At 43.8% G+C, this 72,089-nt stretch overlaps 1 long non-coding RNA gene across 1 annotated transcript; it reads right to left on the reverse strand.

Annotated features, from left to right (window-relative positions):
* Window positions 1-32,893: 32,893 nt before the first annotated feature.
* Window positions 32,894-38,313, reverse strand: LOC138248746 (uncharacterized). The gene is made up of 2 exons (XR_011194639.1): window positions 37,713-38,313; window positions 32,894-33,302 (listed from the first exon to the last, which is right to left on the reverse strand). It is a non-coding gene; the product is annotated as an uncharacterized lncRNA (long non-coding RNA).
* Window positions 38,314-72,089: the final 33,776 nt, after the last annotated feature.

The following is a 72,089-nucleotide window of genomic DNA, read 5'->3' on the forward strand; positions in this document are numbered from 1 at the left end:
CTTGGTCCCTAATTAGGTCTGGTGTTAACAAAGACATTTTGTTTTTATTAAACTTCTATTTCTCTCTCTCTATCGGCTGGCTTTACTGTGAGTGATTGCATTCTGCTCTTCCACAAGGAGCATATTGGCACACAAAGTAGTTTTGTTCAGTGTCAGGAACTACAGCGGCAATCAGTGACGTAACGAAACTGGAGGGTGCCCCTTTGAAAAGAGCATGGAGGAGCCCCCTCTTCAGACTCACTCAGGGCAGGTGCTGTGCTGAAGGGGTCCCCTGGAGGGCATCTGCGGGGCCTTTGGTATGCCACTGGTGTCAACTTGTGCTTTTAGAGTTCAAAAACTTTTGGGGGGGGTTTTGCCAGTGTTTGTTACAATATTGAGGGCCTGGTAGCTCCCACAACAATAAAGTGTTGCAAAAGCCATGTCAAAACAAGACATGCATTGATGAAACTAAGACTTATAAAAATATGTCGGATCAGTTGACTTTTTTCAGTGTTTGTTTATTTTCATGCTTTCCATAATCATGTTGAAAATGTTTACACTGATTTTCCATTAGAAATATTTTTGGGAAATACTAGCATGCATCAACACATTTGACTAAATGACACTTCAAAGAAATAGCACCTAAAAGTTTATGGTAGCGAAACTTTTTCCCTACTTGCATTTTTTCTGAACATTTTATTTTAAAAGCAAAGACTCTTCTCTTTTGCTTACAAGCTTCTGCAAGCATTTGCATCTAATCAGAGAGCATTCTGGGAGCATTATACTTAGCCTCATAGCCTAAACTTTTCAAACATGTGTGTATACGTTTTTTTTTTTTTGTACTGGAACCAACATCAGTAGTGAAGTGTGACCTTAAAACATTTATTTACAGCACTCACCCTAATTATGAAGGCTTTCAAATAATGAACCATAAATACAAGTTCGAACAGCATTATCTTTTGGAAACACATTACCTCAACTGCAGAGAGTTTTACTCTCTGTAAACTGGCAGCCAAAGGGTTTGTGCTGCAGAGGGTTGGGCCTACTTGTCCCAAGGACAAAGTAAACATGAAAACTTGTTGCCCTTGACCCTGAACAAGATGTCCCGGGTGATAGGAATTCCACATCCCTGTGGCAGTATTGGCAGTCCCCTGGGGAGCCCCCAGAGTGCATGGAATTATACAATCAATGTTAGAGTCAGCATTTGGGGTATAATTCCAAGATGTTAGACACCTTACATGGCCATATTTGGGGTTACCATTGTGAAGCTGGACATAGGTATTGACCTATGTCCACTGCACGTAAAATTGCGTCCCCACACTCACTAATCTGGGAAAATGGTCCTGAACAACATGGGGGCACCTCCGCTAGTACAGGGGTGTCCTCACACACAGGTACCCAGCCTTCAGGGTTGGAAGGCCTGGTATATGGGTGACTTATAAGTGATCTGCTGCAGTGTAAATGGCTGTGAAAGGGTGCATGCACCATTTCACTGAGGCTGCAATGGGGGATCCCCTGGAGCCCAAATGCCATGGGGACCTAGGTATCATATAGTAGGGACTTATAAGGGGTGACCATTATGCCAATTTGGGATGGAATATTGGGTTACCAGTATTTCAGTGACAACATTTAGAAGAGAGAGAGCATAAGCACTGGGGTCCTGGTTAGCAGGATCCCAGTGACACAATCAAACAAACTGACATCAGGAAGAAATTGGGGTTAACATGCCAAAAAGAGGGTACTTTCCTACACACATTGCCATCTAAGCCTTACTGCTCAGTGCCAAGGTACCAGAGGGTAGGGACACAATATTTTGGATTGTGTTGTGATTTACCCTGACTAGGATTGCGGTCCCTACTTGCACAAGGGTGTATACCTCCGCCAACTAGAGCCCCCATTTCTAAGAGGAGCTATTCATAGAGGTGGCTTACACATCTGAGTGTTTTACACATGTAATTAAGTATTTAGGTGCCTACCACCATTATTTTCAGAGTGTTACAGTGCCAATGGCTGTCCAGGTGTGATGCTGGTCTTAAATCATCTCTGAGCTGGAATAATTTACTACTGTTTTGAGTCCCTTTTTTGCTGTAATAAACTTCGAAGTGCAGTTTCTCAATAGCAATGGACTTACTCTTTTGTGGTGAGTGCATGTCCCTCTCTAAATCCCATTTATTATTTAGTAAGTTTGCACCAATTTATAACAACGTCTCGGCCTCTCCCACATTTACTCCTAAGTAGTAAACTTGCATTTTTAAAGGATCTCCCTATAAAAAAGGTTGGAAGTGGAGATTTACACTTGTAGGTTCAAGGATAGCATTTTGTAGTACTTTAGTAGTAATATTTTAGTACTACTAAATGTACTAAACATACTACCATATTCAGTTTGTGAATAGGCCCATAAATGTTAATGTTGCACAAAATATGATGACCGAGCTGAAAATACATCTAATTTTTGTATCTGCCCATTCCCTGGACAATGGCATATTTTCCATCCTTTTGATTAGATGACCTGATCAGTTCACTACTTACATTCTGGGAACTATTTTGGTCTTTCTGTGAGAATTTATGTTTTTCTTGCTCTGTCACTTGTGTGCTGCTTTCCCCCTTAAATACTGCCCCCTGTATGCTCCTTGTTGCTCCCTTCTCCTCTCAACTCCAGATTATCCATTTCCGACAGTTCCATTTTTTAAAAGTGGCTGTGCACGCATTTAATTTTTATTTAACGTTAGAAGCGGTGGCTGCCATATTGTAACAATTATTAAAGCACTAAAGCAAATAGTTGCTGTATCATGCCATAAGTGTGAGAATGCATGGTGATGCATTTAAGTTCATAAGTTATCACCCTAGTTTACCAAAGGGTCAAAATACATTCCCTCACACTCTGATTTGCCTATGCTGTACAAGACAGATAGATAGATAGATAGATAGATAGATAGATAGATAGATAGATAGATAGATAGATAGATAGATAGATAGATAGATAGATAGATAGATAGATAGATAGAAAAAGGATCAATGTAAATCTTGTAGAAACTAAGAAAACTTTTGAAATTAACACCCTGGAAAATAGGCATGCAATTTATTTTTTAAAAAGGGCCTTCTATGGATTGGTTTCCATAAAATGGTAAATGTGATTAATCTTAAACATTTCTATTAAACTGTTTATGCAAAATTGTTTCTCAGTAATGGAATTCCACTAATACGTTTTCTAAGAAATTGGATACACCTGGGGGGTCGAGGAGCCCCTAGTCATCCTCCTACAAAGAATACACTCCAACACCTCAGTTACAATTTGATATGGTACTGACGGTGGGAAAATACATTCGATATCTTTGATGGAAGGAGTCCGCCAGGGCTGCATTCTGGCCCTTTTTCTGTTTCTTATTTACACAAATGGACTAGTGGCAGCTTTATTGGATTACCCGGCAAAAAGTCTCCAAAAAACAAATGATGCCTTTGTCTAATTTACATCATCTCTTGATTTAAAAGTAAATCACAATAAGTCTTTTGTAATGGTGTGTTGCTCCGAGTCAACAAAGTCAAAACGATTTGGGGTATAGGGCAATATCATTTCTAAAGTCCAAAATTTCTCTCACTAGGGGATTCTCTTTAATTCACAGTTATCATGGGATCCTTTAGTGACTTTAAGACCAAAACAGACGAGTAGAGTGGTAGAGCAGCAAAATTGGTTCAGAAACCTGTGAAGGAGTTGCTAATGCTCTACAAAGCAAAATGCCTTTCTATTGCCACTTATGGGGAGGGTGTGTGGGGCCTTGGTAGTTGCAATAAGCTCCAAACAACAGAGAACAAATTTATTAAGAGTTTGTTGATGGGTCCAAGGTGTGCTTCGACTCCTTTTTGCCACTTAGAATTAGGCCTCGAGTACATTGAGGATCGCATTGGTCTGGCTCCTCTGCTGCTATGGGTCAAAATCTGACTCTCCCTTGACTTAGATTGTTCTAGATCCATTTACAGACTGTCTTACTATGGCAAAGGCTGAGAAGATCCCTTGGTTGGGATGCTTGAAATGTGTTTTTGGGGAGATAGGGTTAAGCAAGCTTTTTGACAATCCTCTTAAAATGCCTTCTCAAGCTAAACTTATACATTATAATTAGGTCCACAGATCTCTAAAGGGCAGGTTTATGTCATCAACAATTACTAAGTAAACAGAGTTCACTGAGCCTGGGCAATGCAAGCTTTCCTAGCAATCAACTGCAGTTGTATTTACCTTTATTTCTGAATTTGTAATATCAATTTTATTTAAGTAGGTTCCGCTTGTGCTTTGTTCACTTCTTGGTAGCCATTCCAAGCCAACGTGGATGATCTGATAACCTCGGCCCATGTCCTTGTAATAATTGGTCCAATCTACCTATGCTGAGAGCATATCACCCATGCTCATACATTGGAGGTTTTAATTATATATATTCGCTTGAGTCTACTGAAATTTGTTATGTATTTTTAAATTTTATAAACGGAGCGCTGGCAATTGGAAAGGGGTATGGCTTTAAGGTACCCCTACACATACAGTTATTATTACTTGCTTAGAAAGAACCTGATTATATCTAAGCGTTTTACTCTTTTAACAGATTTGCTTTCATGGTTGGTAACTTGTATTTTTCACCCAGGAACGATTTTAACTTTGGATATGGCTCATTACCTCCTTAAGAGATTGTTTTTTACAAAGTTTGCCGTTTATGATATTGTTATTTGCATCATCAAGAAAATGATATGTGACTTCTGATAGAAAATGGTTGGTGTGTATGTGCACCTTAAAATACGTTTTTTGAGGTTGTTTTAATCATGAAGTGTTAAGTTTGTGCTTTTCTGATTTTCCATTGAATCGAATAAAGTTTATGACTGATTGACACACCTGTGTCATCTCACTTTTATTGCTCACTTCACACTATTGAGGCTTTTGCTGACAAAATTTGACGTCATACAGAACTTAAAAGATGTATTTATAAAGAAAGGAAAATCAAAATTGATTTAACATTAGGAACTCATTCGAGAAAGTCAATAAGGAAAAAGCCCAGCTGACTTTTTAAAAAGTGGAGAGAAGTGAAATTAACCGGAACAAGGCTAGTGGAATTACTTGTAATTGTCATTGTCAGGCCAAACACGTTTTATTATTGTCCATACTATTCTTCTTTCGTATCCAGAATTGTTCTAGAATGAAAATCAGCGTGAAGGTGGTCCTGGCCTTCCCTAAGTACACTCATATTAAAACATGAGTTATTAAAGCCAGACACCTGATTCCAACCACCTCCAGTCACTGTTAGCTCTGTGACAGTTAGCTATATTGATTTTGTTAGGATGTGCATTTTGACAAGGGGTTTGTTTGTTTGTTAGACCATGTCAATCGAATTTTTAATACATTTGAGGTGGGAAATGATAATATTTAAAGGTGCCTGCATTGTATTTCTGTTCCCACAACTCGAAATAAAAATGAGGGACCATTACTTTCAAGATTTACATTTATGGTAGTTCACACACTTACTTACTAAATCACAATTGGGGTCAATAATTGAGATACAAAAGGGTACTTTTCCTCCAGCTTTCCCACAATACTGAGGGGAATTGGAGTGAAACAAAATCAAAACATTGATAATCCATGCAGTAAACCTGCTTGGTAGAGAACAGGTATGTTAGAAAAGAGATACGTGCCAAGAAAGGCTATGAGCAGACTTTTCATAATAGTTTTCATCTTTAATTGACGGGCATTTAATAAAGAATACAGACTATCACAGCAAAGTAAGGTATGAAAAATCAGTAAACCTTAATTTCTTTTGATAATCATCCATGACATTGGTAAGTTGTCCGTTTTGCGTCTCTCTCTGGCCATGAAATAGAATAATTTTGTGATATCAAAATAGAAAAATAGTTGATCTGTCAGGCATTGAAACCTCCTAGGAGTTTCAGTTTAATGGATTCAAACAATATTTATTGTTAGTCAACCACTGGTTGAGACAAAATCCAGGCCACAATATTTCATGTATCTTACAGAGGGCCAGCATTTATCATATGAATAAATTGTCGTTTTGATGGTCGTTATTGTAAGACTTTTATGTCTTAGGCTAATTATTAAGCAAATCATATATATGCAAAATTACAATGCCGGAATAATAGTAGACAAAAGTTGCTTCAACTTTTCGATTTTATCCCCTTCACCATCAAGCTTTCCATTTTGTAAGGTAGCACCTCCATAGTGAATGAGAGAAAGGGACAACCCCTCCTGCCTGGTTCTTATAGCAAGGACACCTGCCGGGGGAACAATGACAAAGGTCACCACAACTTGTCAGGATCAGAGAAGTGTAAGGATTGTTAAACAGGATCTTAAGAAGGGGGTATGTGGTGCATAATATCAAACTGAAATCTGACAGATCACTTTTTGTAAATGTCTTTAGGACCCATCAGTGGCAATATATGTCCATATCAAACAGTTAACCATTATGTCATTTTTACATCAAATATAATGCATACTCATCACTGTAAAGTTATTGAGAGTTTCCATAAGGGGAGCTGTCATTGTTTTGCTAATAACCTTGGCATTGTTTGCCGAATCTGAACAAAAGATTCAAAAAAATATACTGTAGCTTCTTCATGGAAAGTTTCACACTGATCCCTCAAGCATGGACCAAAAAAAAGGGGGATCCCAAAGCACTAATTTCCCCTGTTAATTCCATATAAATCTTTGCTGTCTGGCAATAAATTAAATATATCTGTGTGTGTGTGTATATTTATATGTGTATATGTGTATATATATATTCACTGAAACAAAAAGGTTGCAGGGACATCATAGTTAGGAAATAGAATTAAAAAAACATGGAAATTCAGAGGTTGTAGTTAGAGTTAATTCAAGTAACTACAACTCGCCGTCTAAGCTAACTACAACCTGCACCCTGCTGTGCGCAGTTTTTCTTAAATATTTTGCCTGATAATGTTTAATTTATATTTTCAATGACGTGATGAGTGCTGTAATATCTGGGGGGACTTAGCGATGAACCCCTTCATTATTTGATCTGTTCCCAAAGGAGGTGGCGGTCCCCAGGGCCTGGGATGGTGAGCAGTCCACCATACATTGTGTGCATGCCCAGGGAGGTGGCAGGACCCAGGGCCTGCGATAGACCCCCTACATTATTTTATTTTTGCCCCTGGGAGGTGCCAGTCCCTCGGACTGCAGGTGGGCTTCACAGTCCCCCTACATTAGTTCAAACACATTTGTCACGGGATGGTGGTGGTCCCTGGAGCCCCTCGCATTTAATTAACAGCATTTGCCCTGGGGAGGTGAGCACCCCTGCATATATAATATACAGTACCCCGGGGAGGTGGCAGTCCACGAGGTTTTGATAAACCCTAGAAGGTGGGGCCCTGTGCAGCCCCCTCCTATTTTTCCACAATGCCATTAAAAGCAAGAGCGGGACACAAGTTGGTTTGTTTTTTAAAAATCATTGCAAAATTCATGAATTTTCGCAAACTTCACCATGAATTAAAAAAAATGCTTTTAAGCCCTGGGGTAGGGCAGTGCCTGGGGGACCCCTGGACCAAGGCTAGAGGCTTAGGGTAAATGTACCCTCCCCTATTTCTTAATTTGTTTGTTTTTGAGACTTGACTGAAGTCTTAAAATGCCTGCCAACACTTCCTGGTTAAAGTGTTGACAGCCAATCAGATCCCTTCACGAAATCGGGAGGAGCCACAAAGCCTTTGTCCCTCTAGGTATACAAAATTTCTCTTAAACTACTGAACGGATTTACACCAAATAACAAAAAGAATATCATGCGTACTGAAAGCCACCTTTCCGCCAAACTTGGTGTAATTCCATCTAGTGGTTCGGGCTGTGCTCATGTTCAAAACTCCTATTAAAATTAAACTGGGAAATGCACTTTTTTGACCTCCCTTCTTTTTTTTGGCCCTGCTTGACAGACCACCGCAAAACTTTCCATGCACAACAAGATTCTTTGGCACACTTTTTTGTGTAGATTCGTCAAACTGTGCCAAAGATATAGGCAAGTCAAAAAATATTTTTTCTATGGAAACTAGGTCATACTAACGGTGACAACCAGAAGGTATTTTATGTTTTTTTTTCTTCAGTGAATATATATATATGTATATATACCTATATATACACACACACACACACACACATATATATACATATATATATGTACATATATATGTATATACATATATACATATTCACTGAAAAAACAAAGGTTGAAGGGACGTTATATATAGGTTCTGAATTTACTCATACAAAACCATAGAAATTCAGCAGTTATAATTAGAGGTATTCAAGTAACCATAACTTGTGCCCTCAGGTAAGGATAACGTGGGCTTTTGGCACAATTTTCATATCAATAATTTTAATGCAAATGTTGCAGTGACAATATCAAAGATGACATAGAAGATATGATCAATTATATAATATGTGGAGTAATTAGCTGTGCATGGCAAAGGCAAAAGTTACCTCAGAGCGTGAGTTATAATTACTTGAAATAACTCTAACTGCTGAATTTCTATGATTTTGTACGAGTAAATTCAGATCTTAACTATAACGTCCCTGTAACCTTTGTTTTTTCAGTGAATTTCTATGTTTTTTTTAACATAAAGTAAGTTTAATTACTATATGTTAATCCAACCACGGCTGCATATGGCAGAAGAGGTTGGCCAAGCTACCAAGGGGTGAGCAAGGATTACTTTTTTGAGACTTTGACTGGACCTAATGTGAATTTGTTTCCTATTACTAAGTATAGGTACCTACCTGCCCTTACTAATAGTCCACTTTCAATCACTTGTGGATTCTAAAGGTACCCAAGATTTGTGTATTTCCTGGAAGGAACTGAAAAAATAGCCAAAATATAGCACAATTTTGTTTTGGTTGAGAAAAAGGGGCAAAGCATTTGATCATTGATATGCAGATTCCTTCCAAATGCTAGTCAACACATGTTTCGTCATAGCATAAATTCTTTCCAACCAACTTCCTTGGGGCTAGAAGAGGTAACCTCATATTTTGAATAACTACATAAATACTCAGGATCATAAACCGTCACCCATGTGTTGTGAACTAAAAGGTACAAGCATATTGGGAAGAGGAATTACAACATATTATATTAATGCCATCAGATATCTATGCAGTAATAATCAAACTTAGGGCCTCATTATGAGTGTGACCATCTGAGGATGGTCACACTCGGACCGCCGCACTCAAGGTAGTCTGACCGCCAATTACAACCCTGGGGGGAAGACCCAGCAGGGGCCTGCAGTCCCCGCCGGGAACATTATTGCCGACAGCATGACTTCATTTAGAGTTGGACTCAGCCAGGCGACACTGAACTCAGAGCCACCTGGCTGATCTCAACTCCCATTACTAATAGCCGTTCCATGACGGTTTTGTCAACATGGACAGGCTGGCTGTTAGGGTGTGCTGGGCGCCCCCCTGCCCAGCACCATTGGAATGTGCACTATCTGCCTTGCAGACAGTGCCCGTTCCAAGGGTGCTGGTCCACCCCCTCTGTGCTACTGGATAGCACTCTGCTCCTTTAAGGGAGCTGAGTGCTTTCTAGTAGCACTGTTCCTGCCAATCTGACCAACAGGCACACTCTATTGCAATGTTCCCACTTGTAAGACAGGCAGGAACATTGTAATAGGGCAGGGGGGACGAGCTCTCTCCTAGTTTGGTGGTTCTGCGGTTCTGCGGTTGGACCTCCAAACTCCTAATGAGGCTGTTAGTCCTTAAGTATAATGTAGAGCCATAGCTTGTTGCACCTATGTGACACACCAGAGGTATTGACACCCGGAAACCATGATAAAAAATGTGATAAAAAAACAAAACTATTTATGAAACCAAGCCACCCCAGAGCATGCATTCTATTCAGTATGGGGGGTCGATATGTAGATGATGTCTTGATTATCTAGACTGAACCATTAATGAATAGATTGAATTTGTTTCAAATGAATGTCAACTCATACAATGAGTTTTATTTTGGAGTACAGCTTTGAAAGTATTACCTATCTAGATGTAGAACAGTTTGTTAATGATATGACACTACAAATTCAAATATATTATAAAAAAATATTGTGATTCTTTTTTACATGCATCTAGCTGACATGAAAAGAGTCATCTTGTTCCTATCCCATTCAGGGAGATGCTTCTGGCCAAGAGCAATTACAACAGATATTGGTGGTCATTACAACCTCATTGGTCTTTTTGAAAGACCGCAGAGGGACCGCCGTGCTGAAGACCGCCAGTGCAGGCGGTTTTCCGCTCGGCGAATTATGACTGCTGGCAGCCCTCCGTCCTTTTTCGGACGGACAGCTGCCAGCAGCCATACTGGTTGCTCCACCTCCACCGCCCCGTCATCAGAACACCGCCCACCGCGTGGTGGTGTTCTGGTGACGGGGGTGCTGGCGCCAGAGCAGTCCCCATGGATCCCATCCCCTCCCGGAGGATCAATGGACCATCTAAGTTGATTGTCCGTTAGGGGAGGGGGGGTGTTGTGTGCATGCATGGAGGTGTGCATGTGAGTATGGAGAAGGGGTGTGTGAGTGCGTGTATGCATGCGGGGGTGTAGTGTGTTCGGAAATGTGTGCATGTCTGTCAGAATGTATGTATGTATGGATGTGTGTGTGTATGTCTGTATGTGGGTGTGCGTGTATGAGTGTGTGTGTGTGTCTGTTGGCATGTTTGTTGGTATGTGTGTGGGTATGTGTGTTGGTGGTGTATGCATTTGTGTACGTTGTGTGTCTGTGTAGTAATGTTGGGGGTAGGGTTGGGGAGGGGGTCCTGCCACCTTTGGGGGGTGGCATGGGGGTGGAGGTGTGGGGGAGGACTTGGGGTGGGGGAGACCCCTATCAGTTCCAGGGAAGGAATTCCCTGGCACTGATAGTGCTTACCGCCATGGATTCCATGGCGGTTCCCAACCCCATGAAATCCATGGCAGTCAGCCGGGTCGTGATACCGCCGGCGGTCTTGTGACGGCCGCCGGGCAGGAGACCCAAGTCTCCAGCCCAGCGGTCATCTCCGCCCTGGCGGTTGGAATGGAGAAGTGGCGGATGACCATGGCGGTAACCTCCATGGTCATAATTTCATTTTTTTTTACCGCCAGCCTGTTGGCGGCAATACCGCCACTCCTCTGCTGACCGCCAGGGTCATAATGAGGGCCATTGTGATTTTTCACAAAACCAAACAGAGGTTTGCAAGGAGAGGGTTTGTGAGATGGCTAATCACGGCTTCTTACTTGAAACCAATGCATTCAGATAGAAGTTTTACAATTAAAGACAAAAACAAGAACTATCATGAACATTAAGCATATAAACTCAGTTGAATACTCAATAAACCCTGGCATTTTCTGACAGGGCAAACTGTGATTAACAAATAATTAACTTGTCACCTCATTATCACACTTTTTGTAAGGGACAAACATTAAGAAACATCATTAGTCCCTATTATGCAGAAGCAAGGACGACAATGCCTTAGTGGTCTTCAATTAGAAAGGTTTTTTTTTAACAAATGTGGGCACGACTGCACCTGTAGACTAGCGGTTGATAAGGCAAAAACTTATGATAACAGTGCAACCTATGAAATCAGAAGCAACATTAATTGTGGTACTAACTCTGCGGTATATGTTTTGATATGTAATTGTCATACAATATGCATTAGCAGCAAAATCAGACCCTTGCAAGACAACATTTCTGAACCTTTTAAAGCAGTGTAGCAGGGAGAACTTAAATATCCTGTTGCAATACACATCTTGGATTGTAATACAGAATATCCACCATAGCTTTCAAATTCATGCATTGGAGACAATATCATTTGATCGGAAGGGGAAAATTGTGATCTCAAATTGAGATTACAGGAACTATTATGGATTACGAATTTAAAAGCAGTGGAACTAGGGCTAAATATTGATGATGAATTACATTATTTTTAGGTGATTCTTGAGGACTATTGTAAGTGACACAATAGAGTCTTGACATGTCGGTTGGGCAGAAATCAATTTATATATTCTTTCCTTTAGTCAATTCTGACACTTCCCCCTTTCATATTTATACCATGTGATCAGTTCTTGTTCTATTTACCTATTGATTGAAGATATATTTATTAGTTGATTGGTTTATTCTTATGGTTTGAATATGACTCTCTTCAAATGCATCTTTTCAAATGTAAAGAGGCATTAGTGATGTAAATTAGATTGTAAGAGAAGCAAATGACTCATTCTTGCTCATAAATAGGTATATATGGTGAACACTTGCACTATGGTTATGTGACATTCATGTAAGGCCTAGTTTGATTTTATTGAAAGACGTTTGGTTGGTTTTATAGTTTGAGGTTTACCAGAATTGACTATGATACAGGTCTGTCAGTGACAGACAACATTTGATTCTTCTCAGTTATCACATCAATAATAGGAATATTCTTGTTTTTCTGTTTGCATGTAGCCCTTGAAACATAGATTTGTTCTAAATAAGGCTATAGTCGAAGTTCTACACAAAATGATTTTGGGTAAGACCTAACTCTTGACGATTCACTATGATGTTGAATTGAGTGAGACACGCATGCCCTGCAATATCACCTATGAATGATCACCATGAAACGTATTATACACACCTAGAACTTGAGTGTGTAAGGTGGCCTCGTGACCACCTGGGTTTTATTTGTGGTTTTTTGTACTATTGTTTTCAGGAAACTACAACAGTGGATCCTTTCTTCATGTGGTCCAGTTACATGTACTACAATTCATATATAATATATTGCAGAGCGACATACATTTATGGTCTTGATGGATGCCCAGAACCTCTTTGAAAGGTCAGAAGCAAGGCAGAAACATGTTGACGCCTTGCATATTGGGTTGAATGTTCACTCTCCTCTTACTTGTTAGTCTACTCATGGAATGCACCTGAATAAAATTGTGATTCTGTCTACCAACAGGTAGTTTTAAGTCACATATCTTGCACTCTCACTCAGACCAAATATCTTTTTAAAACACATCACAATCTCGTCACGATCACAGAGAGTTGTAGCTTCCACTAAGTACCTTTGATCCTGGTGTGTGCAGGGTCCTGATGAAGAAGCATGTCCCCTAAGGGTGGGTGACGGTTACCATCCTTATAAAAACCCTAATTTCCCTTACAGAAACATATAACCACATTCACCACAGGCACCTATTTGTGTTGTTTAAAAGGGTTATTTTGCCAGATCGAATTGGCAGTTTAAAACTGCACTACATGCTACAATGGCCAGCGTGAGCCATGTTAAAATTGCTACTTTAGTGAGTGCCACAATGATTGCTGTACAGCCCACTAGAAGCATTTCATTTACAGGTCCTGAGTACATGTAGGACCACATGCTAGGGACATATTAGTAAATTAAATGTGCTATGTTGTTGTAGGTCAATTTTACCATGCTTAAAGGAGAGAGCACAAGCACTTTATCACTGGGTAGCAGTTCTAACACCAGCATTTTCCTCACATTTCTCTGAGGAAAGGTTTCAGAGTCTGTGTATATTCATAAAATTCTTATAATCCAGAATTCTATCACATCTTCCTATTATAATGATACACCATTTGAGAGGCTGGGCTTAGAGCCCCTGACAGGAATGGTCCCAAAAAGCAACATGGAGACATTACATTTCTGGTATGTAGAACAACCTTTTTTGGGAATGTGAATAGCTGAGAAAATTGGGCCCCAGGCTTGGCCAGCATCCTGGGAAACCTACCAAACCCAGACATTTCTGACACCCAGTAAGTCCAGGGTGGAGTGACTTGCACAGATCACACCATGCTTTCATTCCCACAATGCAAACTTCGAAAATTAGTTAAAAGTGTGCACTTTCCCAACATTTCTCAGCAAAATATCGAGAATTGTCAATGAGCCACAACATTTCTGTATCCCAGCTTTCTCACACTTCTCCAGATAAAACGGATACTCCACTTGTCTGGTTGGGCTTAACTCCTGCAACAGGAAAGCCCCCTAAATGTAACATGGAGTCATTACCTTTCTGGTATGAAAACCAAACATTTTTGGCGCTGTAAGTAGTTGTTGATTGTATTTCTAGGTTCTGCCACCAACCAGGGAAACTACCTACCAATCCCAAACATTTCTGACAACTAGACACCAATTGGAGTCTAAAGTGGTGTGGCTTGAATGGATACTTCTAAATTTTCTTACCCTGCATACATCAAATTTAGACTACAATCAAATACTTTTCTCACATCTATGAGAGAGAAAGCTCTGGAATCTGCAGAGATCTGCAACATTCCTACCACCCATTGTTCCCCAAACCTTTTTTTGAAAAAAATAAATCAGTACCCCACTAGTGCACTGGGCCATATGGACTTCTATTGGTTCCTGGTTTGGCCCGTACACTGGCCCCGGGATGGCATAACCTGTCTGGGATGAGTGCAGCCCAATGAAAGGGCCAAACACACCACTTTGGTTTTCCATCATGCAGCAATACCTGGTGTCCAGTGGGCTTTCTACTCCCCTAAGGGGTCAGGTTAGGGTACAATAGCCAATTAGCCTCTAGTGAGGATGCAGAAAGATTGGAATGCCCTGGGAGGGGAGGAGGCACTGGAGCTTGCTCAAAGGGCCTCTCCCAACTGAAAAATGAAAGCCATGATGTCTAGTGGGCTTTCTATCCCCTCCCAGGTTGGGCAGATTGGGGACAAACCCTCTATCAGTGCAAGTGGTGGAGTCAGAAAGACCAAATGCTAGTTTGGGGGTGAAAGCATGACACAATTCCAAGGTTGGCCATCCCCACCCATTTGGTTATGATGTCTCTGGTGTCTAGTGGGGTTTCCACTCATCCTCAAAGGTAACAGACTGGGGGAAAACTCTTTGTCTGCCATATAATGGAGAGGGCACCAGAACTATATTGCAGATTGCTCCCCTTCACAAACAAAACAACTCTGTAATGTATAGTAGGGTGCATCATCAACGCTTAGGGATCATCAACAGGGTAATAAATGTGTGACTCTGTAACTACAGACACAATTTGATATATATATATTTGATATATTTTACATAGATGTACATAATATATACATGTGTATATATATATATATATTGTAGGAAAATCCTCCTTTTTGCCATGGTCACCCCCAAACTTTTTTAACAGATACTGGTGGCTACTGACTCTTGGCTGTGCCCTGGGTGCTTCTTACCAGTCCCAGGGCCACTGCTCTGTGTAAAGTGGATATGCAACTTAGACTAATTATAATTAGGCAGGATCAACCTACCTATAAGTCCCTAGTACATGGTAGGGCATGTAGGTTTAGAGACCCCCAGCTTAGGTAGTGCACCCATATGTGCACTGCTGAGGTGACCAGTGTCATTTTAAAGGCAGGCCTGCCTTGCTGGCTGCTTTTAAACTAAAGTATTATGCAAATTGGACTTTGGAATTAAAAATACTTCCAAAGTCTTAAACTACCTTATTTTTACATATCAGTCACCCCTAAGGCGTGCCCTATGTGCCCCTAGGGTTAAGTGCCATGTAACTATAAGCAGGGACCTTATAGAAATCTTTTTATAAGCCCTGGTGCGGTAAAATAGCCAAACTGTACTGAATGATCTTCATAGGCTAAAATGGGGAGACTTTATTTTAATTAACACAGTCCCCTTAAACGTCAGATACCTTGAGTTTGGTATCAAATTGACTGTTATAATAAATCCCACAACTTACAATTGTTGGAATTAATATAACTAGTTCAGGTAAAGAGTTTTAAAACTCTACCTGAAAGTTGCCAACTTCAGCTCGGTAGTGCCCCTCTCTGATTGGCCAGCCTCTGGCAGCTTGGCCAGGCAGCCTTGATGAGGTGTGTAGTGGTCTGGGCTGAACACAAAGGATGTTCCTGGGGGAGGAGATCTGCCTCAGCTGATGGGGAAACAGGATGGGGAGAGAAGCTACCAAACTGGTCTTCAAAGGCAGGGAAGGACATTTGGAGCAGCTCCAGACCGCCCTCACATCCTGCAACCCCAGACAATTAGGTGCTCTCTTGATTAGATTAGGAGAGGGCAGGAGAGGGGGGTGTTTAGGATTTGTAGCCACACCACTGAGTGGGCTCAGCCAGATCCAACCTCCAAAAATCACTTTCAGCCATGTTGGATTTTTGAAGAATGTTGATCCCTGGGATTAGTTTTTGCCACACTTCCCAGGGAGTGGCCATCAAAGAGGGAAGGAGCCTACCTGTGATTGTATAACCAGTGCCCTCCTACTTTCCACTGAGGAGCAAAGATAAATATGGCAGAGCTGCACCCACACCTCAGATGGAGGTGTGAAACAAGACAAAGAAGAAGAAGGTGTGCCCTGCTGGACCCCTGACCTGCAACTGGACACAGCACTCAGAAGGACTGCACCAGCTGCACACTTGAGCTTCACCACTAAAAGGACTTTGCCTGTCTTCTACTGCTTCAAGAAGGGACTCCCTGTTTGCTACAGGTGGAAAGGAGCTGCCCAGAGTCCCCTGCATTAAGTCCTGCAAGCAGCGCCCTGCTGACCAGCGTCCAGAGGCCGTTTGAGGATTCTGACCAGGTGCATTCTGGGAATTGTAGTCCCAACTCCCAAGGAGCAACTCAGAGCTTCTGGAACCCTGGATCAAGTTGTGGACACTTCAAGGACCCAAAAAGGACCTCTGAAAGAAGATCCAGAAGTTTTGGAGGGTACACAGCAATATGGATGGTAAGCTGCGGCACCTCTCCTTTCCATGTCCTTCAGGGTAAGGGATCCTGGGACAGATTAAAACACTACCTCCGGGGACATGGGGGCTGCAAGGGGCAGAAACACTTTGGGGAAGAAGGCCAATGTACACCCCATCCCCAAATTTAAATGCTCTGTACTTGGGGTCCCAGGGATGGGGTACCAGAACATTAGCAGCCCCCAGGGAGATGGGGGCTCCTGGGGCAAGTAAGTTAAAAAATTATAGAATTTGCCCGGGGGGTCCTTCTTAAACCTCTGCCCACAAAGCCTAGGGAGTCAGGGTTTTCCTACTCTGCTCCCCTATATGTGATATATGTGAAGTCCAAAGATGACTGCCAAACACCTTTATTGATATGAGGCAGCCAATCAGATCATATATTTCGATCTGCTGGCCATGCAGTACTCCAGAGTTTCTAAATATCTATAAACTTTTAACCTTAATTTCTTAAATATTACTGAACGGATTTGCCCCAAAAAACAAAATGCATGCTTTGTGAATAAAGGTCTAGCTTTCTGGCAAATGTGGTGTAATTTCTTTTCAGCCATTTTGGTTGAGCTGTGTCTAAAATTTCTATGAGAAATTGTATGGGTAAAATCTTTCGGGAAAGAGCTGAGGTGGCTGGAACCTTTCTTTTGGAAAGTTTTGTGATGATTTGTAAAATAAGCAAATTGGATGGGGGGATATGGATGATGATTTACAGAAACATATATTGTGTATTGAGTGGATAATTTAATGAATTACCCACTGGGGATTTCTGAATATATATATATCATGTTCTGAAGATGTTATATTTCCATCAATGGGAACCTCTGAGTCTTAATATGAAATAAAGCTGTTATTATATGTGCTTATTGATGAAAACAACATATAATCCAGCATTGGTGATCTTTTAGTAACTACAATGCCCCACTGCTGCATGTTGGTGACAGCGTATAAATGAAAGATCTGAATTAACAAGAAAGACTTAAATCACCTTGAGAAAGACTGTTGTCCAAATGCATTGGTGATGATGGGCAAGCTGATCTTTTGCACAATGCTGTTGTCCAATAAATGAATATGGGAATTAAAGCTCCTGAGAGTGCGGGGTCATCTGTTGGCAGTTTAGATATTTTGGGGACAGTGGTCGTGCCTCAAACATTTGCCCAGCTACAGGACACCAGTGTTGCCAGACTGCTTTGTTTATATATATATATATATATATGTATATACACACATACCTATATATGTAACGTATTTGTACTTAAAATACCACATGATAATAATTCAAGGTTTATAACATAGCATCATCCTTACCTTCCAAAAATACACTACGGAAAAGCAGCATTGTTAGCCCCTTCTTGTTCTCCTCCTTTTTGTTGTTCTCCTTCTTTTTGTTGTTTTCTTTCTTTTTGTTGTTTTTTTGTCCACCACTGTGTGCAAAAAGGACATAAGTAATACATTCCAAATAATGATGTATTATTTGTGCTTTCAGTAATTCCTCCCCCTGCTGGTAACCTTAGCTAAAGGTGTGCAAATCAATATTGTTGAACCTTGAACTAGCTAAATATGGCATAATGAATGGACATTGTTTAGAGAACATAAGTAGTGTGCATATGAATTAAGAAATACATAGACACATTTAGGGGGTCATAATGAACACGGTGGGAATCCCCGCTGTGTTCATGCTGGCGGTCTTATCACAGACCGCCAGCCCGCTTGAGACCCCGCTGGCCGAATAGTAAACATTCCACTGGGCCAACGAGCGGAATGCTGGGTTGAGACATTGCTGATGGCTCGACATGGAGCCGTCGTCAATGCCGCTGTGCGGTGGGTGCAGCAGCACCCGTTGTGCAGATCACTGCCTGTAAATCAGGCAGTGACCTGCTCGATGGGGCACTGCACGGGGGCCCCTGCACTACCCATGCCAAGTGCATGGGCAGTGCAGGGGCCCTCAGGGAGGTACCGGAGCACCTCTTCAGCCAGCCTTTCTCTGGTGGGTGAACCCGCCAGGGAATGGATGGCGGAACAAGGGTTCTTTATCCGGAGGGTAGCGCTGCTTGCAGCGCTGCCCTGTCGCATGAAGAATTCCACCATCGCCAGGCTGCCTGTCGGTAGTAGCCTGGCGGTGGTGGAAGGCTGCCTGTGGCAGTCCCTACTGTCTTCATTATGTGTTGGTAGAGACGGCCATACCGGTGGCATAAATTTCCGCCGGCGGCGGCATGGCGGTCTCGACTGCCAAGTTCGTAATGAGGGCCTTACAGTGGACAGAATTGATAATCTAGTTAATTAGAGATGGGAGACTGCTGAATTTCTCAGTTATTTCCGGTTTTGCTTATAGCATTTAATATCCCTATGCCAGGATCCTCACTTTGCAAATTTGCCCCTACTTTGGTGTCAATGTTAAGCTGATGCTGTGCTAATTGGCCCTGTTTACTGGTTTAAATGTAATTGAAAATGTACAAGATTTGTTTTTTTGTGAACTATTCCACACACAGGAATTGTCAACATTTTTGTTATTGTCAACCATAGAATATATTGGCTGCATTATTCCAGTTAAGCTTTGCCTGCCACAGAAGATATATTGTCACTTACTGCCACGAGTAAGTGGTAAATACTTGGAAAAATTATGTCATTAATGGCAGACATGTTACTCCTTCTGGGTGACATTAGAAACATGTGGGCTGTGTTAGAGAAAATAGTGGCATAATTTCAGGAACTGAGGCTGATGACGGTTGAATGTCCTGTACAAAACTGAGGTAAGCTCCTAAACAGACCAATGCTTCATCTATACCATTTCCTGACATAGCACTCTGTTTGTACTGCTCTCACATCAATTGGCCTTAACTAGCAACTCAATTGGAATGGCTGAGAGAGGAGAGTGTAGGCGTTTAAGGTTAGGGTCAAGTTACCTCAATAGACTGCTCTGTGGCCTCCACAGAGGCATTCCAAATATTTTTCATAGATATACTTAAACTTCTGAAAGAAACTGCAGAATGGTTTACTAAGGGTTTCATGAAGTTTACTGCTCAATAAGGTGACCAGGTTCAATTACTTACCAGTACATTTATAGTTGCCAAGTTTTCCAGTTGTCTGTGTCTCTTGGACAGGTGTGTAGATGTCCAGTTCACACTGTGTTATTTAAAGAGCCAAGCCTTCACCTTGTTGCAGAACTCAAGAAGGTAGGAGGAGGATCTGACGTGTTGAAGGAGGTTGTTCGATATTTTGGGTGTGATGTAGGAGAAAGAGCAACCTCCTTCCTTACTTTTGCTGATGTGCAGTGTGTGTGTGAGTGAGAGTGAGGCAGAGCATAGGTGTCTGTCAGACTGGTGAAAGTGCATGCTGCTGTTCAGGTATGCTGATCCAGCATTGTGTGAGGCTTTGTATGTGTGCTTGATGAGTGTGAATTGGCTGCGTTTGTTATGTGGGTGCAGCGTGGGATATTGAGTATGAGTCTTGCTAAGACATTCTAGATCGTCTGGAGTCTGTATAGAAGTTGGTTGAAGATTCCATTAAAGACATCGTCTAGCCTGCTAGTAATGAGTGCTTGCGTGACAGTCTGTCTGGTTTTTAATGGCAGCCATTTGTATTTTTTTTGCAGCATGTGTGGGATATGGAAGCAGAAGGTGCTCATTGTGTTGACTTGTGCTGTAATGCTGAACTTGTTCTTCTACAATGATCCTCAGATTTCTTGCATGGTCGATGCATGTTGCCATTGGTCTTAACTCCAAAGGACACTGTTTATTCTCAGTCCAGGATAGTCCAGCTCTTGTTGGTGGCTGTGATGAGTGCTGTTGTGGTGCTGTGGTTCTTTCTGAATCACTCACGTGGTGTTGTCTAGTAGGTGGTGAAGCTCAAGGTAATTTGTGCGTTGCTTATTGATGCCCTTCTCAATCACTTTTGATGGCTAGGAGAGCAGGGAGATAGGTCAGATGTTGCTCGGTTGGTTTTGGCCGGCTGATGGCTTCTTGAGGAGGGCATTGATTTCTGCAAGTCTCCTGTCATCCGAGAAAGTGGTGGACATGATGGAGGTGTGGAGGACGTTTGTCAGGGTGTTACTGATTGGTGCTGTTCCCATGTTATAGGTGTGGTTGGGGCATGGATCCATTGGGACCCTGGAGTGGATGGACGGCTTGATTGATACTGTCCATTTGGATAGGTTGCTGGTGGGTAAGTTGACAATGAGTTTACTGGGGTTGGGTTAGTGTTCGAAGTTGATGTACGTGCTTGCAATTTTGCTGTTTAAAAAGGTAGATAGGTTGTTGCAGAGTTGTTAGGAGGTGGCAATGTTGTTGACGGAGGCTGAGGGTGAGGTGAAGTCTTTGGTGTGCGAGAAGATCTCCTTGCAACTATTGCAGCTTCCTTCGATGCAATTGACTGGCACTCTTTTTTTGGTGTCCCTTAGTTGTTTCTGCGAACATCAAAGTGCCACTTTGTAGGTGGTTCTGCCAATGGATTCGTGGCTGGTTCTACACTTCCTTTCTAACTGTTTACCGGACCATTTGGTGTCTTGGAGGTCTTCTATGTACCAGCTAGTCTGCTTCTTGGATCTCATTTGCTTGTTGAGTTTGATGGGTGTGAGGGAGTCCGAAACGTTCTTAAACCTGTTGTTGATGTTGATGTCCTTATTGAGGTTGTCTGTGGGGTTAGGCTGATTCATGCTGAGGGCACTGAGACAATCTACTTCTGGGATTTTGCCCCAGTTGCTAATTAGAATGCGATACTGGTTGGGGTGTTGTCATGGAAGTCGATGATGTATTGGTTGCTCCATGTAGTGACGAATTAGAGTTGTATTTATGCTGTTGTTAGTGGGGAAGATGAGACCCAGTGTGTGTTCTGTGTGTGTTTTGCTCCTGAGATGAGCTGGGTGAGTCCAATGTTAACCATGCTTTCAAAGAGTGTTATGGAGCAGGGGCAGGTTCTGTCTAGTGTGACATTTCATTATATAATTTGTGACATTGAGTTACATATTTCCCCAGTTCTGTGCATATAATGTAACATAGTTGAGCACTACCTGGGATGGGACTTCATTTACCAGCATTCCCTTGCTATCACTGAGGAGCGGGCACACTGCACACTATTTGACAGCACATTTAAGTGCTTCTGGACTCCTACAGCACGGGACACATATTTTGAGCACCAGCTGGGGTAGGACTACATCTCCTAGCATTCCCATGCTATCATTGAGGAGAGGACATGATGCACACCTTTTCACAGTGCATTTAAGCACTTCTAGTCTCCTGCAGCATGAGGCACAACCTAGAACTTTGAGCATCAGCTGGGGAAGGACTACACCCCCCAGCATTCCCCTGCTGTCACTGAGGAGGGTACACACTGCATGCCTATTAACAGAGCATTTATCCACATTTAAGCATGCAGGAAGAACACCTGGGTGCATGCCAGGGTGAAGACTGGGCCAAGATCGGGCCTGTCTGTGTACGTCAGAGCCCAGAAGATGCTGGGCTACGCCAACCCGTTGGTTCTGTTCTTTGACCCATAGAGATTTATGCCATTGATCAGCTAATTTTAAGGTTATTGAAATTTGATATTATTTATGTAGTCTTCTACTTTTTCAATCCACTGCAGGCCAACAAATATTGGGGAAGTGCAAAGCCAGTGACTCACTGCCAACAGGTGATTGAAAGAAGAAACCAAACCCTCAGAGCATTGCTTCCAATTGCTCCCTTAGAGCTATTGATACACTTATTGAGGGAATTGATCTACTTCTATCAAATGCACCACCAGTCCCCCTGCAAGTAAGTTGTGTCCAACTTACTACTCAGCCGCATTAGTTTTGGCAAAGTCCAACTATGCATTAAGGGATTAACAGGTTTAGTGGAGACCTTTCCTCAGAATATGCTTAAGTTGGTCAAAAAGACAAATAAAGGTCAAAAAGATCAAAGTTTAGCACTGAGGGGCATTCCAAACCATATGGTTTTCCCCTCCTTGACCCGACGGACATTCAGAACTGGAGAAATAGAATTTACATATTTCAGTCAGTTCTAATCCCCTATGCAAAGGGCATACCAACTGTGATGCAATGGAGGGCTGCCAGCAGAGAGGTGCATATATTCCTACTGAGCACCCATGTGTACCCCCAGTGCAAGTCAATTCATTCAACCCTCATGTTAGAAATGGGGTCTCTGGTTGGCAGTCAGTTTGTACTCTGTCCAAGCAGGGACCCTCACTCTAGTCAGACTAAGGGAGTTACACTCCTAAGACAACCCCTGCTCACCCACTTGGTAGCTTGGCACAAGCAGTCAGGCGTATCTCAAAGGCAATGTGTAAAGTAGTTGTACCAACACACACAGTAATATAGTGAAAACACTACAATATGGACACCACAACAGTTTAGAAAAATAGGTGATATCTATCTAAATCGAACAAGACCAACACAACAAAAAACCAACATACACAAGTCAAGATATGAATTTTCAAAAGAACAGATTCTTACTCCAGAGTAAGCCTGCTTTGAATCACAAATAAAGCCGCACAGGTGAGCATGCATCGGAAAAGTCAGGGATGCATCCATTCCTTACTCCGGTCGGGTAGGCTCTGCATCGTTCTTCTCTCCCACAAGAGAATGATATGTCAATTTCCAGACGGGGCACCTCGGATCCGTGCAGTTTCACAATGAATTTGATGCCCAGCAAAGATGTGTGTGAAATCCGTCCGCACGGTGATGGAAAACCACGCTGCGTGGGGGTTGCTTCGATTTTAGCAGCTGCAAGCAGGCGTTAAGTCGTTTCTCCAACCACAATGCAGGTGAGATGCTTATTTTTCCAGCCGCGATGCCGGTGGTGCGTCGATTTCAGCAGTGAAGTGGGTGGTACATTGTTTCTACTACCGCTTTGGAGGTGGTACATTTCCCAGCATGGCTTCCTGTGCTTGGATTTCAGTCCTTGTTCCACCAGCTTCACCTTTCAAGAGCCCAGTGACTGGATAGGCCACCACTTGGCAGGGCAGGAGTCTCAGCAGAGAGTCGAGGTGCTGGCAGAGGAAGTCTTTGATGGCCCTAAGACTTCAAAACAGGGGGCAAGCTCAGTCCAAGCCATTGGAGAAACTTCTTAAGTAGTAATATACCACAAAGTCCAGTCTTTGTCCCCTTCCTCAGGCAGAAGCAGCAACTGCAGGATAGACCAGCAAAGCACAGTCACAGGCAGGGGCAGCACTTCTCCTTAGCTCTTCAGCTCTTCTCCTTGGCAGAGGTTCCTGTGGTTCTTTAAGTAATCTAAAATTTGGGGTTTTGTGTCCACTACTTATACCCCTTTCTGCCTTTGGAGATGGCAAACTACAAAGGAAAGACTTTGTTGTTCACAAAATCCTGCCTTGCCCAGACCAGGCCCCAAACACACACTGAGGGGTTAGAGACTGCATTGTGTGAGGGCAGGCACAGCCCTTTCAGGTGTAAGTGACCACTCCTCCCTCCACTCTAGCCCAGATGGCTCATCAGGATATGCAGGCTGTACCCCAGCTCCCTTTGTGTCACTGTCTAGAGGGGATTCACAAACAACCCAACTGTAAGTCTGACCCAGATAAGGAATACACAAGCAGGCAGAGTCACAAAATGGCTCAAGCAAGAAAATGCCCACTTTCTAAAAGTGGCATTTTCAAACAAACAATTTAAAAAACAACTTCACCAAAACGTGTATTTTTAAATTGCGTGTTCAGGGACCCAAAACTCCACATCTCTATCTGCTCTCAAAGGGAAACTACACTTAAAAGTTATTTAAAGGCAGCCCCCATGTTAACCTATGAGAGAGATAGGCCTTGCAACGGTGAAAACCGAATTTGACAGTATTTCACTGTTAGGGCATATAAAACACATCAGTGTATGTCCTACCATTTAACATACACTGCACCCTGCCCACTGGGCTACCTAGGGCCTACCTTAGGGGTGCCCTACATGTATAAAAAGTGAAGGTTTGGGCCTGGCAAGTGTCTACACTTGCCAGGTTGAATTGGCAGTGCCAGTCTGCACACACAGACACTGCAGTGGCAGGTCTGAGACATGTTTACTGGGCTACTCCTATGGGTGGCACAACCAGTACTGCAAGCCCACTAGTAGCATTTGATTTACGGCCCTGGGCATATCTAGTGGACTTTACTAGAGACTTACTAGTAAATCAAATATGCCAATCATGGAAAAGCCAATTACACATACATTTTACACAGGGAGCACTTGCACTTTAGCACTGGTCAGCAGTGTAAAGTGCCCAAAGTAACAAAACCAGTAAAAGCAAAGTCTAGTACAGAGTCATAACATGGAAAGCAGAGTTAAAAAAAGATAGGGGAGACCACACCAAGGATGCCATGTCCAAAAGGAGACTTCGCTAGACTGTCCTGACTGATGATGAACACAACAAAATCTAGGCAGTTTCTGTTAGGAAGACTGAGACCCACGGCTGAGGCTCTCACTTGGGGGCTGGGGCTACAGTAGGAGCTGGAGAAATTCTGTTACCTGGGAATATGGGTGGCCAGCTGCTCTACTGCCCACTCTTACTTACAGGTGTGATGATAGCTGGATGGTCTGGAATGGTTGTGGAGTTTTGGGACACCCTGCCTCTCTCGATCATGGGACTCACCCCTTTGGCCAAAATGGTGTTCCTGCTGCGATGTTTGCACCTGCTACAAAATGTGATGTGACTGATACCTTATAGCAAATTTATTTTGGCATGTTCAGCTGTTGTGTGCGCTGGGATTGTATGGGGCAGGAAGAGGAGCTACTGTGGCTAGAGATGAGGGGGGCTGGGACTCAAGGACCTCTTTCTATACTATGCAGCTACCCAACTCTAGCATGGACTAAGATGGATTGGTGATGACCCTAACTGGGAGAGGGCTCTTCTGATGGGCTTGCACGACCCCTACACCCTACCGAACCAACTCATGATGGGGAAGGGAGTCCCAAAGCACTCCTGTATCTTTTATGCTTGACAGCAGGGGTTTGGCAAAGACTCGTGAGTGGGGTGCCCTGAAGGGCCTCGCTTGCAGATGATTAGCATCTTTGGGTGCTACAACTGGTTGCTTCTCTGGGTTTGGATAGGAGGTGCAGAAAATGGAGGACTTGTGGTAGAGTGCGAGAGACCTTTACAGAATTGAATCAACTAGGATCAGGACAGTTTTTGCACTCCCCCATCCTGGTGCATTTTGCTCTGCGTTCTGGCCCACCTTCCCAGACAAACCACAGGATCATGTTGTGGTTAGGCAGATGATAGAGTTGGCTGGGTGCAGACAATTTATGACACATTTGCAGGCAGCACAAACAAATCTAGGGAACATGGGAGTACTGATTGCTCTGAGTTGATCACTGAGGCAGAGGCAGAGTTGAGAAGGACATGCAAGGATGTCCTGGAAGGCCACGTTCCGCTACAAACCTACATGCAGTGTCTGGGAAATTGTACAACTTGCTGAGCTAAAAGCATTGCTTTTGGCACTGGAACATACGGGTCCTGAACTCCCTACACTTACTGTGTGTGATTCATATTATTGTGTCCAGTCCTTTGATAAACGCGTATACTACTGGCACCTAAATGGGTTCAGAGATTCAGAACGAAACACCATAAGACATAAACGTTTGTGGGGCAAGTGGCAGGTCTTAAAGACAAACTGCCACAGGCTCATGTAATACATACATTGGGCCACCAACATGTTGGAATACATGTTGTAGGAAACTTATTGGCTGATGAAGCTGCCAAATCTGCAGTTGCTACGGCATTGCTTGCTCTGATAACTGGTTCTCATACGAGGGTGGGTGATGACATTTCAACTGTTATGATGCTTCAACTGATGGCAAGCTTTTACCAAAAGCATACTCCACCAAATATTCCTACCATTTAGGTGCCCAAAACATTGCCTTTGTGATAATACCAGGGGTGGGTGATCGTGTGATCCCCAACCAATATCGTAGGTTATAAGAAATCAAAACAGCTCATGAGGGTGTTGCTTCTGCCCATGCTGGGGTGGCGGCTACCGTCTTTCATCTACAACAACACTATTGGTGGCATAGACTATATAAAAAGACCAAGCAGTATTTCCTTATTTGTGACATCTGTCAACAAATTAAAGGTTCCAACATTAAACACCCACCACAACACTCCTCCTGATCTCAAACAAGCCTATTCAGTGTGTGTACTTGGATCATTGTGGTCCTCTAAATTCATATGGTACAGTGTGTGTACTTGGATCATTGTGGTCCTCTAAATTCATATGGTACATGCAATTGCAGTAGACTCATGCTCTAGATTCTTAGGGGTGTGGCCATAATGATTTGCTGATGCTCAAACTGTTATTAAAGATCTGAAAGTCTTTATCGGGCCACACGCAGTCGCAGCACTCCACTCAGACCAGGGCCCTGCTTTTGCCTCTAGGGCATACAGGGATGCCATGGGAACAATGTGTGTTACAGTGCATTGTTCTAGTCCATACCATCCCAAGGGAAATTTGGTAGTGGAAAGAAAATACCAGGACTTAAAGCAATCCTTAAGAGCTAGACTACTAGGCTCATGTTGTAGTTGGATCCATCACTTGTATGAGTCGAGAGAGCATGAAATAATCTGCCAAGAAGATCTTTGGGAGGCTGTAACCTTTATGAAGTCCTGATCGGCATCCCTATGTACATCCCAGATCTTGATGGTCCTGGTGCGGTGGTGATAAAACCTTTTGACATAAATGAACATGTCACGGTCTTGCAGGAATTACAAAAGTTCAGAAATGAACATTCCCCAGCATATTCCGCCACCTTGGGAAAGAGGGATTCAACAACATTCACAGGCTGGGTTAAAAAATTGGGGATTTGGTTTGTGAAAAGATTCCTGTGAAGAAGGAATTTGGCCCATCCTACCGGGCACCAGTGCTGATTCTTGGAAACAAGTACAAGAACTGGTATTCTACCACCAGGTTCTACAGACAACAGCTTTATCTCTATTGATCACATGAAGGTGCATCATGTGGCTGATCTTGCAACGTAGACCACAAGGATTCCTGGGTAATTCCTTTGCCCCTTTTACTACTATACAGGAGATACTTGATCAAGCATGAAATAACACCAAGGTGGCGGAATATGCTGGGGAATGTTCATTTCTGAACTTTTGTAATTCCTGCAAGACCGTGACATGTTCATTTATGTCAAAAGGTTTTATCGCACCGCACCAGGACCATAAAGATCTGGGATGTACATAGGGATGCCGATCAGGACTTCATAAAGGTTACAGCCTCCCAAAGATCGTTTTTGGAGTAATACCTTCAGCCATTCAGTCACTTTTTATGAGTGCTCTTGGAGGTTTCCTAATTATCTTGGGGTTAATTGGCAGTATCTTGCTGCTACTATTTTTGATTCGCAATGGCTGCCCCATATCAGCTAAGAGGGGTGTTTGCACTCCCACCAGCCCAATTGTGTTTTTAATTCATGATGCAATACTTTGGAGTTGTACTGTTGGAAGAACTTGATAAAGACTGGTCAATGTCATTTCGGCCAGTATTCTGCTGCGTGCAGCCTGTTTCCCATTGCTTATGGTGCTCTTTAAAACATGCAATGGAAGTGTGTCTTGTCCACTGGCAAGCACTTTCTGTGGAAATCAATCTGATGATAGTTTCAATGAGAGTTCATTGCTGGAGTTGTCCTAAGAGGTTGTGAGTGCTTTGTGAAACATTCTATGAGCCAGCCTTCATGGATCAAGTCACTTTGGCTACTGAATCCCCAACATCTGGCACAGCATGGAATGCTGCCCCCTCTTCTATGACTATGGCTGAGGCTGTTAGTTATGTGTGCTCCTTAACCTTCTAAAAGAGGCTCTAGTGGTTTTATGATCTGCTGAAGTGGGGTCTGTCTTGGAAGAGTTAGGCCAGCTGCTTCCAAACTGTGTGGCATTGACTCAGTCTCCCACACTCGGTGGTGGTGCTGCCCTAAACATGCAGAATATTACCATATTAGGCACTGCACAACAGGTGTGTCACCAAGAACATTTAAAGGACTATGGGGGTCATTCCGACCCCGGTGGGCGGCGGGCGCCGCCCGCCGGGCGGAGACCGCCAAAAGACCGTACCGCGGTCAAATGACCGCGGCGGTCATTTTGACTTTCCCGCTGGGCAGGTGGGCGACCGCCAAAAGGCCGCCCGCCCAGCAGGAAAGCCCCAGCAACGATGAAGCCGGCTCCGAATGGAGCCGGCGGAGTTGCTGGTGTGCGACGGGTGCAGTGGCACCCGTCGCGATTTTCAGTGTCTGCTTTGCAGACACTGAAAATCTTAATGGAGCCCTGTTAGGGGGCCCCTGCAGTGCCCATGCCAGTGGCATGGGCACTGCAGGGGCCCCCAGGGGCCCCACGACACCCGTTTCCGCCAGCCTCTTCCGCCAGGAACAGGCTGGCGGGAAGGGGGTCGGAATCCCCATGGCGGCGCTGCTTGCAGCGCCGCCGTGGAGGATTCCCTGGGGCAGGGGAAAACTGGCTGGGGAACCTCCGGTTTCCCTTTTCTGACCGCGGCTTTACCGCCGTGGTCAGAATTGCCACTGAAGCACCGCCAGCCTGTTGGCGGTGCTTCCTCCGTCCCCAGCCCTGGCGGTCCATGACCGCCAGGGTCGGAATGATCCCCTATGTTTAATTGCAGATGCTCAAGCATCCATATTTTCATAATCGGTTCAAGTTTATAAGTGGTTCACTTATTCAGCATTTTGCTCATGATTTTAAGTTCTGTGCTCTTGGTTCTGCCATTCTCCTTGTTTTATTATCAGTTGTCTGTTTTGTTTTTCCTGCTGTTCTTCTTGTTTTCTCAAGGGGAAAATACATTTCTAATTTCTTCAAACTATACCCTAAAAAAATTACAGATGGGATAAACTAATTACATCTTGGTAAAACCACCCCAAAGCACCCCTCCCCCCCAAGCTAGAGCAGTAGTATTTCTAACCCTTTGAAGCGTGGACGTAGTCAACGTACTAATATAAATTTGCAATCCAATTACCTGCAACCCACATATAACCTGCTGAGCAATACTTTGCAAAAAGTGTTTCTGGCAATGATCTGACCCACCAAATTAGATCAGGGGCACAGTAGAGCACCAAATCCTCGTTTGTCAATAAATAACACACTCAAAATAGCACTAAGAAACATTTATTTTAAAACCTAGTCTAGTTCATAAAGTATAAACGCTAACCAGACAGAATGCTAAAATGCATGTTATTGTCAGTGAAAATAACAAGAATATTTCTAACATGGTTGGCAAGTTCTTAATTTCATAACAGCCTAAACCTAAAGCTATTTCTAGGCTTTAAGCTAAATTTTAGCTGAAGCAATATATAACAAACCTGTTTGAGTTTCTTAAAATGGATCACACAGCATGCCTGTTTTTTGCAAGTTAATATTCTATCATAGCTTTACCAGGAATGAAAAACAGTGGTAACCTGAAGGCCACTTCTCTGCACTACTCCTAGTGTCACCTCTGACTGAGGCTGGTTGGTGCTTCAAACCGAGGTGACCTCTGGGTGTATGGCCCTAGTGTGAACTCCCTGTAATCTATGGTCAAATATCTGTGTTTTATAGTGTCTGATCACTGATTATAGCTTATGTTTATAGAACCAATCACTTGCAGACTCTAAACCATCAAGACGAAATAAATATGGTGATAAATGTGTCATCTATATTCACATCTTGATCATATGCTGCTTTAACAAAAAATAATTAAAATATGTCAGCCAATACATTGAGCGTCCATGATGTCATTTCAACATCCATAACTGAAAACAATAAAATATGTCAGTTTAGTTTATAAACAGGCATTATGCCAGCATTTCTACATGTGTTTAAAAACTTCACACTAAAAAAGATAAAAGAATCTGAATGCAACCACGGGATGAAAATACAAGAGACTTAAACAGGAACTGTTCCAGCATTCACAAATGAACTACAATTTTTTCAACCCCTTCATCTTGTATGTCAAAATATATTGATGACAAAACTATTGTCTGACTCTAGTTTCGTGTCCTAAATATCACTGCTAAAAATATTGTTCAATTGGGTGCAGATTTTCTATCAGTCACTTGAACTGCGCAATATGTTTAAGATGATATTTGGGACACATTATTTTTCAGTAGCTATTTAGGCTCCAATATTCTGATACAATGGTCTACGTACACACCGTGGCACTTTCATGATGGTGGTTATTCTCCATGAAACCTCCCCTTGATGAAACTGATTCAAGAAAATGTGAAGTTTTTTTTGTTTAGATGGATATTAAATGCAAAATGCTGACCAACCTTCTAATTCCTTTTCACCTTTAGCAGGTACCTCCTCCTCCACCTTCTCGTCATCCCTCTTTATCATTTTCTTACTCCTGTGATGGTGGCTGCAGATTTGGTCATTATCTGAAAAAAGTATATATTTATGGTAGCACTTAATGGAACTAACTCAGGACTACATTTTATATTCCTGCCTATATCATCAATCAGAGAGAAAGTGAGGGAGTGTGAGTGATTGATTGCGACGCTGAGCAAGTCAAACAGTGAGTATATGTTTTCATGAGCGACTGAGTGTGTGCATGAAGAGTATTATAGAGAGTGGGGACTCTATGGCTAGCGGTAGCAATTTAGAAGAGCTTCTGACATCAGTTTGTTTGAAGTAAAAGTTATTTATTACTTTGTGTTTTGAGTAGACATTGTACTCAGGAGCTGTAGCAATAAAGTGCAAATTGCGCCCCCTTTGCAATTGGTGCAGGGTGTGGGTATGTGGACTGGTATTTAATGAGATTATAAAACATTCAGAGGTATGGTGGTTTGTTTTGTTTCTTAGGTACATGAGAAGTACTTGCACTTGGATGCATTTCCATGAATGGCTCTGTGGATGCACCAGAAGGTCCTAAAGATTGCAGGAACTCATTGGTTGCCAGTGAAGCATCTTCTGTCACAAAGTCTATTCCAGCTGTGATTTTGACTGCATCGTTCTAATCAATGTGAAGGTAGTAGATTGGTAATTTTAGCAGGGTTATAAAACAGCAGCTGGCAGGCTAATGATTTCACGGGATTTAGATAGCAGCTGGTAGACTCAACTTTTAACCTTGTGACAGCCATTTCTATTTGCATTTATTTTACTGAGGGATTAAATTGTTTAAGCATGAGAAAATCTTGCATATATTTGTGATCATGTATTTCATTACATGTATATTAAAGAACTTTTTCGAAGTAAAAGTAATAGATGGACATTAACTTATTGAAAGTTATTGTGTGCGCTGCGAAGTTCTGAGTGGCACATTTATCAATAGTTCATGCAGAACAACGCAGCAAGCCACTTTGCTACACTGCATGAAAGGGAAAGGGCAGGAATGTGCCATATTTCACATAATACAGCACATTCCTATAGATTCCTTGTGCTGGTGCCCTTTTTGCTGCCTAGCATAAATGCGGGCACCTTTGCACTGTGGTGCAAGGATGTCTGCTTTGCAGACAGGATTGTATTGTGTAGGAAGGTGCCATTCATACACAAAAACAATCCTCTGAGTCATTTTCCTCTTTCTATGTGTGCTGAAGAAGGAAGGAAATAAACAAGATGAAATAAATATATTTCTCCTCGTTATGCCTCACCTGGGGAGGCTTAGCATTTTAGCCCATTCCCAGGTCTGCCAGTAAACACCTCCCTGGGGCAGAGTAACATAACACAGTGATCTGCGATGTTGCGTTACTCTAGATTTTTATCAAGCCACTGAGGGCCATTTAAGATGGCTATGTGTGGCTTGTTAAATTTTACTTTGGTGTTGCGTCACACTAGCATGACCCCCTGTGAGGCACAAGGGTGACGCAACACATTGACAAATATGTCCCTGATTTTTTAGCCAACAGTCCCTTACTGAAACATGGACTGCTCTGCCACTTTATGTTGGGGGTCAAGTGCTAAAAAGAATACTTGGTCTTTAGTTTGAGGGTCCACTGCACTAGGCTGCTTCAGAACACCAGGAATGAAACCCTCCACTTACACAATCAGGTACCTCTAACTTCTAATTACTCTAAATTTCCCATAAACAGGCTTGCAAAAATTTCCCATAAACAGGCTTACAAAAATACCATATATGGGCATCTAGTTTATAACTAAGTTCAGGGGAACAGGCATATAGATGATTTTGTGTACTGTAGGGTACGCTACAGTAAAAAGTCTAAGAGGGTTATTATTGCCTTCATTGGAGAGGAATAGCAGTTCTGCTACCAAATGTAGATTTTCCAAGTAGTTTATGATGGAAAGTCTTAATTTTATTAAAGACATGGAGGCGAGTATTATGCTTTCTTTTCCTGCTTTATTTCAAACAGCAGCCAAGAAGAAAAGCACGAATCCCAGGGGATTGCAAACAAGCAACCAATGGGATAACAGAAACTAAGATCATCAACCAATCAATGCAGAGCATCACATAAGGTATACCTATCCTGACTGCAGGCAGCCCTCTTTTCGTTTGCGAGACAGTCAAGAAACAGATTTAAACAAAGGTACTATACAACAGATCAAACATATTGCTAGAATTAGAGCAAAAAAGTCTTGAATTCTGTCCAAATTAGGAACAATGAATGGTTCAACCAGATGCTGGGTGTACAGATCCGAGCTTCGTGAAAGACGTGGTGAATGAGATCCTCGTGAAGGAAAGGCATCCGCTGACTTAAGTTGAGGAGGATGCTGAAGCGTTGGTATTGGCTAGAAAGGGAGGGAGATAACAAGATTAGTACAATAAGTGGTGGGATAATACTCGCCTCCGTGTCTTTAATAAAATTAAGACTTTCCATCATAAACTACTTGGAAAATCTACATTTTATGACAAGACCGGAGGCTCCTATTATGCTTGTTTAAAGCATGTCAATTACAATAGAAGTTGCTGAATTAACAGGTTTACAATAAAATGTACGAAAGGTAGAATCATTAGACCAATCTGCCGATCTTAGAATATCCTCCAATCTTGAGCCAGCCCAAAAGGCTTTTGATGCCATGGCACCTCTAGCAGAATGGGCTCCAAATTTTGAAGTATCAATGCCCGCTAGTGACATTACCCATTTGACCCAACGAGCCAAGGTAGGAGAAGAAACCGGTTTATAAGGTTTCCTAAAGGAGATTAAAAGTTGTGAAGCAGAAGATGTTCTAAGATTGGCCGTTTTTTGTTCATAAACTTTTAAACAGTTTCCTACACAGAGTTTTGGTTGATTTGGAAAAAAGGGATAAAACACAGAGGTAATATTGGTTTTAGTACGACGGGACACATTGAATAGAATACCAGACGGAGTGAATTGACGAGCCGAGATATCTAAGGCTCTTACATCTGACAAACGTTTTATAGAGACAAGACACAGTAACATTGTTAATTTGGCTGAAAGCATTTTCAGAGATAAGGATTCATTATCTTGCCAAGAGATAAACATTTGAAGGACTAGGTTGACGTCCCATATGGTGGAGTATTTGGGAATTGGTGGATTGGAAAATTTCACTCCTCTTAATAAACGACAAATCATAGGATGTTCTCCTACTGGTTTTCCGTTTATAAGAGGAAGATGTAGCGACAATGCTGATCTATAAAGATTAATGGTTCTGTAAGATTTGCCTGCGCTAGCCTGAGAGGCCAGGAAGTTAGCTATTAAAGTTAGATCTGTTGAAAAGGGATCGCATGATTTTCCCAAACACCAGCTAGACCAGATAGACCACGCTGACTTGTATGCTTTGGAAGTGCCGGGAGCCCAGGAGCTGTTGATATAAGCTGAAGCTTCGAGTGAAATTCCTGGATAAGACGATGAAGACCTGAGACTTTCCAAGCGGATAGAAACAGGGTTTTGTTGACAATGAGATCGTGGGGAAGACCTTGAGGATTGAGAAGTAGTGAGGGAAAGGAGGGTAGCAGGACGGGAAAGTCGACGGCTAACTCCAGGAGAGTGGGAAACCATACTTGAGCTTGCCAGAACGGAACTATTAAGACTATAGTGGCTTTTTGTCGTCGGAGATGATTGAGGACTCTGTTTATCATTATGAACGGAGGGAATGCATAGTGCGTTGCGGAATGCCACTGTTGGAGAAAGGCATCGGTCGCTAACACATGAGGGTCTGGTCTCCAGCTGAAGAAACGAGGTAGCTGAGTGTTCAGACGGGATGCAAACAGGTCTGTGTGAAAGGGACCCCACTTGTGATGGATAGAGTTGAAGACTGAAGAGTGAAGTTTCCAGTCGCTGTAGTCTGAAAGATGACGAGAAAACCAATCTGCGACTGAGTTGAGAGAACCTGGTAAGTATTCCGCTTGAACTGAAATTTTTCTGTGAAGGCAGAAATCCCAAAAACTTTTTGCCAGTTCTGCTAGTGGTTTGGATTTGGTACCGCCAAGGTGATTTATATATCTTACCGCTGTAAGATTGTCCATACGAAGGAGTACGGAACAAGAGACTTTGTTTTTGGTGAAAGTCCTTATTGCAAAGGAGCCTGCAAGCATCTCTAAATAATTGATGTGCAATGAAGACTCCTGTCGAGACCATGTGCCTCCAGTCGATATGTGACCACACCTTGCGCCCCAACCTGTTAGGCTTGCATCGGATTCTAACACAAGATCTGGGACTGAGGCAAAGATGGTCCTGCCGTTCCAGGCTTCGAGGTGATCCAGCCACCATTGGAGTTCTGTACGGGATTCGAGATCGAGGGGGATGAAATCTGAATAAGCAAGACCTTTGCGAAGATGACAAATTTTTAATCTCTGAAGAGCCCGATAGTGAAGAGGGCCTGGAAAGATTGCTTGAATTGAAGAAGAAAGAAGACCTACAATTCTTGCAAGAGACCTGAGGGAGAGAGAAGTCTGCTGTAAAGATAGGGTTATCTCGGATTTGATGTGTTTTATTTTTGAGATCGGGAGTTGAAGGAGACCTTGAGGGGAATTGATCAGGAATCCTAAGAATTCCATCTTTTGTGAAGGGGTAAATATTGACTTCTGCTGGTTTACTAGAAAGCCTAGGTCTGAAAGAAGGGAGATGGTGTAAGCGAGTTGGGACTTCAGAATAGAAATGTCTTGATGCATTAGAAGAATATCGTCTAAGTATATTATTAATCTGAAACCTTGAGATCGAAGAAGAGCTACTATAGGTTTCATTAGCTTTGTGAAACACCAAGGAGCTGAAGAGAGACCGAAGGGAAGACAAGTAAATTGATAGGTATTGAGATTCCATTGAAATTGAAGGAACTTTCTGTGAGAGTAGTGAACTGGAACTGTTAGGTATGCGTCTTGGAGATCTAGACGGACCATCCAGTCGTTGAGAAGTAGGGAATCTCGGAGCTGGAGAATGGTTTCCATCTTGAAGTGTCTGTATACAACAAAGTGATTGAGTTGTCTGAGATTGATGACTGGTCTGATTTTCTTGTTTTTTCTTATTACTAAAAACAGTGGGCTTATGAAGCCTGAAGGAAGGGGAAATGCCGGTTGAATAGCTTGTTTTTGAAGAAGCTCTTGTATTTCTGCAGAGATTAGGTCTGACATTTCTTTTGAAAATTTGAGAGGGGGCAGCGGAAAGTTTTGATAAGGACTCTCGTAAAATTCTATTAAATAACCTTTGATTGTGTTGAGTACCCAGGGATCTAAGGTAATCTCTATCCATTTGTGGAGAAACAATTTTAGACGACCCCCTACAGAAGGATGGCCAGAAGGAAGGTTTACCTGAATTGTTGTAGGATCTGCGTTGTTTCCTCCCTCTGTATCCTCTGGAGCGCTGGGGGTAGAACTGGGGACGAAAGTCTTGTTGCTGTTGTTGCTGGTAAGCAAATGAACCTCTGAAGCCTTGGTTTCTGGAAGGGCGGCCGGTGGAGCGGCTTCTACCTCTACCGGCCCTGACAAAAACCCGAGAATTAAAAACCTTTTTAAGTGATTGTTGGGCTTTGTTAATTGAAGCAAAAGTGGTAACATATTTGCTTAGTTCCTTTATGAAATTGTCCCCGAACAGTAAGCCATCGGCTTTGGCTCCTGGATCTTTAGACGCCAAGTTTGCAAGTTTAGGGTCAAGCTTAAGCAGCAGACCTTTACGGCGTTCATGCGTCATGGCTGAGTTGGCATTACCCAGCAAGCAAAAAGCTCTCTGAGTCCAGAGAGAGAGTTCTTCTGGGTCGATAGACTCATCATTGGCTCTAGCTGATTCAGCTAGATCAAAAATGCGGGATAACGGCCCGACCAGATCCAGTACTTTATCTTGACATAGAGCCCATGCTCTGTCCACCCCTTTGCGTGGGTCCTTGCCAAAGTTGGAGAAGAATGTTAGGAGGGACGGGTCTATGGCAGGGGTATCGGTAATGTGTAGTGGGAGGGAAGGTCTGGGACATTCAGCTCGTAGTCTTGAACGAACTTGTTTGTCTAGAGGAAGTCGCAATTTAGCTAAAATATATTTTGCTACATGATCGGAGGGAACCCATTCTGTCGAATTAGGATGGTGGATTAGTCCAGGATCAAACATGGGGTTGCCGTCAGAATCTAAGAGGGGGGGATGGGATTGGCTAGATGAAGCTAATTTTGATTTTTTAGGAAGAGGTCCGATCCAAAAATTAGAGTAATTATCGTTCTCAATGTCTGACGAGGAGACAATAGAGTCAGCATCGTCATCGGTATCTTTAATATCCTCAATCACAATTTTTTGGGTCTTGGGGACATTTTTTGACTTACTTTTACATTTTTGACCCAAATTTGTATTCCCCTCCAAACTGGGAGGCCTTTGAGGGACTTCGTCCTCTATCCCGTGTGAGTTTGACTCACCAACCATAAGCGCAGACGAGTCATTAGACTGACTTTGAGAAGCCTCCGGGGCTTTGCGCTTTCTGCTTTCCCCCGCAGAATGGGCCATTTGCGATTGAGATAGACATGAGGACATAGTGGACTGAATTTGTTTAGAAATTTTGTCCATAGAAGCAGAAACTGCTTTCTTGACAGAGGATTGAATGAAGCTATTTAAATTATAGGAGAAGTCTTCTTGAGAGTCTTCATTAGAATTAAAGTAGTCTGAAAAATCCATAGCTATGACAAAGAGAGAAAAAAAAAAAAAAAACGGTGTTTAAAAGGGTTAAATTTGAAAACACAAGCTTTCAGGTTAATGACCTGTGACTCACCGAACAAATATGCGAGGAACTCTTGAGAAGAATTACTGCCGGCTCTCCGTGAACAGTCTCAGCTGCTTTTGTTTATACAAGCGAGGCTAATTGCAAAATCAATAAAAGCCTTCAAGCTTTTAAAGCGTTCTTCAGAAGAGAGGCTAATTGAAAAATCAATAAAGCCTTCAAGCTTTTAACTCCTGTTTTAGAACCGGAACGAAGAATGGCAGTGAAGCGGCAGAAAAAATCAATAGAGCTGTCAAAGCTTTCACCCAGCGAGGCTCTGTGGTGAAAGGAATGTGTTGGACTGAAGCCAGCTGTCAGAGTAGAGGTCGCGTCAGCCGGCGTTCAGGATAGAACGTTCGCGGCGATGCGCCTCTGACAAACGGAATTCGAGAAAAAAGACGTGTTGAAGTGTCAAACTACCAAGTATTACAAATATTCACAAGAAACGATACAACAAGAGTTTTAACACGATAATAAATGAACATATAATATAATATAAATACAAGGAAATAACAGGTGATATAAGGAGCAATGAAGGGTATACTTATCTTGACTGCGAGCAGCAAGAAAAGAGGGCTGCCTGCAGTCAGGATAGGTATACCTTATGTGATGCTCTGCATTGATTGGTTGATGATCTTAGTTTCTGTTATCCCATTGGTTGCTTGTTTGCAATCCCCTGGGATTCGTGCTTTTCTTCTTGGCTGCTGTTTGAAATAAAGCAGGAAATGAAAGCATAATAGGAGCCTCCGGTCTTGTCATAAAATTTGAGCTTCAGAAGGTTCCCAGCATTCAAGCTTATTAGAGCTATACAGGGGCATATTTATACTCTGTTTGCACCGAATTAGTGTCATTTTTTTTCACTCTAATTCGGTGCAAAACTAACTCCATATTTATACTTTGGTGCTAGACCCCTCTAGCACCAAATTTATGGAGTTAAAGTCATTTTTTGAAAGTGGAGACCTACTTTGCCTTAATGAGATGCAAGGTAGGCGTTCCCGTGCAAAAAATGACTCTATGGCCTTAACGCCATTTTTAGGGGCATATTTATACTCTGCGGCATATTTATACTCTGTTTGCACCGAATTAGTGTCATTTATTCAAACTCTAATTCGGTGCAAAACTAACTCCATATTTATACTTTGGTGCTAGACCCATCTAGCACCAAGGCCCTGGTTTAAAGTTTTTTTGCACCGCATTAACGTCATTTTATGACTCAAAAGTGGCACAAACTTACAAAATATTGGCCCTTATTTATACTTTTTGCTGCAAAACTGCACTAACTCAGTTTTGCACCAAAAAGTTTATCACCGGCTTGCACCATTTCTGTGCACCAGCCGGGCACCATATTTATGGAATGGTGCAAGCCGGTGCAAAGGGTAGGCTAGAGTTTAAAAAAATGACTTTAGTCGGGTGGGGTTGGCAGTATAGAAGAAGAGGATTTAGTACCAAAAAATGGCTTTAGGCAGGTTAGAATAAAAAGAAATGACTCTAACCAGATTAGCGTCATTTTATGGTGCTAAACCTACCATGCCACATGACTCCTGCCTTAGAAAAGGCAGGAGTCATACCCACCACCCCAGTGGCCAGCACAGAGGACAGGGGTCCCCTGGGCATGGCCATTGCACCCTGTGCCATGTATGGGGGCCCATTTCAGGGCCCCCTATGGCACTTTCAAAAATAAAATGCACTTACCTGTACTTACCTGGGATGGGGTCCCCAATCCTCACAGTCCCTCTAGTGTGGGTGGGGGTGCCCCTAGGGCCTAGGGAGGGCACCTCTGGGCTTATTGCATGGTGTTCCACCATGGAAATAGGGCCACAGGTCCCCTAATGCCTGCCCTGACCCAGGTCTTAAAAAATGGGGCAAAGCAAGCTTTGTCCCATTTTTTGACCCCTCCTACCTCCCTTTCACCATTTTTACATGGGAGTATAAATATGGTGTTAAGGCCATAGAGTCATTTTTTGGCATGGGAACGCCTACCTTGCATCTCATTAAGGCAAGGTAGGTTTCCACTTCCAAAAAATGACTTTAACTCCATACATTTGGTGCTAGACGGGTCTAGCACCAAAGTCTAAATATGGAGTTAGTTTTGCACTGAATTAGAGTTTTAAAAAAATGACGCTAATTCAGTGCAAACAGAGTATAAATATGCCCCTTAGAGTCAAAAAATGATGCTAATCTGGTCAGAATCATTTATTTTGACTCAAAACTGCCTAACGTCATTTTTTTTTAAGCTAGCCTACACTTTGCACTGGCTTGCACCATTCCATAAATATGGTGCCCAGCTGGTGCTAAAAAATGGTGCAAGCCGGTGCAAAAATTTTTGGGGCAAAACTGCCTTAGTGCAGTTTTGCACCAAAAAGTATAAATAAGGCCCTCAATGTTTAAAGGCTTAGAGGCATATTTATACTCTGCACCGAATTTGCGTCATTTTTTTGGTGATAATTTAACTCCATATTTATATTTTGACGCTAGACCCTCTAGTGTCAAAAGATTGACGTTAACTTCATTTTTTGGATGCGTGAACCCACCTTGTGTCAATGAGATGCAAGGTAGGCCTTCCCATCCCCAAAATGACTCTATGCCCATAATACCATATTTATCCACCCGTGCTAAAATGATGCACGGGGGGAGGCGGACCCAAATAATGGCATTAAGGTTGCTTTGCGCCATTATTCAATACCTGGTTTAGACTAGGCATTAGGAGACCTGTGGAACCATTTCCATGGTTAAAGGCCATGGAATGGGCCCACAGGTGCCCACCCCAAGCCCCAGGAACACTCCCACCCACACCAGAGAATGGGGGACCCCATCCCAGGTAAGTATAGGTAGGTTTTATAAGAATATATTCTAAGTGCCATTGGGGGCCCTGACATGGAGCCACCTCCTTGGCACTGGGTGCAATGGCCATACCCAGGGGACACTGGTCCCCTTTGCTGACCATTGGGGTGGTGGGTATGACCCCTGTCTTTTATAAGACAGGAGTCGTGTTATGGATGGTTGTGCATCAGGAAATTACGCTAGGCTGGGTAGAGGCATTTTTTTTGCCTCAATCAGCCTAGCATCATTGTTTGACGCTTAACCTCCATCTCTTCAACCGCCACCCCCACCTGGCTAACGTCTTTTTTTTCTGACGTTAGCCCGGGCTTAGCGCCGGCTTGTGCCATTCCTTAAATATGGAATTGCGCAAGCCAGCGTTAACGTTTTGCGGCAAAACTGCATTTGCGCAATTTTGCAATCAAAAAGTAAAAATATGGGCCTTAATATTTGTCACATGAATTATTTAGAGTTAGACCAGCCAGTGCTGAGTGTCATAGGTAAATGACTGGTTGCAAAATATTTCCCCCACTGTGCCACTCTAGACAGAGACAAACCACATGCAAGTAAAATTGACCGGAATGCCCTGAGTGGTGCATTACAGCCACTTACTAATCAACAAAGCAAAAACCAGTTATCCTTTCAACAAAATGAACTGCTTAACATCAAAGTGGCACTGAATATTTAAAGATATTTGGGCCCTCATGTACAAAGCATTTGTTTAGTTTCAAAGATCAAACATAAACTATTGCAAAAGCAAAATGGCATTTTTAAATGTCCAAAACTCAAATTGAAATTCATTACTGAATTGAAAAAATACCTGAGCAGGCATTAAACATGTCAAAAAATGCCTCAAAAGAATCTTTTAGAATTATTTGTGCCATTTGTTCAGCCCCCCTAAAGGGGGAACACCCCCTTGCATACATTATACATGGTGCAGGCATAATATGGTGCAAGGGGTTACAAAGTGGTGCAAAGTATGCATTGCGCCACTTTGTAAATATGGCACAGGAAATTTGGCCATGTTGGGCTACATTAGTGTAAACAAATGAAGCTAAAGTGGCACAAGGAGGCACTGGGGGCTCTTAAAGATGCCCCTAATAGTTTACCACTAAGTCAAGGGAGTTGGTAACCTTCACAAAAATGAACAGGTCCCTTTGTGACCCCTTTCCCTTTGTGAATGTGGACAAAAACATTTTTAGGAGCATGCAGTGATGTCCGGGAACAAGGCCTACTCCTAACAAAATGTTGTAATATTGTTCATTTTCTTTAAACGCATCCTGTTTTCCTTTTATTTAAATGGAATCACAGACATGGTGGTCTGCTGACCACAACAGGACACCATGCCCATGATTTGAGGGAAACTAGTGGGTCACAATTGCATATTAATGATGTAGGTGGAATTGCGACCCACCACAACTCTGTATTTTCTAAACTAACCTATTATTACATAGGGTGTTTCAGAAAATACTTATGCCTTTGGTAAAAGTTGGTGCAAAAACTTCTTCTGAATCCAATATAAATATATAATTCCAAATAGGAAATTGCAAATTGCAAATCAGTATTTGTTGCAATTTACAATTTCTTATTTGGAATATTGATGCATGAGGCCCAACATCTAAAATTAACACTCTCCCTCTTAGACTCCCACAAGATCTCTCCTCCCAGTGACTGCTTCCCTGACCTCTCATCCCAGGAACTGCTTTCCTCACTTCAATTAAGCATCATTCAACACACCTATGGGGCAGATTTTAGAAAAGTGGCACTGCAGCACCACTTTTTTTGCACCCCCCACCGCCACCATGCGTGCTCCATATTTAAAATACGGCACACCATGGCATAGTGTAGGGGGCAATAGCATCAATATTTTTTACACTATTGATGTACTGTTCAGGGTTACCACCAAAATATTAGCGCTTACCCTGAACAGTACATAGAGGCCCATTGTAACCAACGGTGTGTCTACTTTAATGCCTCCTCTGAGCAGGCGTCAAAAGTAGCTGCAAAAAATGATTCAGAGGAATCTCTTGCACCACTTTGTAAATACCGGGCAGCGATTTTTGATGCTTAACACCATATTAGTGCTGAAAAAATGACACTAATGTGGGGCTAGTGCTTCTTAAGTCTAGGCCCCAGTCCTGAAGACGCCTTCACAAACACCAACTCAAAAGCTGGGAGCATTCTTCCACGTGCATTATTTGTAACACACCCTGATCAATATTAATCACAGATTTCATTGCACATCTGAATAACACCATCTACAGAGCTAGACATCTTAAATACAAAGATCAATCTGTCAAAGCAAACTCAGAAAAATCACCTTCTCTGTATCCAATGACTCATCTCCTAAACATCACCTCAGATCTGCTTTCATATTCAAATTCTGTCTGTGCCCTCATTCCAGATGCAGAGAAATGGAAGATGCAAACAAAGGACTTAGCAGAACATGAAGCAGAATCAAAGTGGAGATGCAAAAACGGATGTTGGAGAAGGATGTAGAGAGGAAGAGGAATAAGTACAAATAGATGAGAAAGATGGGAAGGTGGTGGTTGAGAAGAAACTGAAGGAAACATTGGAGGATGAAATGGAGAAGTAGAAAAATGGAAGACAGAGGTAGAAAAGCTAAAAAAGAAGGAGAACATAGAGTATAATGATAATGCTAACAATAATAAAATAATAATAAACATAATAACAATAATTAAAATAATAATGATAATAATAGCAATGATGACACGTTATGTGTTTATTATTGTCATTTTTTTATTATCGTTATTTCTTTATTGTTACTATTATTAGCAGTATTGTTATTAGTTACTGTTATTGAGTGTTATTATTATTATTGTTATTATTATTAACACTATTATTATTATTACTATTACTAGAAAGAGAAGCAAATGGAAGGGAAAGGACGCATGAAGATAGATGAGAAGATAAAGGAATGATAATCTGGTAGGATGAGAAAGAGAAAGAGATTGAGCAAGATGAACAAGAAGATAAAGAGGGTAATGATCAATGGGCTACTTTAGTGCATGTGTTACCAGGGGTGTTGAAGCAGGATACAGCTCCGGGAATGCTTAAGTCATAGCAGCATCCTTTATCCAAGCACTCCCTTTTGTTAAGACCTCTTCGACCACAACACCAAACTCTCTTATCTGGTTCGACTGATTTACATCCTACACAAAGCAAAAACAAAGGACATGTTAGGAGACGTTGTTCATTCTTTTTTAAATGTATTATCCAACAGAATGAAACACATAAAATAAAAACACTGTATGAAATGTAATGTAAGTGAACCATCAACTTCTTAGCAAGATTTCAGTCTTGAATAAGAAATACGTCTGTTCTCGGCTCTTGACCTTAATTACTCTTTTGAACAATGCATCATGTACAATGCCAAATAAACTACAATTAATGTTGATTTTTTTGGTCACCTTAACAATAAACTAGCAGCATTTACAATTATTTTTAAATATGAATTGATTATGAGAATCTGTCTTCACCTCACAAAGTAGTAAGACATGTGTCTTTTATCATCAGTAGGACAGCATAGTGGATTAGGTCTTAGATTCGAATTTCTGTGTGTAACTTGAAGCCCATAGGTTTGAATGTTATTTTGGCCTACATATCTCTCTCCTTCGTCCCTTGGGGGTCAAACTGTTGAATACCATTCATATCCATCCTGCAGTATAGTTGATAATTTGCAGGCCTGACTTGAGAGTGAAGCTTTCTGCAGATCTTATGTTATTAACAGAGAAAGATCTTTAGGAAGCAGTACTGACAGAGGAACTTTGGCTCCACCCAAAGGTTGGTGTCCTTGTGAATAGTAGAAAGACCTAACACACTTTCCACAATACAAACTGCTTATTACTTTCTGATTGGATTATGATGGACTTTTCTTCACCTAACATGGAAGCTGAGTTCAAATCTAAATTACAGTGGCTTGTTTCCACTTGTGGCTTTCATCTTGTCCATGTGGTTTATTATAAAAATTACTATGTATTATTTATCATTATTAACCCAGTTTATGGGATACAATAAAGGTAATATTAAATAGGTAAATAAAGTCAGCCACCTTCCCAGAAAGATGGAAGCACGCAGAATTTAACGCCCTGCTAAAGAAACCAAAGACAGACCCAGACGACCCCAAGAACTACTGGCCGATCTCCCTCCTCCTCTTTCCTAGACAAGGGCATCGAAAAAATTGTAAACAGCCAACTATCCCGGTTCCTGGAAGACAGCAAGGTACTCGAAACCTCCCAATCCGTATTCCGCAGAAACCACAGCACTGAGACTTTACTCATTGCAGCCACAGACGACATTAGGACCATGCTCGACGAAGGAGAAACAGCAGCATTCATCCTCCTGGACCTCTCTGCAGCTTTCGACACGGTATGTCATCACACTCTCCGCACACGCCTCCACAACGCTGGAATCCATGACAAGGCACTCGACTGGATCTCGTCATTTCACTGAGGCAGAACCCAGAGAGTCCACCTCCCACCGTTCCTGTCAGAAGCTTCCAGAATCATCTGTGCGTTCCCCTAGGATCTTTGCTCAGCCCCACGTTCTTCAACGTTTACATGGCCCCCCTCCCCAACATCGCACAAACCCACCACATCAACATAGTTTCCTACGCAGACGACACTCAGCTCATCCTCTCCCTCACAAAAGACCCTACAACTGCAAAGAACAACCTCCACAACGGACTTCACGCCATCAACAAGCTGGATGGAATCAAGTCACCTCAAGTTAAACACGGACAAGACAGAAATCCTCATCTTTGGCACCAACCTCTCAACTTGGAATGACTCCTGGTGGCCCACCTCCCTAGGAACCGCGCCCTCACCCACCACCCACGCACGCAACCTAGGCTTCATCTTGGATTCCACACTCAGCATTACTCAGCAGGTCAATGCCATCTCCTCTTCCTGCTACAACACTCTCCGCATGCTCCGCAAAATCTTCAAGTGGATTCCCATCGAAACCAGGAAAACTATCACCCACACCCTGTTCAGTAGCCGATTGGACTACGGAAACGCCCTATATGCAGGAATAACAACCAAATACCTAACAAAACTGCAAAGAATCCAGAACACATCCGCCCACCTCATTCTGAACATCCCACGCCATGACCACATTTCCCCCCACCTCAGAGACCTTCACTGGCTACCAGTATCAAAGAGGATCACCTTCAAACTCCTCATCCACGCACACAAGGCCCTCCACAACACAGGCCCAGCCTATCTCAACGACAGACTCACCTTCCACACCCCCACCCGCAATCTTCACTCCGCCAGCCTCACCCTCGCCTCCATCCCCCGCATCCGCCGCACCACCGCCGGAGGAAGATCCTTCTCTCACATAGCCGGCAAGACCTGGAACTCCCTACCGCTCCACCTTCGCCAGACCCAAGACCTCTTGACCTTCAGGAAACGCCTCACGACATGGCTCTACGACCAGTAGCTCCCCACCCAGCGCCTTGAGACCCTAACGGGTGATTAGTGCACTCTATAAATCCTTGATTGATTGAATAAAGGTAATGGCCTGTTTGGTGTCCTATGGCAGGCCTGCATGGTCTGTCCACCTACTTCTTGTCCTTGAACAGAATGCAGGGGCCCAAACCCTAGTGCCGCGATATGCTAGAGTGTATGAAGTTGATGCTTTGGTGTGGGTTACAGAGACAGCAGCGACCCCTAGAGCTCTGGAATGACAGATGCTCCATGCTGCAGGACCTGTTCTGGGAACATTAGCCAGCCAGAGACATGACCAGTGAGCTCTACACCTGACTAGTGAAAGACCTCTCTGCAGTACAACACCTAACCATCACCCGAGAACACCCCCAAGCCCAAGGACTGCAGTACAGCAGAAGAGTTCCAAGTGTCTCAATCCTTTTGTGGTTGCGACCAGGCTGGTAAGTGGTACTTGGGCTTTGCCTAATTGTCCTCCCTTTATCAACAGCAGCAGGAATATACCAGGCCTGGAGTATGGCTGTAGATGCTCTCCTGGCCTGGCCTCCCTGTGATGTGGACTGCGCTGTCTCTACCTGAGCTCTAGCTGGAGCCATTCATCCCACCTGCCAGTGCTCAAATACCACTAGTCCCACTGCTGGCAGAATCTGAGCCTGTTCCTATAACCAGCAGCAGCTTGCCACCCCACTCAGCACAAGAATTGGTGCATACCCTGCAGCGTCTTCATGCACTCCAAGGTGAAGACAATGTTGTAGAATTATGCTTGAATGCATTGTTACCAGATTCTGATATCTGTTTGGAGCACAAGAAGGACCGATAATGTGCACCCCACATGCCCATTGTTGGATCACTCCATTTAGCACCAACATTGCCTTTAGTAAATTTCCTTTAGCAAATGTTTTGAAGTACATATCTAGTGTACAAATTTAAAACTCTGCTAACATAGCAATAATATATGTGGTAGTGCAGGGAACTAAAATGAGGTATTGATTTAAAAAAAAAACAACTAAAGGCCTGATTGCCACTTTGGCTGTGAGACCGCCAGACCACTATGTTGGTGGTCCCAAAAAGACTGCTGCACCGGGGGTCCCCAGACTGCCATATTACAATGCAAGCAGACAGGACCACTTGCCACCAAGCATAAAAGGCAGACCATCAGCTGCGCAGTGGCTCGTATCTAGGAGGTCTGACCTTCAGCGTCATGGCCAACCACTGAGCCCATTACAATCACACAGTCATGGTGGTGGCTTTCTGGCTGCAGTGAGCCAATGGTGGTCAACCACAGCGGTCCGTGTTCAGCAAAGTAACAGATAACCACACATTGGATGAATTAAAAAACAACACAGCTGGCACACATTGCTCCAGTAGACACACCTGCAAAGCACATTATAAAACACACCCCTACACACACCACAACCTTTTGCATTTCCACTGGAAGACAAAGAATCCCGAGCAACTTTTTCTGTACTTTTCACAGATTAGGCACACTTTTTTCCACCATCCCATTGAACTTCCTGCACACACTTTTGTCTATTCATTCCTTATTGAACTTTCGCTGTTCAGTAAGCCCCTGTCACCCACTTTTTTTTCTACCATGTCACGTTCCAAAAATCTGTGTTTCTCCAAAGATGAATTGAGAGTCATGGTGGATGAAATCATAAGAGTAGAGCCACAATTGTTTGGAACACAAGCCCAGCACACTCCACTCAGTAGGAAAGTGGACATGTGAGACAGGACAGTCAACAGAGTGAATGCTGTAGGCACAAGGAAGGATATTAGGAAGAGGTGAAATGATCTCATGGTCCATTCCCTGGTCTTCAGTTGAGCAGCGGTAGGCCAAAAAGACTGGTGGTGGCCCTCCCAGTACCCCGTTAAGACTCTTTCCCTGGGAGGAGAAGGTTTTGGCCATCCTGCATCCTGAGGGCTTGACAGGAATTACCAAGGGAGTGGACTCTGGTAAGTTACAATACAACAAAGTCAAAAAAATGTAATGTCATGCATGCTCACAGCTCAGCTGTCTTGTTCATGTACTTCACCAACATTCAGCTCCCAAAGTATCTGAGTTTAAACACTGTCAATGTGTATTATTGGACCCAACATCATAGATACCAAAGCCCATCATATGCCATATGTCCAAATGGTGCCTGTAAATCTAAATCTCACAACACCAAAAACACATTCCAGAATTCATGGTATTCCCCAAAATATAAATATATGCTCAAACCTAAATGAAGCCTGTATACAGATAGGTCACAACCAGCATTTGTCAAGTGTTGTCAAGTAGAGGGAGCGACCTGACTGCAACTCCCAGGAGACCATGTTGTGATAACGCCAAACACCAGCCCAGTAGTCACTTGGCCCAATACACCTGTTTGTCATCTCTCTAATGCTCTTCACTCATCTGGGACTATACAATTTGTCAAGTGTTGTCAAGTAGAGGGAGTGAACAATAGGCCATGTCTTAACTCCAAACACCAGCCCAGTGTCCACCTGGCCCAATACATCTGTTAGTGAACTCCCACATGAGGTATACTCAACTGGGAGGATCCCATTTGTATAGTGTGTGTAGTAGAGAGAGTGACATGGCTGCAGCTCCCAGGAGGTACTGTTTCTCTAACTCCAACCAACAACACATTGTTCACTAGCCCAAATATACCTGTTTGTGAACTCACAATTGAAGTGCACTCACCTGAGACTATACCATTTGTCTAGTGTTGGGAAGTAGAGGGACTGACATGACTGCAAAAACCAATAACCCCTGTTGTAACTCCAAACACCAGCCCAGTGTCCACTTGGCCCAATACATCTGTTAGTGAACTCCCACATGAGGTGTACCCACCTGGGAGGATACATTTGTATACCGTGTGCAGTAGAGAGAGTGACCTGACCGCAAATCACAGGAGGCCCTGTTGTTGTAACTCCAAACACCAGCCCAGAGTACACTTGCACAAGTACCCTTGTTTGTTAACTCTCAAATGAAGGGTACTCACCTCAAAATATACCATTTGTCTGGTGTGTGCAGTAGAGAGAGATACCTGACTGCAAAGTCCAATGGGCCCTGTTGTTGTAACTCCAAACACCAGCCCAGTTTCCACTTGGCCCAAGACATCTGTTAGTGAAAACCCACATGAGGTGTACACACCTGGGAGGATCCCATTTGCATATTGTGTATAGTAAAGAGAGTGACCTGACTGCAAATGCCAGGATACCTACTAACCCAAGATGAAACTATTGAGGACAGGAATGACACCTTACCAGGTGTGTGCAAAATGTATTCCTAAGGCCTCAAGCTGCATCACCAGATTTGTATTGGTAAATACATATTGACACAGCACTGTGCACATGATGACTCCAGTCACATATACAATAAAGTCCTGGGTTTGTCTCCATGCCGCTAAGCTACTCTTGCAAATGGTCAATGCCATATGTTGTCTCTCCTCTGCGTTGGCTTCACAGGTGGTATGATGTCATTTCAGGCCATCTTCCAAAGTGCAACTGATCTGCACATCTCATCAGCGGCTAGAATCTTATAGGTTTGGCATTCGTCACACGTCATGTCAATTAACCCAACACTTTAGTTACTTGGCACAATTGGGTTCCCTACAACTTAACTTTGCCTACTGTAACACAACACCTTGGAGGTAGGTGTCACAATTCAACCAGTAACAATGTACATTTCTCATAAACAGATGTATCTGCCACTGGGCACACAGAGGACACAGAACAAACTGCCACTAAACCCCTGGATGAAACGCTCCTGGATTTGTGGATGTGGAAGACGACTCTGGCCCATCTGGGCAACCTGATCAGATGGCAACGTGAGTCTCACTGTGCCCACAACGTCACCTCCCAGCACTGTTGCATCAACATCACAGGAAACCATTTGCCCCCCAACCTGTGTACCTAGCACAGTTTCAACCATCTTGTGCCCTCCAGTACTGGATCCTGAGTAGCAGCTTCATACTTTGGAAACTGAGTTTCCTGTGCCAAGGGCACCGGCTCACAGGGTAGAGTGTATGGGAGAGATGCTGTGGGTCAGCGGGGTGAGGTCACTGGGGCTGTTATCAGGCAGGACAACATCAGCCACGTCTTGGGGGGGTGTCAGGAACTCATGGAAATCGAGCAGCTACAGAGGGACATGCATAGAATTTGCAGGAACAGATGGAGGACCACAATTCCAACATGGTCTCCTTAACAGGGGTGCTGAGAGGCATACACACAACTCTGGTCAGGATTCTCAAATCAATCTTCCCCTTCCTTTGGCTCCTCAACAGTAGGCCCATCGACATTGGCGCCAGCCATAGGAAGGGAGGTTCTGCCAGAGGAATAACCAGCCTCAGACACCCCTGCCTCCGTAGCAGCTGATCCCCCCGTAAACAGGGACATCCAACAAAGAATCCAGGAGGTACAGATGGCAAGACACCCACCACTGCCAGTAATAACCCTCTTCCTTAAAGTCCTCCTTTGTGTGTTACACATTCACTTTGTGGACTGATCCTGAATCACCTTCCACAGCAAATGGTGGGGTATCTACTCCAATGATTTCATTCACCAGGACTGACCCCGTCACATTTCTTTTTTTTTGGTTGATTCATGTCACATATATATTCTGTTAGTCATAGCTTCAAAATAAAACTACCCATCAGTGACTCATTGCTGATATTGATTTCAAATTTAGCCACGTAGATATGTCAAACCATGTGAACCAGACGATGATGAACCAAGGTACTTGTTCAAGATGAGATATGTTGCATGTACACAGTGTCCAGCTAAGGATTACAATCATCCCACACAAACACTTAAATACAAGTGTCTTGTCAAACTAAAAATGTTAATACAGTGTTCAGCACATCGGCTGTCAATATGTCACAACAAATGGAATTCATAAATGATAGACTCATAGTAAATGAACATATTTACAGGTATAGACCTCCAGACCATGGAAGGAAGGGATTTGCCAGACATTGTCCTGTAGAACAGGCAAACATTAAAGTGGCTGATATCACCAGCTTGAGCCTTATCACACACTTCACCAAAGTAAACCAACATCACATAATCCAAGATTCAGGTAGAGACAGTACAACAGTTTCTGATCACAAGGTCTTCTTCATCCAATGCTCATGCATCTGGTTGTAGGACACAAACCTATGTCAGTGTTTTGGCCCAGGCCTACAATGATGAAATACATCTAGAGCTACATACAGGTCATACCAAAAGATTGTTTAGCCAATGTAAAGAGAAATTACTTGGTCGTGACCTAGGACTACATCTTTTATGACAAACATGATGCATCAGCCCCACCATTGGACACAAAACAGGTCCAATGGACACTTCTGAACTTCCATCCAAACTCTGGGCAAACTGTCTTGGTACAGGTCTCATACACCCAAACTGTGTGACCTACAATACCTGAAATAATAAGGAGCGGCTCCTTTGCAATGGCGAAGGAGCATCGCCCCCCAGCTAAGCCAGGAGCTGAAAGTTAAAATAATGTTTGTTTATTGTTTTATCTTTCAGTTGCTGGCTGAGACAGCAGCATGTGAAGGGAGGGGCCAGCTGGGCCATGGGAAGTAGGGGTGGGGGGGAGGAGAGAATGGACCTTAGTGAACATGTGTGTTTGGCTGACTGTCTTAGGCCTGCCAAACACACATAGGTTTCTCCAGCCTGGCTGTGTTGAACAGCCGGGCAGGAGAAACTGTACAGACCCCAGGGTTGTGTCTGAGCGGTAGCTCACGCCACTCAGACCAATCCTGATGCTGCTTTAATGCTAGGTTTAGCATGAAAGCAGTGCTCGGATTGCTGGGGAGCCTCTGCTGGTGTCCCAGTGAATGCTGGGACACCAGAAGAGGATCAAGGCAGCAGGGGACTACGGCAGCAACATGGAGATGGGAAGAGGTACGTTCTTTTTTTAATATTATTTTTTATTCCCCCCAAGTCCCTCTTCCCACCTGACCCTCCACTTGAAATTTGGCAGCGTCTGCTGCTGGATATAACCCAGGTCCACGTCATATGTCAGAAGTGCATCACATACTCACCAGTGTCACAACTCTGAAATACCCACATGAAGATGTCATGGTGAAGGCACCTGTACAAAGGACAGAATAAGGAGGCTTGATACCATACATATGACACAAGTCACATATCAAGCATCTGGAAAACAAAGCACACTGCAATGAATCTGACACAAGCAAAGCAACATCATCAAGGTAGGGATGTGTCAAAAGCTATCTCATCAATCAGCCTTTGTCTGATTTTAGGAGAGTGTCAGCTTCCTGTTTCGAAAACACTAAACTCCACACATTCTCAACACAATAGTTCATTGTACAGTCACAGTCATAACATAACGTGACATACACTCATGAGAAGTAGCTGTGGATGAGATCTTCTCGCAAGTCAGCTCCTTCCTCTTCACCACTGTCATCTTCAGTTGACATTTCAGGATTCTCACCCGGTGGCACTGCAGGCTCCTCTCCCTCTGGGACGCATGGGATAATCCTCCGCAGAGTGGAGTTGTGGAGCATGCAGCATGCCACAGTGATCTGACACACTTTCCCGGGTGAGGAGATGGGGGCTCTACCAGTCCTGTTCAGACAGCAAAATCTGGCCTTCAGGAGCCCAAAAGCCTGCTTCACTTTCCGCTGCGTCATACCATGGCCCTCATTGAAGTAGACTTTCCCTGGTGTAGTTGGATTCCTCAGTGGCGCCAATAACCAAGGATGGTTTGGACATGCTGACTCGCCTGTTAAGGAATGGGACACAACTTCAACAATGAGTCACTCACTTCATAACTGTAGCACCTGACATTGCTCACACACAATCAGGACAGATGTGACTCACCAACCAGCCAGGACGTCTGTGGTTGCTGTTGTGACATCAACAGGGGTAGGAACAAAGTAATCATGGTCTGATCCAGGAAAACAAGCACATACTTTGGAGATTTAGGGCCAGATGTATCATTATTTCCAATAGCGATTTTTGGAGAATCGCAATTAAGTAATCGCTATTGGCATGTATGAAACGCCAAAAGTTTCATATAGCGATTCGCTAGGGCTCGCAAATGGACCTACCTCATTAATATTCATGCAGTAGATTGCAATTTGCTACCCATTGCTAATAGCTTCAATCACAGGGATGGTGGCCTGCTGGGCTCAGCAGACCACCATGTCTGTGATTGCTTTTAAATAAAGCAATCTTTTTATTTTAATGCAGCCCGTTTTTCTTCAAGGAAAACGGTATGCATTTAAAAAAGAAAAATGAAAAGTTTTCTTTTCATTTTTTAAAAGTGATCTTAAAAAATGTTTTCGCATGCATTCACAAAGCGAATGGATTACCACCTACTTGACGTAGTCGATAAAATGCTAATGTTATGAGACCGCATTTGGGTCACAAAACATTCATGTAGGAAGGTGGCTTTCTTCTAGCATGGTTACCCAAATTTTTGGCCTCTGTCAGTGTCTGTCAGTGTGTTTTTACTGTCTCACTTGGATCCTGCTAGTCAGGACCCCGGTGCCCATAGTTTGTGGCCTATATGTCAGTATGTTTTACTGTGTTGTCTGTATTCTTGACTGTGTCACTGGAGTCCTGCTAACCAGAACTCCAGTGCTTACGCTCTCTCTGATTCCAAAGTATCCAAGAAGGTTACTGCAACTCTGTAACTTCAGCTCCTGCCAGCAACTGCAATAGTTTCCCGGTTGTGCACACTCCGAGGACTGCCTGTCTTCATTCTGCACCAGAAGAACCGAAGGAAACTCCTTTAGAGTCACTACCTGCTTCAACAGGTACCCACCTGCAGCGATGACCGGTACTCTGGGTCCCCTCTCCCGACATTGAGAGTGGATCCTGGAACATGGGTGGTGGACTAAAGTGACCCTGACTGTTCAAAGGTCCAACTGTCGAAATTTAGTGGAGGTTAGATCTTACCTCCCCGTGCCATATAGTACCTCTGTGTTCCACATGTTTTGCAGCTCCTAGAGCTTCTGTGCATTTCTCCAAGAAATCCTTTGTGCACATCGTAGCCCACGTTCCCAGCACTCTATCCTGTGATGCTCATCTCTGTGAGTTGTTCCTCAGTGGTGTGGGAACCCTTTGTGTAGTTCTGTGACTACCACCATTTGCAACTGTGCATGCTGCCTGGTCTTCTGAGGGCTCTCTGAGTTGCTGAGAGCCCCCTCTGTCTCTCCCTCCTGGGTAGAGTCGACCTGGTCCTTCCTGGGCCCGGGCAGCACCATTTTTCACAAAACATAAGATTTGAATTTGCCAAGGCTTGTTAGTGGAATCCTGTGATGCAAACCAGACTGCATTTATCCATCCGGCGTGGGACAACTTCTTCACCAACCAGGAACCTGCATCTATCTTCTTTGGTGCAATAGTGACTATGGGGGTCATTCTGACCCTGGCGGTCATTGACTGCCAGGGCCAACGACCACGGAAGCACCGCCAACAGGCTGGCGGTGCTTCCTGGCCAATTCTGACCGCAGCGGTAAAGCCGCGGGCAGAAAAGGGAAACCGGCGGTTTCCCGCTGGTTTTCCCCTGGCCAAAGGAATCCTCCATGGCGGCGCTGCAAGCAGCTCCGCCATGGGGATTCCGACCCCCTGCCCGCCAGCCTGTTCCTGGCGGTGTACACCGCCAGGAAGAGGCTGGCGGGAACGGGTGTCGTGTGGCCCCTGGGGGCCCCAGCAAGATTTTCAGTGTCTGCTTGGCAGACACTGAAAATCGCGACGAGTGCCACTGCACCCGTCGCACCCCAGCAACTCCGCCGGCTCCATTCGGAGCCGGCTTCATCGTTGCTGGGTCTTTCCCGCTGGGCCGGCGGGCGGCCTTTTGGCGGTCGTCCGCCGGGCCAGCGGGAAAGTCAGAATGACCGCCGCGGTCATTTGACCGCGGTGCAGTATTCTGGTGGTCTCTGCCCGGCGGGCGGCGCCCGCCGCCCGCCGTGGTCGGAATGACCCCCTATGTCTTCTCACTGTGGTTCTCCTTTTGCACCTTTATCCGTTTTAGCAGGGCTCCTGTTTTCCCTGGACTCTTCAGTGCTTCTTGGACTTGGTCCCCTTCTTCCACAGGTCTTCAGGTCCGGGAATCCATCATTAGTGTCTTGCAGTCTTTTCTGGTTCTTGCACTGTCTTTTACCACACATTCTAGTGTGTTTTAGGAAACTTGCTGTACTTTACTCCTTCTTTCCTGGGCTCTGGGGTGAGGTATTTTACTTACTTTTGGTGTTTTCTTACAGCGCCCCTCTATACACTACACTTGCCTAGGTGGGAAACTGACATTCACATTCCACTATTTTAGTATTTGATTTGTTTTGCCCCTATTCCCATTGAACCTATTGTGATTTTCACTGTTTGCACTATTTTAGGACTGTTTACTTACCTGATTTTGGTTACTAGTGTATATTTTGTATATAATACTTACCTCCTAAGGGAGTATAGCCTCTAAGATATTTTTGGCCTTGTGTCACCAAAATAAAGTACCTTTATTTTTGGTAAACTGAGTATCGTCTTTCTTCTGTATACGTTCTGTGTGACTACAGTGGTATTGCAAGAGCTTTGCATGTCTCCTAGTTCAGCCTTGGCTGCTCTGCCTACAGCTCCCTCTAGACAGCCTGGCTTCTAGACACTGCCTACATTTCACTAATAAGGGATAATTGGACCTGGTATAAGGTGTAAGTACCTTAGGTACCCACTACAAACCAGGCCAGCCTCCTACAATTAATACATACTGCTGAGATTTGGTATTAGGAAGGGACGCCCTAGACACGCCCCTTCCTAATAACGAATCAGTATGTTGTCGCAATTCCAATTTGCGATTCATTAACAAGTAACCAAATCGCAAATGGAATTGATACATACCAAAATGCATTCTTGCGATCGCAAACAGCCCCTAGCGATCGCAAACAGCCCCTAGAGATCTGCCAAACAGACAACTTGCACATTGATGGAATGGACATTTTTACTGTTCTGGTAGACTTGTTCAATGGCTTGCGGTGGCACCAAGGCATATGTGTGCCAATGTCGCGTGGGCTCTCATTATCCTAAATGAGACTACTGGATTTCTAGGTAGCAGGATCGATAATGGTGTGGGGGACTGAGTCTGACCCACGTGTAAGGAACTCTGTCACCCTAAATCCGGTTTTTGCTCCGGCTAACTAGCAGTGCCTCATTTCTCCCACAGGGAAGAGATGATTGGGCAGCAGAGCGCATGACATCTTTGGAACTTCTCAGGGAAGTCGTGGTCACTCAGATCCAAACCAACTCTCTCATTTACAGTATGATCTCATATACAAATGACAAAGGCAGTATAAGTTTTATATAATGTTTTAATAAAACGACTGCATTTTAGATAATAAGGCGTGAGCCGCAATAACCAGAACCATACAACACAGTAGGATTGAAATAGTCACCAGGAGAGTAAAACATAAGAACAAAGCTATCATGGTGTCTAATAGTTTCTACTCTCCCTCTGCTTGTTCTATTTCGAGCACAGCATGATAAGCTTCTAACTTGCCTTTCTGAATCACTGGGGAGACATCCGCCCTCATACCTGAGCAAAGGCCTGTGATCTTGGTTCAGCATCTGCAACGAGGCAGTCAGCGTCTAGTTGTGGTTCCCTGGTCGGAATCTCCCTCTTGCGTGTGTTGGGACAAGGAAGTGTTTTTATACGTGATCACAAAATGTCCCTACGCAGGAATGCCAAAGACTAAACTCCTACCACGTCTATCGGCAATGTACCAGACTGTATCCTTGACTGAAGCACAGAGTGAACAAGAATGTGTTATGGAGAACTTCAGTGCTGAAGTAGGCTAAACAGTGTGATATGAATATAAAACAAGACCGTAGAACTGGCTATTTGAAAAATAACAGTACGAAGCCTGATAAAAAGCATTTAGAGCAAAGTGCACAGAGGCTCTAAGCTGCAAGCAAATGAATAAAATACATCCACGGCAAAGTGCACAAAGGCCTAAAGCCTGAAGCTAATGCGCAAAGGATATGTAAAACTAACCACACTACACCCTCCCCTTGTCGGTAGCAAGTGGTTCCAATAATATAAAAGCATGCCCCAGATATAAACAACACATAAAAATATATATTTCGACAAGGTCAGAGGACAACAAAGTCATAAATTTGGGAAGCATGTGACGATAAAGCCAAACTCACTATGCAGGGCCTATGAATGAGACAATACCATCTTCCTCCAGGAAGGGAATCTCATAAACTGCCTCACGAAGCAAGCACAACCGTAGCGCACAAGTCTGGGAATGAGCCCTAATCGGGAACATCAACAGATCAGTATCGACCACTGGAAGGCGCTGCAGTGAGAGACAGAGAGCCAGTGCATGTTCAAACGAGCACCAAAGGCACCGAAACACGGGTTGCACACAATCCAAAACTGGTCGGAATGACAGAGACCAGTCACACTCCAAATGTCCCAGGAGTGTTGCCCCAAAATGCTGCATCATGCGTTCACGACACAGCTGCGCTGACGGGAGCATCAATATAGGATCTCGTTGTGGCGGGACAGCCATTGCGGAAGAACAGCAGCAATAGCAAGACTCTAGCCAATAAAGCCAAAGTAATCGGGAAACCCCCAAAAATGCTTCCGAAAATAGGGTGCATAGCCGAAGGTATTAAACCGAATATGGAAGAGAAGGTGTGAGCAAAACCAACACCAACGGCTTTGAAAAAATGTGCAATTCCAGCAGTGCTGGACGCATTAAATATACGTCCCACAAGTTCACCGAAGTGACTCGGAAAGTTCGTATTCAAAAGGGGCTGTATTTCCGCCGATGACCTTGCCACCTGAAGTGCGTAGGTCTCGCTAGCAGATGTAAGGGCCACATGCTTTTGAAACAATAAAGCCTTTAGTCGACTCAACTTGTTGAAATTTACCTTGGAAGTAGCAATATGAGGCCAGATGTATGCTACCTCCCTAATTTGAGTGGGGGGAAACAACACATTCCCGCCACACGTAACGGCCTTGGTGACAACGACCACGTAAACTATTCCGGCACGCATGCCACAGCAGCGTTCGCTGTTAAGAACAATGTAACTGCCGTTAGAAAGTACCTGGAAAGTGTTTTTAATAACCGGGACTGGAACTCCCTTCAGATAACAAGCTAAGTTAGCAATCGCACATGTGGAAGCAGGTCAAAACTATAGAAGTCAGCCTTCACATTGGCTGACCAGATATAGCTGTCAATGTGTTTCAACATTTCTGAGGGGAAATCTCTCAACAGCAGACTGAACATAGGTTGGGTCATACCACCAGATAGGGCCACTGTATGTTAGAAGAACCCTGTGGCCAGGAAGTGAAATATTGACATGACTTGAACAATGGGTGGCATGCAGTATCGATTACTGTTAGCTGGCATCATATCTGGCTCTAAATGATGGCATAAATCCACTATTGTTTGCCTATTCAGATGGTAGAGCTGGATGACGTGACATTCCTCCATGGTCTGAAGGTCTGGTACTGGACAGTAGGCAGGAGGTTGGCACCTCCTCCTTCTCTAACGGTTCCTATGTGTGAAAATACATCATTTGGAACATTAGTCATTGTGTCCACACCAACATACATGATGCATGGCAACAATATAATGTGACAAAGCATTTCTGAATGGAAATACATTAGAGCCAGTAAACATCACATTTGTCAATTACACAAGGGTCAAATGTGAGCCCCATGATTGTCAACACATGTTTTCACAACTTGGATTCAGCCAACACCAACTATCTGCTACTCAATTGCCCCTCAAAGTGTGACAGTCTTTTCCAATAGACAAAAATACTGGCAGTGGTGGTGGACCATGCACCGCCGTCATATGCCATCTAATGCCCTTCAACACACACTGGTGGTTGTGTAGTAGGACCTACACAACAAGACAGATTAAGTATGTTTGTGATGATCCTAAATATATATTGTTGGTGTTTTGCATTTAACAGGGCCATGTATAATATTTCCAACTGCCAAAATGGACAATGCTTTACCTACTCCACTGGACATCAGGAACTGCCCTTGGCTGCCAGCTGAAGTCGTCCATGTGATGGGCAGTACCAACCATAGGCTAACATTGACGGCTATGTTCGTCGGCAGTGATGACTGCGTACGTGGCGTATGTGTGCGCTGCGTTGTGCAAAAGCAGTCAATTGACTCCTGACACTGCTGCCATCAACATCTCCACCACTTCAGCTGCTATGTGCCACCACTGGGAGCAATCATGCTACATCTAGCAGGTGAAAGGGCCCCTGCCTTCTCTCCAGAGGAGCTGGAGAGGCTTGTGAGCAAGATTCTTCCCCTGTATGGTCAGCTCTATGGCTCACCAGAGGAGCAGGTAAGTACCTCCTAGGCACAATTGACTCTGCCCAGCACCATCCTTTCCTTTCTCACAGACTACAATGTGCCTCTGTGTGCCACTTTGACTTCTTGTGTGGCTGTTGTTGCATTTTGTATGGCATCAATGGGATGTACATGGTGCAGATTTTGGAGATCAGTACGATATGTTGTGTTCATTCACATTGTGTTGTGTGATTATTTTTTTTAGGCTTGCACATTACTAAGCCAGGAGACTATACTGCCATCCAATGACAATTCTTTGGTTATGATGGTTGTAAACGTTAGACATGACAGCATGAGCTGTGAATGCATCTTGTCTGAGTGATTTGATGATCTTGTAAGCAATGTGTATTGTGCCACAAATCTTTACCCCCACATCTGGCCTTGCCAAACGTTTGTCTGGAAGGCATATCATAACTCACTGTTCAGGTTGCCACACAAGCCACATTGATGATGGCCATATGATGTACTGTCATGCATGGAAGTGATGGAAATTAGGGGTGGGAAAGAATTCTACGCCTCCAATGGAGTTTGCAGAGTTTTGCCCACTCCACGCTCAGAGTTCAGAGTTTTGAAAAACTCCACAAAGTGACGTCGGGCAGAGTTTTTACTCTTGTGCAGCTCACCAATGTTAAGTTGGCGAACAACAGAAATCGCTATGTTGGCGAGTGCCAGCGAGATTTCTGAACGCAGGCGGTCGCGGCTCGTCGTGCATTGAGAAAGCTGCCGCTCTATTGAGGAGGTTGCCTCTCAAGTAGAAAACGTACTCAAGTGGCAGAAAGAAGTTAGCTCCCTTTGCTGCTCAGTGTGATGCTGTTTATGCTCATTTTACAGCATGGGAGAAATTCCTGGTGCTGAAAATCAGTGCGAATAACACCACTTGCTCAAACTCCACCACTCGCGGAACTCCATGTACTGCAGCAAAGTTTTTTCGGCACTTTGCGAAGTTCTGCAGTGCCTAATAGAAATATGTCATATAGGTTCTGTATGCTCAGCCTACAGAGACCAGGGCCTGTCAATTGTATCTCCCAGTATTTGACATACTACAGACTGTGGTTATGCAACTGTGGCACTGTGCCCACTCCCTGTAGACATGCAGATCCTGTCATGTGGATCATATGAGGCTCTAGTGGCAAAACTATTGACGAGATTAGGAATGGGAACTGGTGTAAATCCCTGAACTAGTCCATATGTGCATTTTGCATCATTGTCACTATGTGTCTTTCACTCATGACAGGTCCCTTACATTCACAGCTCTGTTTTCACCTTCACTTCAGTCAAATTGTTCCTGTACAGGCGTATTGCACAATTGACAAACCTACAGTGCAGACAGTGTGTAGATTCCTGGGAGACCATGGCATGTGACTCAGTAGCTTGGAGACATAGCAGAAATTGAACCAAACATACCTTTGTATGTTGGATGCCTTCTCTGTAGGTTAGAAACATATGTTCAATGGTGTGTTCTGTGGTACAGGTACATACCACAGAAACCCACCCTGAAATGGCATGAGTCTGCATTTAGTAGGCCACATGTCCACACATGCACAGGAAAGACACTTTCCGTACCCACCATCCCAGCGTTTCATTGTCAGTCAAGTGTAATGGTGAAGTCTGTACTATGATAGTTGCCTGTAGGGACTGTATGCATTGAGTCAATGTTGCAGGGTGTAAATGTGTTTGTCCAGTCAGGCCTAAGGAGTTTACCCTTCAGAGGCCACATTGGTGTGCAGTGTTTCATTGTTGCTCACATCATAGTACATGTTGCTGGAGCATGGGCTACCTGATGTCAGTAGGCTTGGTTTTTTATTGTAGGTCATAAGCAGGGTAGTGGGATGGTCTGCAGATGATTCCAAAAGTGTGTAATCATGTCCCTGTACTTATCAGCATGTGTGCTTTACACTTGTGGTGTGTTGACAAATTGCACATTGTGCTTGATGTTTTGGATATGTGTGGGACACAACCATTTTTGCAAAAACTTGTATTTGTAATCGTTTGATTTGTCTCTTGCATCTATTCAGGTCATTGCCCATCAGACGAAGGGTATTTAGAGAGCCCTCTCCTGTAAAGTGTGGATCCTGGAGGGCCATAGCGAGTGGAGAGCCAACTGTCGGAATAGGTGAAGGACCTGAGATGTTGGGCCAGGAAGGTCGTGGTGGTTCAGCTGGGGGTGTCCTCTCAATGTGGGCAGGGCACATGTCAGAGCATGACCCCCCTAACGGCCTGTATTCTGACGGTTGCCTACGGGTAGCTTGATGGTCATTTGCGTGCAGCACAACAGCCACAAGGGGGTGATTAGAGGGCTTATTCCTGCCTGTCACATGCCAAGTTGATGTGTTAGGTTCCGACATCTCCCCCTGACAATTGTGATGGGCCATGTGTGACACACAAGATGAGTAACTGTTTGTGTAGGTATACAATTTGGTGCATAATGATATGCCTTGCCTATTAACCCAGGGACCTGGGACACAAACAAGTACACTCCGCAAAAAAGCTGCCCTCCAAGGGCAACACATAGCTGTGCACATTATATCAATCAAGTGATGTTTGTTGTTGTAGTGGTTCTAAATTCTATGCAACAGACCACTACTCCTTAGTGTTACAGCCCAAAGAAAAATAAGTGATGGGAAACTCTCTTCAGCCGCATGTCTGGTCAAGTGAGTAACTTGGCATATGCCTCCCAGAAGGCACTTGTCTTCAGTGTGAGACGAGTGCTGGTGTCTCATTACTGGCTGTCATGTGACGGTAGCCATCATCCATGTGACAGAGCATACATTGTTCTTTGGGTGCAGCTACAGATCAATACTTTCCCTTGGTAAGTAGGGAAAGTCCATTGAAATGATTTGTGTGACATCACTGTTGTCAATATTCATTGTGCCTACACGTTAGCATGGGCCCCTTTCTCTTTTGACAAAATGTGCAAACTGCTGTTTCGTGCATGGCCCACCTGTGTTCACTGGATACGTTTTGTATTCCCTCACACATATGTGCATGCCAACCTGTGTGTGGACTTGGACATATGTAATGGGGCTACATTTTATGTAGTGCCACAGACAGGAATGTGTCAGCATTAATTGTTGGCTCACGGATACCCTCACCCATCATAGCATGGAATTTGGCATGCACAACTTCAGGAGCAATTAGGGACATGACAGGTAGGACTACAGTTTATAGTCACAATGTGCATTCCCATGCCACTTATGTGGCATCATGTAGCAAAGCACTTTGCTCATGAGAAATGGGGAGGGTTTGTTACCTGACTATTGGCATGCATCATGGAGTGGCTTACAGTTATGTGGGAGTCATATGTGGTTTGGTACAACCATTCATCCACGGACATCTGGGTTTGCAGGACCAAAATGGAGACAGTGTTGTAGCTTCCCATCGGGTATCATCTTGAGGGTGCCTTCTACAGGTACTTGGGAATCCCTGGGCCTCTCCAACATACAAAGGACTAATGGCTTCTACTGATGCAATCAGACTACGTAATAATAAATTGGGGCCATACAGTAGAGATGATTTCTCTGGGGATAGCTGATTTATTGTGTTGTGGATTTTAGAGATATAACTCCCAGACAATTTGCACTTTTGGTCTACAGTGTACATTTCTATGGCAAATGTGTTATCTATCTGAGCAACATATGTATGACCTCCATGACTCCATTAGGACAATTTACACATGGTGAAGTGTGCATTGTCAATATGTTTCCAGTGTGACATGAGTATTTCCATGTTACTTTCTTCAGGTTACAGTACTACTGTTAGCAAAATGTCAGGATTTCAGAGCCTCATTTCTTATTGTTGTGGTATTGTGTATGTGACAAATAGCTGTATGAGTGTCTGTTGGAATTAACTTGTCATTGGTCTACTAATGTATGACAACAGGTAACTGAGGTATGCCCCATGAGGCAAAGCAATGAAGGTGATGATGTCTCCTACTTGTTCAATGGTTACTATGTGGCACAACTTCACCCTTGCAATTGGAGTTGTCTGAGATTCATATTTTCCTGTTAGCAACTGTTGACAGTTCATGTGATGTGGGCTGCATGCATATGGTGTGGTACATGTAGGAGCCTCTTTGATGTAGTTTGTTGCTGGGGCCTATGTGATGTCATGATAATGTTTTCTAAGCACAGCTGTGGTTCAAGTGTATTCAGGAACATGTGGTGCCCTTTGTTTCCTCTTTGTTTTTGCAGCATCATCTGAGTCTCCCCAACACCTCCCTCTTCCCAATCTAAATCCCCTATTCCCCTACCTGTCCGAAGCACACTGACACATCCTTATGCACCCACCTCAGCACACACAAGAAGCACACATAGACAAAAGCTCCAGAGCACACACTGGCACTCAGGCACTCAACAGTCCCCACAGACACCACATCAGCGACCATTTCAACAGACACTCCTACCACCCCTACCAACACACCCACCACAACCACCACACCCACAGGCTCCACCACAACAGGCACACCCACCATACACCAAGATAACACCTCACAACCCACAGACCCACACACCTCAGATACCATACACCAAGACACCACCCCACAGACTTGTTCACCACATCTACCATACACACCACCCCAAAAGACATGCACACATCTACCACTACCACATCACAATGCAACTCCACTTCACAGCCCCCTAAGACACGCAAAGGCCCACACTCACACATGCAACAGACACCACCCAAACACAAGCATACCTCACACATGCATACAACCAAGGCATCAACACCCACAGACAAACCTATCACTCCCTCAATCTCCAAATCCCCAACCCCTTCTGATGACAATACCTGTTTTCTTAAGGAGAGTTTCTTTTTTAAGCTTGCCCTTTCCCCATTCCCTTCAAAACCCCTACCAAACCTGATGCCCCACCCACATCACAACCCATCCCTTCCATATCAAAGTCCTTCCTGTCACACATGCCCCCCTGCAAGAACCACTCCTTCAAAGAAAAAGCACCCCCCTCCCAAACCAAAACCCACCTATACCAAATCCAACCCCACCACACTCCACCCCACCCCACCCAAACACGATCCCTGAGGTGCCTGCCTGCCCACTAGAAGCCCCTTCCTTTGGAGGTTCCCTGACAGTGATATGAGACAGAACTGTACATGGACTTATATCGACTGGCCAATTGCCTTTGCTCTTCAGCATTTGGATTGAATAAACCCAGGCTGTTATTTTGTTGGGTACACATTTGTCCTGTCATTACTTTTCTACCTTTTTGTTTTGCCTACAGTTGTGTTTGTTTTACCCTGATTGTTGATCTTTTTGCTGTTGTTTACAATATCTGACTTTGTAGGAAGTGCTGCTGTCACCCAAGATAAGGGTAGATGTTTACTGTATGAATATGTGTTTGGTGTGTCATTGCATTGTGTTACGTTTGCTATGGTAAGTATTTCATACTGTCTTGCCCAATGTCAGCTTGTATGGTGTTAGACTTGTTCCCCTGATATGGATTGTACATTCATCTCATGTTTTCAAGCTGGAGGTTTGCTGTTGTATGTGCTTTCTTGACTTGCACTAATACATTTGGCAGATAGGCATGTCACTTGGCTCAAATATTGTTTGTCCCTGAGACTTGTGTGCCATGTCACATCCATACACATGTGGCTTCAATCTGACAACAGTCCAAGACATATGAGAACTCTGAAGGTGTCAGTTGAGTTGGTAAATGTGATGTTGCTGTGGTGTTTTTACTGTGTGACCCAACGTTCTGTACACTTCACTGTCCCTGTGTCTAAGATGAGCAGACTTGTGTTTTTGTGGAATGTGGGGATGCACGGTCAGTGACCTACCCTAAGTGGGCTTTTGACAGCTGTGTATGTGTCATTCTTTATGAATGACTCCAACTGTGGACCCAATGTCAAGTGTACTTGGTTCCCGTAGGGTACGCCCCAAATCATGTGGATGACAGCGCAACGATCTATTGCTGAGGTTTTTGACACAGATAGGCATCTGTTCTTACCATCAGTTGCGTCCATGGTGGAGTGGATTTTGGCCCCCATCAATGAGCAGCGGCAGGAGGTGCGTGATGGGCTCCGTGGCAGCAAAGATGTGCAACACCGCCTACAGGTGTGTTGCTTCCTTCATACTCTCCGTTCCTGCCTGCTGGGACTTGGTGTTTGGACCACCATGGTCACGTTGGCAGTAGGCAACATCATAATGTGTCTGGTAAAAATACTGGCTCCGATGGCCTGTTTGACCTGCCTTGTCACTGCAGCAGTCTGCGCTGCATAGCGGTGCTGGCGGGATCGCAGCGGTCTTTCCTCTAAGGGACTGCCAGCATCGCAACACGGTGGTCAGACTGTCGCTGCCACCATGGAAGTGCACGGACCGCCAAACTCGTATTCAAACCCTAACTCTGTCATTGGCTTTGGAAAAATATACTTATGTTGCTAGGGGATATACACATCTGCTATAGTTAATGTGAAGCTACTATGCTGTTGAGAGAAAGTCTTGTGAACCTTTTACCTAGTGGTAGGCAGAGATAACGTGAATACAGGTGACAAACACTGTCACAACTGCAACCCCTATAAAATGTACAATGGGCTCTACTAATGAAAACCTTAAGTGTGGAAATTATTACATTTGAATATGTGAAAGAATGTTTAAAAAAGTACCCTGTGGCAAAACGACAATTAAAAAATTAAGAAATAGAAGCACTATGGTAAAAAGACAAATTCCACTGCAAGGAATCAAGGGGGGTTGAAATAAATCCCTGCTAGTTGGCTGACTTGTTCCCAAGCCAAAAAAGAAAGAAAAAATCATTGCCTGCCGCTTACAGTCTATTAATTCAAGAGAAAAATATCAACTCTCAAAACTCAGGTATAGACCAATAGCCTGAGGTCACCCAGTGCCGACGCGACTTCTAAACCTCTTGTATTTGAAACACCTAAAAATTGGATGATAACACGAGAAACCCCACAAAAGAAAAAGGTTAATTTTCTTCCACGTCCCCTCAACAATGAAGAAAGGAACGCAATAGACAATAGCACTCTTTGGTAGTAATAATAATTTGCTACCTTTGTCGGATCTCTGCAAAGCACCTGATTTCCCAATGAATGCTCATGCTCACTTACCTGGAGACTACTTCCAGCTGTCAAAGGTCAGTCAAGTGTTGCCAGATACCTTAGATTCTATTTTAAAACTGTTGAAGAAAACAGCTTTCAACTCATATCACATTTTAGAAACATTGACAACCATATTAACAACTCTTGGGAGTCACCTCTCCAATACAACCCAATTTGAGGAGCACACGCCAGAATCAACCACCCCCAATTAAATTAAAAAAAAAGTCCCACAAATTATTAAATGGAAAAGGAAATCATCATGTTAAAAAGAATATGGGGTTCCAAGTGGGAAATCTAATATTGGGAAAAAGAACAAGAGAGGAAAAACCTGGGGGTGTGAAAATCCATTCCTTACGCTATTTTTTTTAACAGGAGCAAAACAAAACACATAGGGGGGCATTCTGACCCTGGCGGTCCATGACCGCCATGGCGGAGGGCGGCGGAAGCACCGCCAACAGGCTGGCGGTGCTTCCTGGGCTATTCTGACCACGGCGGTAAAGCCGCGGTCAGAAAAGGTAAACCGGCTGTTTCCCGCCGGTTTTCCCCTGGCCCAGGGAATCCGCCATGGCGGCACTGCTTGCAGCACCGCCATGGGGATTCCGACCCCCTTCCTGCCAGCCTGTTTCTGTCGGTGTCCACCGCCAGAACCAGGATGGCGGGAACGGGTGCTGTGGGGTCCCTGGGGGCCCCTGCACTGCCCACACTGGCATGGGCAGTGCAGGGGCCCCCTAACAGGGTTTGCAGACAGTGAAAATCACCCGTCGCACCCCTGCAACATTCGGAGCCGGCTTACTCGTTGCATGGGCTTTCCCGCTGGGCCGGCGGACGGCCTTTTGGCGGTCGCCCGCCGGCCCAGCGGGAAAGTTGGAATGACCGCCACGGTCTTTTGACCGCGGTGTGGTTATTCGGCGGTAACCGCATGGCGGGCGGCGACTGCCGCCCGCCGCGGTCAGAATGACCGCCATAGTAATCCGATTCCTCTCAGACAATGCTTTTGCTGTTGCACTCAGTTAGCAACAGAGACAATTTTACTGGAAAGATATCGTATCTATAGATCATGAGTGGCCTATTATTGGGGATAGTGTTACCATAAGGGAAGCTCCACCGACAATTTGACCTAGACTCCTCTAGCGTCTGATCACAGGCTTAATCTTTTAGCAGATGAATTCCACTCAAACTTTAAAATCCTTAAATATGTAGGGTTATCATTACCAATATTTCATGCAACACACTTCCTCTGTCTCCTAGCACTGGTGCACTTGTGGCAGCCTGGCACCAATGCAGGCATGCTTGTGTTACAAGCAGGATTGTTGTTGTGCAGGAAGGCGTACCTTCCTGCACAAAACAATCCTTTGAGTCATCTTCCCCTTTCTATGTATGCTGCAGAATGCAGAAAGAGGCAGTAAAGAGAATGCAATATATATATATATATACATATATATATATATATATATATATATATATATATGTATATATATATATATAAAAATTATTGGCGCCCGCCACTAGGTAGTTATTGTTAGGACCTAGTTTCTATATAAAAAGCATTTTTTACTTGCCTATATCTTTGGTGCCGCTTGATGAATCTTCACTGAACTTTCCCCAAATAATTGCCATGTCATGTCAGCTGCTACCTGGAAAGTTTCAGGGTGATCCATTTTTTTTTGGGGGGGGGTCGCAAAAAAGGGGGGTCCAAAACACAATTTCCCTATTCATTTTTCCACAGGGATTTTGAACGCCGATGGCGCAAAAACTACTGGACAGAATCACACCAAATTTGGCAGGAAGGTAGGTCCTGGTCCAGAACGAGTGCTTTTCTTGTTTTGGTGTAATTCCATTCAGTAGTTTTGGAGAAAATATAGAAAATCCAAATTTGTATATCTAGGGATGGGAAAGATTTGCGTCACTTCCTGATCTCGTGCTGAGATCTGATTGGCTGATAACACTTCAACAACAGAAGCCGTTTAAGTGTTGTCAGCTATCTTGGGACAAGCCGAGTCCCAAAACAAAAGTAAAAAAAAAGAAAAGAGGTCAGGGTACGAACACCCTGACCCTTTAGAAGTGGTGGTGGAGTCCCAAAGCGACCCCCCAGGGGTAAAAATATATTTTTATAAATTTTACAAGCAGAGTCACGGTGGATAAAGGATGGTGGAAGGATGCCTGCTTTGGCGCAGGCAGCTTAATTTAGCGTGGGCGCAGGGGGAAACTTGCGCCCTTGCCATGCACTGCTAATTACCCCCTCAAATTATGGCACGCATGCCATTCTTCATAACATCATTGATAATATCAATGTAAACTATGCATGGTGGGTGCTTGAGTTATAGTTACCTTAGGGCATGAGTTATAGTTACTTGAGGTAGCTAACTCTAACTGGTGAATTTTGATGGTTTCATACTTTTAAAATGTGAGCCTAACTATAACGCCCAGGTAACCTTTGTTTTTTTAAGTGAATATATATATATGCTGTTACCAGTAGGTGGACCTAGTTTCCATAGAAAAATACGTTTTTTTTACTTGCCTATATCTTTGGCACCTTTTGACGAATCTTCATGATTTTTTTTTTAAAAAGTGTTCCCGAGAATCTTGTTGGACATTGGAATTTTCAGGGTGATTCATTAAGCAGCGCTGAGAAAAAGGGATGGGGGTCAAAAAAAGTGTGTTTCCCTTTATAATTCCCATGGGGATTTTGAACAGGACTACAGCCCGAATGGCTGGACGGAATTACACCAAATTTGACAGAAAGGTAGCTATTGGTCCAGAAAGAAGCCTTTTTGTTGTTTGGTGTTCAAATCTTTTCAGTGGTTTTTGAGCTATTAAAAAAAAACGAAATCTGGAGGAGCGAAGACTTTGCGAATACTCCCAATCTGCTGCAGAGATCTGTTTGACTGTCTACACTTCAACCAGGAAGTGGTGTCAGCCATCTTGGGTCTCGGCTTCAGCCGAGTCCCTGAAAAAAAAGATTTGAAAAAAAGAAAAGGCAACTGGGTAGGGAAACCCTGACCCCTTTGCTCAGTTCTGGGGTTCCAGAGGGACCCTGCCAGGCAAGAAAGCACTTTAAAAAAAATATTTTGCCCTAAATTTGCAACAAATCCTGCTCTTGTTTATACTAAAGTCCCTGTGTGGGCCAGGTCTCAGGGAGTATGTAAAAAATAAAGGAGGGGGTGCACAGGGCCTCCTTGGGGCTTCTAGGCAAAACAAGGAGGGGGTCTGTCGTGGACCTGTGGCAATCACCACCTCCCCAGGGCAAATTGTAAATGCTGGAGGGTGGCCACTCACCCCCCCTCCTGGAGCCAGTAATGGCCCTGGGAACTGCCAGCCCCCAGGGCTGGCTCCTGCTATGTCCTGGGTGCACACCCACAGGACATAGCTGTTTGCTCTGACATGGCAGGAGCTTTGATAGCTCCCACCAAGTGAGAGCAAACACTCTGGTTCTAGCAGTCGAAGACTGTCAAAGTGCTTCTGCCCTCTGCGGGGCGTGAAAGAGATGAAATGATTGCTCTTGCACACAAGGAGGGAGCTGCATGTTTAGCAGCTCCCTTCGTGCAATAGCAATACTGGCTCCCGCAGGAGCTAGGAAGATAGCTGGGACTGCAGGGGTCTTGGTCCCAAAGCACCAACAGGGAAGAAACAAGCAGGAAGGCAGAAGCAGAGGACAAGGAACAAGCAGAAAGGCACAAACTGAGGTCAAGGAACAAGCAGAAAGGCAGGAGCAAAGGGCAAAAAACAAGCAGAAAGGCAGAAACAATGGGCAAGAAACGGTCAGAGATGCACAAACAGAGGGCAAGAAATGAGCAGAAAGGCACAGAGGGCAAGAACCAAACAGAAAGGCAGAAACAAAGGGCAAAAAATTAGCAGAAAACTGGCAGAAAGACAGAAACAAGGTCAAGAAACAGGCAGAAAGGCACAAACAGAGGGAAAAAAACTAGCAGAAAATGGATAGAGAGCCAGAAACAGAGGGCAAGAAATTAGAGGAAAGGCAGAAACAGAGGGGAAGAAATGACGTAGGGTTGGGTGATGATAGGGGGTTGGCCACAGGGTCTAGCCACAAGGGGTTGACGAGGGGCTGGATGGTAATAAGGGTTTGGCTGCAGGGTTGGGTAGTGATAGGGGTTTGGCCAAAGGCCAGGCCCTGTGATAAAACCTGGCACGACTAAAGGCCAACCCCCAGCAGTGGTTGGATTAGCGTATAGTAATTAAAATGACTTTTCGTTAAAAAAACATAGAAATTCGCTGAAAAAAACGAGGTTTTGAATTTACTCGCACAAAATCATAGAAATTTAGCAGTTGGAGTTTTTTTAAGCATCAAAAGCACGAGCCCTAAGGTAACGATAACTATCGCCTTTGCCATGCATTGTTAATAACCCAGATAGTACAGCACTCATGACAACTTCTATAATGTCATCAACAATATAAATGAAACATTAGCAGTCAAAGTATTGAAGAAAAAACTGTGCATTGCAGGGACACGAGTTATAGTTACTTAAAATATCAATACACATTTAGAGGGACACATACATGGCACAGAAAATCATTTTTTGTTTTGCTAATAACTTTGATGCTGTTTGATGAATCTTAACAAATGATCATAATTAGTGTCCCAGTCAATTCAGCTCCTGTCAGGAAAGTTATGGGGAGATTTGTCAAGCGTGGCTGAGAAAACAAGGGGGGGTTCTCAAAACACAATTTTCTCATGCAATTCCCCATAGTCATTTTAGACATGACTACAGCCCGAACAGCTGAACAGAACTACACAATATTGGGCAGGAACCTAGATCTTGGTCAGAAATATCTCTTTTTGTAGTCTGGTGTAAATCTGCTCTATAGCTTGGAGTTATTAAAGAAAGAAATTTTATGTACATCTAGAGACACAGATCCACCAACTTCAATGCCATGATTGGCTGGCCGCAATCTGAAAAGGAAGGTGCGGCTGCTATTTTCTCTAATGGGACTCAGTTCTGGTGGTGGGGGAGGATAAACGTTACCACAACCCATTGGGAACATTAGAAGGGTCTCTGAGGGATCCCTTATGGGCAAGACATTGTCAAAAAATGTTTTTTCAGGGCAAGCGAGGACCATCGGATCCACCGCTGCACTAAAGTTGACCCTCCCCATGTAAATCCATGATGGATCTGCAGATCCAGACCCCAATTACAAAATATACACCCTTTCACAGACTCACTCAAACACCTACTCACACACTCACTCACACACCCACACAACCACTCACACACCCACTCACACATCCATACATCTACTCACATACCCACTCATACATTTACTTACCACACAATCACATGCCACTTACATAACCACACACCCATTCACACACCCACTCAGAGGACCATTCAACCACCCACACCCCTGTCATACATCCATATAGCCACTCAGACACCCATTTACATACCTGTGCAGTCCCTGATCGATCCACTCGGAGACCCAGAGAACCTCTCACACATCCACTCACAGACCCACAGAGACACTTACACAGCCTCTCAAATTCTTCCACACCAACTGACACACCACTCAGAGACCTAAACAGCCACTAACACATCCACTCATATACCCACACACATTACACTCACATGCCCACTTACACACCCACACTACCACTCATACACCCACTCAGAGACCCGGAAAACCACTGACACTCACACACCCATGCAGCCAATCACACACACACACACATTCATACACTCA

The sequence above is a fragment of the Pleurodeles waltl genome, chromosome 8 (genome assembly GCF_031143425.1).
Source record: "Pleurodeles waltl isolate 20211129_DDA chromosome 8, aPleWal1.hap1.20221129, whole genome shotgun sequence".
Lineage (NCBI taxonomy): Eukaryota > Metazoa > Chordata > Amphibia > Caudata > Salamandridae > Pleurodeles > Pleurodeles waltl.